The sequence below is a fragment of the Crassostrea angulata genome, chromosome 3, assembly GCF_025612915.1.
Source record: "Crassostrea angulata isolate pt1a10 chromosome 3, ASM2561291v2, whole genome shotgun sequence".
Classification (NCBI taxonomy): Eukaryota; Metazoa; Mollusca; class Bivalvia; order Ostreida; family Ostreidae; genus Magallana; species Magallana angulata.
The window spans coordinates 3,729,833-3,796,255 of record NC_069113.1 but is presented as its reverse complement, the minus strand read 5'-3'; the positions used below and the strand labels follow the sequence as shown (position 1 = coordinate 3,796,255).

General features: G+C 32.3%; 1 protein-coding gene and 1 long non-coding RNA gene across 2 annotated transcripts; one reads left to right on the top strand and one right to left on the bottom strand.

Moving 5' to 3' along the window:
• Nucleotides 1–18,929: 18,929 nt before the first annotated feature.
• On the bottom strand, nt 18,930–65,326 carry LOC128175594 (uncharacterized). Its single transcript, XM_052841351.1, is given in 48 exon segments — nt 18,930–19,087; nt 19,090–19,291; nt 21,106–21,119; nt 21,204–21,653; nt 21,784–21,830; nt 21,973–22,116; nt 25,445–25,551; nt 25,710–25,741; nt 26,130–26,176; nt 27,960–28,121; nt 28,234–28,331; nt 28,488–28,531; nt 29,236–29,349; nt 29,539–29,597; nt 31,435–31,599; nt 31,695–31,810; nt 35,223–35,245; nt 35,326–35,375; nt 35,482–35,643; nt 35,738–35,832; nt 35,926–35,954; nt 43,475–43,582; nt 43,708–43,760; nt 43,855–43,986; nt 45,744–45,865; nt 47,060–47,070; nt 47,302–47,369; nt 49,215–49,403; nt 49,567–49,661; nt 49,753–49,784; nt 49,909–50,010; nt 51,137–51,148; nt 52,196–52,276; nt 52,545–52,667; nt 52,831–52,944; nt 53,151–53,197; nt 53,301–53,465; nt 54,080–54,180; nt 57,425–57,456; nt 57,760–57,803; nt 58,496–58,663; nt 58,891–59,027; nt 59,216–59,374; nt 63,062–63,218; nt 63,626–63,769; nt 64,205–64,530; nt 64,823–64,842; nt 65,278–65,326. Coding segments are annotated over 48 exon segments (4,980 nt in total). The 3' UTR covers nt 18,930–19,058.
• Nucleotides 22,657–24,056, top strand: LOC128178936 (uncharacterized). The gene is made up of 3 exons (XR_008243021.1): nt 22,657–22,999; nt 23,184–23,303; nt 23,550–24,056. It is a non-coding gene; the product is annotated as an uncharacterized LOC128178936 (long non-coding RNA).
• Nucleotides 65,327–66,423: the final 1,097 nt, after the last annotated feature.

Below are 66,423 nucleotides of genomic sequence, written 5' to 3'. Positions count from 1 at the left end.
AAAATTGAGCGTTAAAGACGTAGAAAATTTCCTTGAGTATCATAACCCATACATTGACCAGTAAGAGAATTTCATATATGCATTTCAGCTTTATTTTGGAGTTTTAATATTAGCCCCAGTGGTCAGATCATTTAATACGTGTAATGACCTTCTCCACTCGTACAACAGGAACTATAAAACATTATGTAAGACCACACCTAAGAGATGCACAAACTTGTTTCTGTTCTTTCCTTAACTTTCCTTCCTGGAAGAATTGTAATATTTATATATGCCGACTCAAAAGACATATCGAGTACCTGCGAATTGCAAAAATCTTAAAATAGCATTCTAATTGTGGTTTATATACTATTTACTTCGATACACAAGGGCATGCTCTTCGTATGAACAGTTTCTTAGGCGAGGCAAGCTACTGACAAACAAGTTGATAAAACAGGACTATCAACAGTCTCATTTAAAGTCATCTTTTCGTAAGTTCTATGGTCGATACAACGACCTTGTCAGCAAATACAATCTTCCACTGGCTCGAATGCTGAATGATTTTTTTTATACTAATTGTTATACCATAATTAATTACCTAATTGTCTACGGACTTTTCTGTTTTTTCCCTCGATTACGACAAAGAGCACACGGCGGATGTGACCGGTCAGCAGAGGATGCTCACTCCTCCTAGGCACCTGATCCTATCTCTTATCTTTTTGGAGGTCCGAGTTGCTCTGCTTTGAATTTGTATTTGGTTTTATGGATTTTTGAGATGGTTGACGGTTTGTTATTGTAATTTTTTTTTCATAAATTGAATCGGATATCGGTATATTTTTTGGGGGAAAAAAATAAGTTTACAATTATCAAGTATATCTGCGAAGAAAATTCTCCTTATAATTTAAACAGACACTCTTCATGTGCTGAAAAGTATCAAAAAATAACAAACCAAAAAAGGTTAGATTTTTTGTGTTTCACAATTTATTGAGTATATTGTTAAACTCTCACCTTTCGATTATACCCTTGGCTCCTCCCCTCCCCCCCCCCCCCGCCCACGTATCATTTGGTGGGCACCAACACATTCTAATTAAATACCAACTGGTAATTGACATTCATATATTGTGAATTAATTGTAAATGCATCTTGTGGTTCCTTGTTTTTACTCGATAGCTTCAGATCATAGATAATGCAGACATTTGAAGCTATGACAATGTCACCCCAGCGAATGATTTTAGACCACGTGGTTTTATTTGATCCGTTCAGTTTCGCAGTTAAAATCGTGCCTCGTGTTTATATTCTATTTCATAGAATCTATAGGTACTTGTAGTCAATATAAAACCTAGAGGTTTATTGATTTTAAACTTTATCTTCATTAATTGGTGGATAAAATGTGTTCTAGAAATAAATGTGACAATAAAAAATATAGTTTTTTTTTCTCCTGTTGCAGCAATTAACATGTTTAGAAGAGATCCCCCTAAGGGTTTATTTTCGATCCGCGCATGACCTAGTAATAGCATCAATAGTGAAACAGACTACACTATTTTATGCAGAATGTTCCTTGAAAGTGGCTAGATATACTAAGTTTTTATACAAAACAGACACCCATTATTTTTTTGAAAAACATCGTATTGCACACAAGAAGCATCAAACATGGCTATGGTTTTATTAAGCAACCCAATGTTTATATTTCTAACCACTCTACACGTGGTTAAACACGAACGATAACTCTGTTCTGAATATCATCGTTTAACTTAAATAACCGCTAGGTAGTGAAACAAAACATACATCTTAGACGATTTTCATGTTTTAACATAAATCAAAGCATGATATGATATGAAAAAGGACCAGTACTTACGTATTTTGAGAATATCATCCGAACACATATACTTCCGCTCGAAATTTCACAGGAACTGAACAATTCTCGGAGATGTCTGGTGAACTTTCATTCGAGCACCTCTGGATTTATCATATACTTAGCAACGATAAGAAAACATTCCGAACACATTCGCAGGGGTGAATGTGTAGCAAAGATACTAATAGGAGTACCATAATAGACTTTTGAACTTGAAATAAAACTTTGGTTTACTTGCGGCAACACTTGGCAGAGTATGAACATTTATTGAACACTTTTGGAAATAAAAGCATTTAAAAGGTTGTCTTAATTTGGTTGGAGTGGGTGCGGTTCCATGTGCGTTTTTTCGCGGTTATCCTTTAGATGTCTGAAGATAATCAGGATATATAGTGTGTTTTTGCGAAGGATAATACCTGTTCAAACAAACACTTGGGTGTAAATGTAAAAGCATTTCTTTCTGTTTTCATTGATGTCATTTATAGCACTAAAAGTGAAACTGATAATATATCTAACTAGTATTTGACTTGGATTGCGCGCATGTTTTAATAGAAATATGCATTATCTTTTGTAAATATAATAAATTAAAAATCTTTTCCTAACTCTGTATGAAAATGGTTACAGACTTGCAGGAATTTTATCAGCGTAGTTTTGGAGGCTATCATCGACTCTAGCCTTTCGTTCGATAACGGATTAAGCTGGGACGGCGGATGAGTCTGGTGGTGTCTGTGCTTGTTCATGCATTTCATGTAGTTGATGTATGAGGTTTTTTGGCTACTTTCGATCCTATTAGCATTGTTTTTAATAGGTGTTTGTTCCATTTAGCAAATATGTCAATAATGTTGCATGTGTAAAGAAATTAACGGAAGTCTGCATTAAAAACTGTGTTTGAACAATAATAATTGACTTTAAACTATATTTCTGATAATTTATCTCAAATATAACAATAATGTTTTAATTTTCAATTCGTATTCCATATTTTTTTAATAAGCATGTCAATAAAGAAAACAAGTTGCACTAGTTTCAAAGTGTTATTTTCAAAGCATGTTTAATTCTCAACATATAGACAAACTGTTAAGTTAAGGTTAATATTTAGGATTTTATTACAGCCTTGTAAATGGTAACAAGATACAGCTATGAGTTTTCGTCATGTCCTCGTTACTGATTTCCTGGCACGGTATTGATATTGTTAGAAATAACGTTACTAGTGAATTGAATGAGAATACAAAACAGATGAACACCAGTTGATAAACAATAGTTTCATTTTTGTTTATTCTTCAATATATAGTAATTATACCCGCACTTTCTAAAGAAAGTTCGGGTATATTGTTGTTACCCTGTTCCGTCCGTCCGTCCGTCTGTCACGTTTAACTTTCTCAAACTGCTCTTACATCTTATAAACCAGCAAACTCGACTCTTGGAGTTTGATTTGTGTTATCATGTTGTTTTGTAAAAAGGTTTTAAAAATTAACTCTTAGTCCTGGGGGTCAAATAATTGGTAAAAAATGACGTTTTTTCACAAAAAACCTTCTTCCCGAACTCCTCCTACATTTTCAACAGTAGACATTTCATCTCTTAGAATAAGTTTTAGGGTTTCCTATAGATGCGCAATAAGGTTTCGGAATTTTCAATTTTGTCCTAGGGGTCATTTAATGGCTGAAAAATGACGGGTTTTTTTTAAACAAAAAAATGGTTTCAAAAATGTCATTTTTATTTGGCAGTAGCCAAATGATCTTCTAGAATATGATTGGGGTGTCATATTGAAGTGTGATCAGGTTCCATAATTTTTTTTTATTAAGGGGATCAGTGGGCAACAAAAAATTACTTTTTTTTGCAAAAAAAGTATGGTTCCCGGAACTCCTCTTACAACTTTTGGAGTAGCTATGTCATCTCTTAAGATATAATTGGGGCTGTCCTATAGATGTGCAATAAGGTTTTAAAAATTGAAATTTCATCCTGGGAGTCAAAAAGTAGCAGAAAATTGAGGTTTATTTCTTAAAAAAAACATAGATCCTAGAACTCCTTTTATGATTTAATGGATAGACACATCATATCTTGGGATATGATAGGAACTGTTCCATAGATGTGCATTACGGTTTTGAAAAACTAAATTTAACCCTGAGGCCCATTACCTACATACCTTTTGATGCCATTAAGGGATCAAGAATATATATGGTTAAGGGGTTGGGATCACAACTGTTTTCGAGATATTCGTGCACTTCCTGTTCGAGGGGGGGGGGGGGGTCATGCCCACCCCCGGGGCCCATGACCTACATACCGTCGTTTGATGCCCCTTGACACAAGGAACAAGAATCTATATGGTTTAAAGGTGGGGATCTCAACTGTTTTGAAAATATTAAGGGACTTGCCGTTTGAGGGGGTCAAGACCACCCACAGGGCCCATGACCTACATAACATGTGATGCCCCTTGACATCAGAAACATGAATATATATGGTCTAGGGGTTATGATTATAACAGTTTCTGAGATATATGGTAATTTCAAATTCCTGGGGGTGGGGATGACCCCAGGGGTCAGATCTAATAAACCCTATATATTGCCAGTAACAGTCAATATATGATTATGAAAACCCTATATTGTTATATTTGTCCGTTTTCAAGTTACCATTTACAATAGAGTCTACAATTCTTCCTACAAGGTTCAATGTTAGACCCCACACCCTTTTGACCCCCCCCCTCCCCCGAAAAGTGGTTGTCTAACCCAAAATGAGAAAAATCAAACCAGGGTGCACAACTAGATATGCAGGCCTATCATATCATAGAGTATTGTAACTTTCTGTTCAGCCATCTCTGAGAAACAAGTTCAGAGCGGGAAAGAAGGAAAAGAAGAACACGAAGAATAATAATACATGTATTAAGAATCATAAAAAAACAATGTCTCCAAATTTCATTGGGGAGAGTTAATAATAAAGATTAAATAGAGATAGGATCATCAAACATCAATAATTTAAAGATAATTGACAATTTCTGATTCTAAGGGGGTCTGAATGACATGACCCCGTAGGGTCATGACTTACATGCCATAATGATCTGATGTGCCATGACCTAAGGAGGAATAATATCTTTGGATTAAGGTGGGGATCTCAATGGTTTTTATGATATTTGTTAATTTCAGGAGGAGCACTTGGGATCATGACCTACATACCATCTGAAATGTCTTGAACAAAGAAACGATAATATAATATGTACATGATATATGATTCAATTTAAGAACCCAGATATAGATCAATCATCTATGTTTTGTAATACTTCCTATGTATATAATTATACATGTATTTGTTTGTGTTTTGTTCTATACTATTCATGTTCATGACTGTAGTATGGCTTAGTCTTATTTCAAATTACATTAAAAAATTGTCAAACATATGACTTGGAACCCCCATCCCCAAACAAACTCAAGTATAAACTGTTCACCCCCCCCCCCCTTAATTGTCGAATGATCTATTAAAATCAAAATATAATTTGGGTGTCTTTTATTAAAACTGGTAAAAAATGTTATTCTTTAAAAAAATTACATTACACCTTGCATATTTGACAAATGATCTATTGAGATACGATCAGATGTCATATTTCTACCTTGGGATCAATAACTAGTATTCACTGACAAGTTAAAATTAATAACAATAAATGATTCAAATTATAAATGTTTATACTCCACATTCACCCCCCCCCCCCCAAATCTAACCTGCAGGCATGTTCACGAAGCTGTCTTAAGACTATGGTGTGTCCCAAGTACATCTTAGGATACGTCTTAGTCTTAAGTCTGTTTCTCGAAGCTCTCCTAAATTTAGGAACCGCCATAATTTTGTCCTTACTTTAGGACATCACCTACCATGTCCTAAGACCACCATAAAGCTATAAGATCACGTTTTTAGGGATATTGGGATGTTGTGAAGCCTTTTCTTAAGACCTTTAGAATAAAGCAATATTTTCCACAGTTCCAGCATTTTCGACAAACATCAAATTCCTAATCCGGGAGGGGGGGGGGGCATAGTTAATTATTCTATCATGTATGTTCATTTTAACATGTGGAGGGGGACCCCGAACTCTCACCACTTCCCCGTCGCTACATGCCTGCCTTGGAGCTGACAAATTAAGATTTTTTTTCGCAAATGCTATTTCTGTTTGACGAATGAAAGTTATTCTCTTATTATTTTTATCTACATTGTACACTAAATGAGTTATATTCATTGTTTTGATTATAATAATTTTTGATAACAATTATTTAAATGTCCTTTGCTATAAAAAGTAAATTAACATCGGGTTACATATACCATGTGTGATCATTCCTAATTTTGATCACTTTATTTTGAAAAAAATAATCTTGAAAAAATTTGTAATGTTGAATGAACTGTATTTATATATTTTCGAGATATATTACAACTTATTCCTATTTTAACATGTTCGTGTATTCTATATATTGTAGATTAAAGGGAAATTGGTTGTGTTTGTACGAGTACATGTGTTTCCTCATGTAACGTTTCAAATTCCATGAAAATCGCGTGTTTATGTATTACATATACTTGAATGACAAGATTCTCTAATGTTAATAATGAAATGATAATACACACGTGTTGTTTACATAATAATCTGCTTGTAAGCCAATTCTGTCCCGATACGTATTTTCTTTGTTTAAAAAATAACAGTTATTTGAATTTTTTGGGGCTTGTAATATTTTTCATTTTAATATTTTTTTTTTTGGGGGGGGGGGGGGGTTATTTAAAGAAAAACAAACTAAATTGTTATTGTAAACTGATATATATTTAGGTAAATGTAAAATGATTAAAATGCATACATTAAAATTACTGGTTTTAGGCCTTTTGTGTTAACTACCGAGACGTACAATTTTCTTTGGCAAAATGTTTAATGATTCATCCCTACATAAGTCTCTCAAATTAGATCTGAATGAATAATTGTGAAAAATAAGAATGGTTGTAGAAGGTTAGGATATCCTAACTTAAGATGTTCCTAAGTAACCGTCGAGCTACAACTTAAGACGTGTCCTAAGTAGATCTTAGGATGCTCCTAACTTTTTTCCTAAGTCATATCTTAGGAACACACTTAGGTCATATCTTAGGAAAGTTTCATGAACATGCCTGCTGGTTCTTAAGATTCAGTCTTCTTAATACATTCTTACATGTGTACAGTAGCAAATTTTAAATCATTTCTTGATTGCTTTTTCTCTCCTGATGCACATTAAGATTTTGGAAATTGCTTAATTCAATTTTTAAGATTTATAAACAAAATGTCATATGCATGTGTATTCGCCTATTTGGGGCAATTGTAAAGTCTCCTAAACAAAGCCGTGTCATCATTAGGCTAGGAATTACCCACATGGATCAAACACTACATATGAATAAGATAAAATACTTTATTATTTCTAGTTCTAGAATGTCAGAGTGTCTCCAAGGGGGCATAATCTATATACAATTTTACGCGCAATGACACAAAGAGCAAGAATAAATTATATGGTTTAGGGAATAATATACAGTGTATCATCATTTCCTATTTCATAAAGGCGCGGGGGGGGGGGGGTAAGTGTCTACACTTACTTACATGTAATACACAAATTTAATACGAAATTGTTTATAGAGTGTCAAAATGGGGTCAACTCAATAGCGCAAGTCTGATAAATGAAAAAAATAACTTTTGCAATTAAAATTACAGAAAATCCACTTGCACTATTTTATTAGGTAAATAACAGCTTTAAGGTGGTGCAGGACACCTGCATATTATGATGTATACTTCCTATTGAGATAAACAATAAAGTATATTAAATATTAATTAAATATTTACCCCCCAAATAATGTTACCTAACATTGAAGCGCAATGGGTTAGAGCGTTTACATGTCTGTAAGGGCACTGGGGTCCAAGGTGTATTTTTGGTAATTTTACTATTGATATAAATGAATTTTCATGGGGGGGGTCTGGACCCCTCACTCCCACCCCTTCTCAAAATCTGTGCACACGATGATGTACATGTAGGCACACAGAAGCAAATCTAAAACCAGCAACCGCCACGGGGAAGGGGCATAATTTAATTTTGTTTGTAATAATTACATAGACCATTATACTTTCTATGACATGAAATGTTAAGATTATTGATTAACTGAAAATTCACTGCAAACAGTTCAACCCCAAATTTCACATAAAGTACTGCTTATGTGTATTATCACGTATTATCATATGGGAAGGGATCTCATCCTTCAGTTATGAAAATAATAATTTTTAAATTTATTACCGGAGCTTGCAAATGGCCTTCATTTTTATTAACCTGTTACAAAACAGTGTTATTTAGGGGCAAACACTTGGTGCGGGTATTACTGTCTAATGACAGCATCTAGTTTCTTTTGCCCACGTTTAGAGTTTCACCTGTTGGCCTCGTACCTAGAAAGACGGGGATTTTCGTCTAATTCATCACCTTTTCTACCTAGATTTTAACTCGGTTAATTATTTTATTGGAACAGATATTTGCAAGGTTAAATATAGTAACATTGATGACGCTGTGCTGATGATCCATTTACTGGGGCAGGGTACTTTGTTGGCCAAAACCGACCTTAAAGGACATATCGCACGTTTTTCAATTTTCGGAATTTTTTTAATAAAATCATTCTATACTCATTAAAAATGAAGTTTATGAACGTTTTCATAAAATATTCTGCCTAATTCGTGAGTTTGAAAGCGATGAAATTCAAATGTCGCGATATGCATATTTTCTCTCTCGATCTACCCGCCATGATGTGTGACGTCATATGCGACCTCGAGCGAGAAGGTGCTGTTAGCCATCTTTGTAATTGGATTAGATTTAAACGACAATTAAACTAATTATCACCTATTAAATTGCCGATAACGGGACATGATGGTGTTCTGTGCCTCCTGCAGGTGATTTAGCCACCGAAAATGGGGATTTCGACTGTTGTTTTTTAAAGTTTCCCTTACGAAGTATGCGGAAATCTTGTGACAAATAGGGGTCTTTCTGTCGACGAGAGGATTTATAAATAAACATTCAATTCATATATTATTAATTATATGGTACATTTTTGTAATTATAGTTTCATAAATAAATCGTATTCATTTCTCAAAAAGAAAAAAATAGAAGTTTATGCACAGGTGCCTGTGTACAAAACGCAAATTCATCGGAGAAAAATAACAAGAGGGGGACGCCATTTTGGATACCGCCTCGCTTCATTAGCTGTTTTCTTTTTCTTCTAGTTCATGTATGCATCGGTTTTGTATACATGATTTGTTCATTCATACATGTAGCTCACCTCTGCAGAAATCATAATTTTAGTACGGAAGGTGAGATTTCTGTGAGTTTTATTTTTTGTGGGAGAAGTCATGGATCGAGTTGTCGATATTGATTGTTTACGCGAGAAATAGACAAAGTTTGTTGATATACATTTATACGTAAATGGATAAAAAACATACGGAGATGGGATCTTACAGAAATAAACAATAATGAAGGAAAACGTTCTTGCCTTCTTTTATAATCCAGTGTAATATAGAGTAAACAACCTTAGAAAGTTGTGATCAGTTACTGCCGAAGAAACAAGCTTCTTGTGCACCACAGTTTTACAATAATGAACATTTTGAGTCGTTAGGAACGCCAAAAACCAAGACTGTTGTAGATTTTAATAAATAAACACCTTTAACAGATTTATTTTAGCTACAATCCTTACTAAGTTGTGTTTACAATGTTTACACGTCGATCAATTTGATCGTCATTGCCGACTTCATCGTCGCTTTTTCGGCAATATCATCGTTTTTTATCCGTACTAGTGGCTCAAACATGTAAGACTGAATAATAAGATTCTTTTTATTTAGTCAGCATGTAAAAAAAAAACAACTTACATGGTGAATGAATGTCAAAATTTAAAGAAGATAATGTTAATCCTACTATTTGTTTACAATCAGCTGTTCGAAGAAGGTCGCATGTGACGTCACTGTACCACGTGACACGCTATCTAATTAACGAGTTTTTAAATGACCGGGGCTATAATTTAAATTGATATTATGGCTAATTACCGCTTTTATACCGTTAACAAACTGTTAGGAGTAATTATTAGATACACAAGGAAGCCAAAAAATGTAAAATGTCGTATACTTTAGAAACATGCGATATGTCCTTTAAGAGTGCATTTCGTTTATAACCTATCTATCTGGGCGCCATCAAGGCAAATGCCTTTCCAACGGAAGACCTTATTGTTTTTCTTAGGTTTCTTTTTCCCTATTATTATTATTCTTTTTTTCTTACCGATTTTGTGCACGCGATTTCTCAGAAACGGCTGAACCGATTTACGTCAAACTTTTAGATCTGAAAGGTATTGATCTGAACCTTGTTGGAAATTTTTTTTAATGATGACGTCGCTTCCGGTTTTGAGATATTTACAATTTAACGATTTTCAGAGGGTCGGCTTGTCCGGGGATAAACTCCTAAACTATTTGAGATATTGAGTTCAAACTTTCAGGGATTGTAGACAAAAGTTTGCAGATCTGAAATATGGTACATATATTTTTTTGTGACCAAAAGCGCTGAAGCTCGCCCGAGCTCGAAAATTACGGTTGAAAAAGCGTCGTGATTTTTCGTGGTTTTCTTTCAATATCTCTTTTCTCGATGGTATTTTGCTAAAAGATGTAGAACAAAAAAACTTTATAACGTCAAGAGCTTTTATTTGACATTAAGAAAAAGGGGATGACCCTTCAAATAAGGGGCTGAGAGGGCTCTAAAGTCTTTTAATTATATCTTTTTGCGGTGAAATATTTTGGGATACATTATAGAAGCAATTATGTTTATTATAATGTTATTTACCTATACATGACAATCGTTTACTCCTATATTACATAATTAGGGATTTTAAGGGGCCAGAAGTCCAGAACTATGATCCTCATTATCTCAAAATGGAGGAAAGGTCTGAAAAGCAATATTGAACAGAAGATGCTCAAAATATTAAGCTTAACAATATGTCCCCTTAATTTCTTTGTTTTGCGGTCCTTAAAAGGAGTTACAGGGTCGGCCCCTAAAAAGACCTTCTCCAGATATCTCGAGACCGGTACAGAATTTCTAAACACTTGTTGAACAAAATGTGTTTGAATTGACAAGAACATTCTTATGAAATCAAGAAAAAGGGGCTGGCCCTTCAAATAAGGGGCTGAAAGGGCTCTAAAGTCTTTTAAAGATAACTTTTTACGGTGAAATATTTTGTAATACGTTATAGAAGCAATTATGTTCATTATAAGGTTATTTACCTATACATGGCAATCATATATATTGATTGCTCCTATATTACGTAATTAGGGATTTTAAGGGGCCAGAAGTCCAAAACTTTGATCCTCAATATCTCAAAATGGAGGAAAGGTCTGAAACGCAATATTGAACAGAAGATGCTCTGTATTTGATCCTTAATATCTCACAATGGAGGAACATTCTTAAAAAACATTATTGAACAAAAGATGCTCAAAATAATGAGCTTAACAATGCACAAAAAAGGAGTTTGCGGACTGGATCTCAAAACGATTTTTCCCAGTTCTCTCAAGAACGGTAACCTATTTCTAAACACTTATTAGCGGTACACAAAAATACCTTTTTACTTAAATAAATGAAAAGGAGCTGATCCCTAAAATAAGGGATCCCGAAGGGGTAGATAGTCTTTCATCCATAACTCTTAGATCCCCCCTCAATTTTCAGATATGTTACGTTGACGAAGATCAAGAGCGATGTCATTCTATATTCTAAAAATCGGACGGAAGACCTCCTCGTTGCTCGCAACGAGATCGTGTCTAGTTATTATTATTTTTCTTTTTTTTCTTACAAATTTTGTGCACGCGATTTCTCAGAAACGGCTCGACCGATTTTCATGAAACTTTCAGATCTAACAGATAATGATCTAAACCTTATAGGTTTTAAATTATATTGATGACGTCACTTACGTTTTTGAGAAATTGACGTTTTAGCGATTTTCAGAGGGGTCCCTTGTCCCTCTACGTTCTCCTAAACTATTAAAGATATTGAGTTCAAACTTTCAGGGAGAGTAGACAAAAGATTGTAGATTTGTAATTTTGTTTTCATTTTGATCTGTCTTGAAAGGCGCCGAAGCTCGCCTGGACCCAAAAATTGAGATGAAAAAAACGTCGTAATTTTTCCTGGTTTTCATTGATTATCTTTTTTCTGAAAAATATTTTGTTAAGACATGCAATGTAAAAAAAGTTTCTATTTACCAGACCTTTTCTTTAAAATCAAGAAAAAGGGGCTGGCCCCTCAAATAAGGGGACCAAAGGGCTCTAAAGTCTTTAATCTGTAGCCCTTTACTGAGAGATATTTTGTGAAATGTTATAGAAGCAAATATGTTTATCTCACAGTTATGTATCCAAGCATTGTAATGATTTTGTTATGTGTTACGTAATTAAGGGGTTTTAGGGGCCAAAAGTCCAAAATTTCGATCACCCATATCTCAGAAAGGAAAAATATTTTGTAATGCAATACAGAAGAAAAGTTGTTCAAAATGATGTTCTCAACAATATGCAACCGTCAAAATTTCGTTAAACGGCCCCTAAAAGGAGATAAGGGACCGGCCCCAAAAACCTACTTTTTCATATATCTCCAAAGCCGTTACGAATTTCTAAACACTTGTTGAACAAAATGTGTTCAGAATTAAATGACATTTTATTTGATATCAAGAAAAAGGGGCTGGCCCCTCAAATAAGGGGACCAAAGGGCTCTAAAGTCTTTAATCTGTAGCCCTTTACTGAGAGATATTTTGTGAAATGTTATAGAAGCAAATATGTTTATCTCACAGTTATATATCCAAGCATTGTAATGATTTTGTTATGTGTTACGTAATTAAGGGTTTTAAGGGGCCAAAAGTCCAAAGTTTTGATCACCCATATCTCAGAAAGGAAAAATATTTTGAAATGCAATACAGAAGAAAAGTTGTTCAAAATGATGTTTTTAACAATATGCAATCTTCAAAATTTCGTTAAAGTGCCCCTATAAGGAGATAAGGGATCGGCCCCTAAAACATTCTTTCTCATTTATCTCCAGAACGGTAACAGATTTCTAAACACTTGTTGAACAAAATGTGTTTAGAATTCAGTGACCTTTTATTTGATATCAAGAAAAAGGGGCTGGCCCCTTAAATTAGGGAACCAAAGGGCTCGAAAGTCTTTTATCTATAGCCCTTTACTGAGAGATATTTTGTAAAATATTATAAAAGCAAATGTGTTTATCTTACAGTAATGTATCCAAGCAATGTAATGATTTTCTCATGTGTTACGTAATTCAGGGTTTTTAGGGGCCGAAAGTCCTAAATTTCGATCACCCATATCTCAGAAAGGAAAAATATATTGAAATGCAATACCGAATGGAAGTTTTTCAAATTAATGTTCTTAGCAATATGCAACCTTCAAATTTTCGTTAAACGGCCCTGATAAGGAGATAAGGGATCGGCCCCTAAAACCTTCTTTCTAATATATCTCCAGAACGGTAACGATTTTCTGAACACTTGTTGAACAAAAGTTGTTTAGAATTAAATAAGCCTTCATTTAATATCAAGAAAAAGGGGCTGGCCCCTAAAATTAGGGGGATCAAAGGGCTCTAAAGTCTTTAATCTGTAGCCCTTTACTGTAACATATTATGTGAAAGGTTATAGAAGCAAATATGTTTATCTCACAGTTATGTATCCAAGCAATTTTATTATGTGTTACGTAATGAAGGGTCTTTAGGGGCCAAAATCCAAAATTTCTCTCCCCAATATCTCAGAAAGGAAAAGTAATTTGTAATGCAATACAGAAGAAAAGTTGTTTAAATTAATGTTTTAAACAATATGCAACCTTCAAAATTTCGTTAAACGGCCCCTATAAGGAGATAAGGGATCGGCCCCTGAAACCTTCTTTCTCATATATCTCCAGAACGGTATCGGTTTTCTAAACACTTGTTGAACAAAATTTGTTTAGAATTAAATGACCTGTCATTTAATATCAAGAAAAAAGGGGCTGGCCCCTTAAATAAGGAGACCAAAGGGCTATAAGTCTTTAATATGTAGCCCTTTCCTGAGAGTTATTTTGTGAAAGGTTATAGAAGCAAATATGTTTATCTCACAGTTATGTATTCAAGCAATGTAATGATTTTATCATGTGTTACTTAATTATGGGTTTTTAGGGGCCAAAAATCCAAAATTTCGATCACCCATATCTCAGAAAGGAAAAATATTTTGAAATGCAATACAAAAAAAAATTGTTCAAAATGATTTTCTTAACAATATGCAACCTTCAAATTTTCGTAAACGGCCCCTATAAGGAGATAAAGAATCAGCCCCTTAAAACTTCTTTCTCATGTATCTCCAAAACGGTAACGAATTTTTAAACTCTTGTTGACAAAATGTGTTCAGAATTAAATGACCTTTCATTTAATATCAAGAAACCTTTTTCTTGATATTAAATGAAAGGTCCCTTAAATTAAGGGATCAAAGGGCTCTAAAAAAAATTATCTATAGCCCTTTAATGAGAGCCATCTTGTGAAAGGTTATTAAAGCTAGATTAGGTATGATACGTTTCTATATCCTAAAAATATAATGATTTTCTCTTGCGTTACCCAATTAGGGTTTTTTGGGACCAGATGTCAACAAGTTTAATCTTTTCAATCTTCATTGGAAGAAATGCAAGTATTTTAAAAAGCAATGTAATAGAACTTATAAAAAGCGATACAATAAAGCATTAGTAGTTCACTCCTTTTTCCATACCATGTTTTGTTGTCAAAAATCATAGTTGATGATGTCATATTTTCTTCTAAAAATCTGACGGAAGACCTCCTCGTTGCTCGCAACGAGATCGAATCTAGTTTTAACTATTATTGTAGAACACAATACTTCTGCTAAAATATCTATCTGGGCGACTTTGATCTTTTAGGTATTAAGTTTGGTGACAAATGTTATTTTGATAAATGCCTCCTGTTTGGTTCTAAGCTTTTGTGTGCATTATCTAACAAGTTTAGTACATTTTTACATTGGCTAACATTCAAGAATTCTAATAATCAAAACATCATACATAACGATTTTTTATTTGCCGGAAGGTCAGATGACTCTATATGTAGACATACTTTACACATTTTCCACCTCATTTGTGCTAGACTTGGTGTTCCGATTGCTGACAACATGATAGTTGAGTCTACTACCTGTTTAACTTTTTTAATGATTGAACTGAACACTGTAGCTATGCAAATGCGCTTACCTGTAAGCAAATTAGCCGAACTGAGGACCAAAATTCAAACCACCTTTCTCACACCAACAATTACCTTACATGATTTGTAGTCTATAATAGGGTTTTTAAATTTTGCATGCCTGGTTGTTGCACGGGGTTGGGCCTTCATACGTAGATTGATTGATTGATGCTACAGTGGGCGTAAAAAGGCTAGATTTAAGATATCAGTTACTCCTGGATGAAGTTAGACCTAGAACTGGGCAGTGCTTTCTGAATCAGTACAATGGTATTACTTTCTTTCGTAGTAGGCTCTGGGTTTCAAATGATACGATCCAGCTCTTTACAGATAGCGCAGAGGGTAGGTCGGGGGGAGGAGGGGGGGGGGCTTTGGTATATATTTTTTTTTATAACAAATGGGCTTTTGGAAAGTAGCCGTATCGGTGGGTAAAATTAGGTAGGCTGCAGGACATTACTTATTTAGAGCTCTACAGTTGTAGTTGCATTACATGTTTTGGGTCCTATTTAGGCCGACAGAAAGATATTATTCATATTGATAACTAGGCAGTAGTGTATTTAGTACACAAATAAACAGCTAAATCTATTTAGGTCATGTCTTTGGTCAGAAAATTGGTGCTGTATACCCTTTAGTTCAACATTACATTTAAGGCTGAGTACACATACACTAAATACACTGCAATTGTAGACTGTTTTTCGTTGTCATTGGCTACGTTTTCGGGCTTTTGCTCCACATGCAGACCTACATGTAACACCGACAAACTACCCCCAGATATTTGGCAGTTTTGAAGGAGGAAACCAATTTACTTTTAAGGGCTTCTATGGCAGAGAGTACATGGCAAATATATAAAACAGCTTCTGATAATTTCAAACGTTTCAGGTACATGTATGAGTTACCTTTTTCATGGGCAGCTCCTATCGAACATATCATTCAAAATACAGCTTTTATGTCTGCAGAAGGGAAAGCCTCTGGATCTTTTAGAACTTATATAGCTGGTCTGTTATATATGTACAAAATTCATGGTCTCACGGACATAACCAAATCATTTATAGTCACTAAATTGTAAGAAGGGGCAGCCCGACAAAACCAAACAAATGACATCCGAGCCCCCGAGCCCCGATAACTTTAAATATCTTGATTACACTGCTCCACGCTTTAGAAAAAGTTTGTCTTAATAGTTATCAAGTTTGTTTATTTAAAGCAGCATTCTGTTTAGCATTTTTTGAATTTTAAAGCAGCATTCTGTTTAGCATTTTTTGAATTTTTGAGAGTAGGGGAATTGACCAGCAAATCACTCAAAAGTCGGGACTTAGGACCTTCGCAATTTGGTGACATTGTCATTGTTGAGGCTAAAGGGGTGTACGCATGTTAAAGTTACAAATAGACAATCAAAGACGGATAAAGGCTATTCATCTACCCTATTTTTATCAGAAACTATGGTCAGGCATGCCCTGTAATGGCAGTGGTAAATTATTTAAAGGTTCGAGCTCAGGGTTTAGGTCAATGTCAATTCCTAGTTCATTTTGATAGCAAGCCCCTGCCAAATCATTGCAATTCTGTAAGGGTAGGATTGGACTATTTAAGTCTCATTCGTTTCGGATTGGGCTGCAACAAAGGCAGCAATGAGGGGCATCCCTGATCAATTTATTAAACAACGGGGAGCTTGAGTTACATATAAGAATGAGATTGAAGGACTTTGACCCTCTTTTTGACAATAAGTTGTATAATCCGCCACCAGATTATCTAGTGGTACACTTGGATTCAAATGACCATGGCATTTTGTGCGGAGTCGAATTAATTACTACTATGAAATGCTCATTATTACGTAGCAAATGTTGGTCCCAGGTATGACGGAACACATCTTAATGATTTGGGCAATGCAGCATTCCTCAATAGCCTTTTAGGGGCCTTAAAAACATGATGTGTTGATCATCAAATATCACTGTTTATTTGCATATCCATTGTTTTTTCCCAATGTAAGTCCATACGGAGGAACTGCAATTATTTTTCTAAAATCGCAATTGCTCTGCGTATATTATGACGTCATAGAAACGTGATGTCATATCCTTTTCTATGACATTATAGATTTAAACCACTATACGATACATCATGTGTTTTTCTCCAACACCATAAAATTGATATATTTAAGGAATAAATTCAATATTTATTTGTTTTATACGATATAAAATGGTTTGGGGGAGTTTACGATGCGGTTTATAAAAAAGCGTAAACTGTTTCAAACCATTTTATATCGTATAAAACTAATAAATATTGAATTCATTGCTTATAATTTAATTTTTGGACTCTTCATTGTAGATAAAAACGGTCATTTGACCTTTAAAATGAGGTAAAAATGTACAAAATTCAAACGTAACACCAGGCGTATTGATACGTTTACTATGACGTAGGCAACATTCTTTAAACGATATAAAATAATTTTTTAGCCAATCAGAAAGCGCGTTACAACCAGAATTAAATAATTTTTAATTAAAACCTGTCTTATAATAACATTTTAAAGGAATTACTGTTTTAACATATCATTGATTCTGTTAACAAATCTAATATGTAAATTAAAAAGATACATTACAGTCTGAATGTTTATTTTTGATGCAATAGCTAAATGTCAAGGTCTAGGCTAATACAGGGTATTTGCGAGTGGTAAAATGCAAATATAAGTAATAAACAACAATTATTTAATGAATATGGCGTTATGAATAGCAACTGCTCTGCTGGCATATTTTCCATGATTTTCCTGGGTTTTAGTTCAAATCAAATGAATAACTTAATTTATTAAATATGTTAATGGTTCCTTTTTTATATTCATCGTGTTCCAATTGTGAAACGTTTCATTTCCGATGCCCTTACAACCATCTATTTTTTAAAAATCAACACATGTTTTGAGACATCTATGATAACTGATTTTCACGGTTTTTATGCACCTGGTATGCTTCTAAATTAATTTCGTGAATTGAAAAGTCGAAAATTCACAACTAACAAACTATGCTACGTTTCTGCCACAAAAAAGCCATTTTATTGTTACGTTGATGTTTCCAGCAAGAGCTAATTTATATAAAAAATTCAGATAAGCCTTTTTGTAATTAATTTTTTTCCTTTTTCAAAACTACAAATAAAATCAACGCACAAAATACTTTCTCGCCTGAAATGAGTGGGCAGAAGGAAAAGTTTTTAACCATTAAAAATCCAACTCTATTTTTTCAGTATTGGGTTGTATGTAAAAAAAAAATAACGTGATTGAAGTGTTGTCTACTTTTACGTTAACGTCCGTCCTCCAAATGTTTGGGATTATTCACCCCGGGGGATATGCATCAACAAAACAAAGTTCAGAAATAATAGTAAACAACATGCACATGTACCAGGTTTATTCTGAACATTTGCCGGGACAGTATCCATATTTAGAATCTATTATAAGCGGTGTCAAAGTCGTTATACAATCATCCCCGCCTCAATGTCAGGAGTGAATTTAAATATGAGGGGGAAAAATGCAAAACCCTTTATTTGTCATTTGTTTTGTTAAAAATTGAGTATATTATATTTTCATTGAAATATGGCTTTATTGACCGGAAAAACTACTGCAATATTTATTATAAACAGACACAAAATTTAATGTAAATCGGACCAAGCAGCCTTAAAGGTAGTCGGTTTAATATAATCTTAGGCAATGCAATATATTTTTATCTTAACGGTTGTAAAAATATTTTAAACTAAATATGATTAGAACTTTTGCTTTTGCAAATTTGAATTATAATACGGACGCTTCATCATCGATTGTATTGAAATCATATACAGGTAATTAAGAGTCGAATAATATGACAAAAAACAAGAAATACAATAAAATCGAAAATTCAATTTAATCTAATACATTACATTTTGAAAATGGAAATAACACACAGCGTTCAGTTTTAACCACTCTTTATGAAATTGAAATTTTCATTTAATCCAATAATAAAGAAATATGTCCTTTTGTTCAATCTTTCTTTCCTGTTAGGCTAGGAATACTTGTTTTGTTTTCCTTCCAGGGTTTTGATTTGTGAGAACTTCGACACCTCTTTGTGAGAGTAAACAGGAAAGCCACCACCCCGAGGGTTGAAATCATCGCTCCTGCTCCCAGCCCTGCCGCTATCAACAGTTTCTCCATGGAAACACGTGGGTTTAGAGCTATAACTTTGGTAACGACTCCGCTGTCTGGATGAATGCAGTAGCATTCTACTCGTCCTTTTGTCTAAAAAAGAAAAAATTACATTGTTTTTGATTTGCAATATTAGAAAAAAGACTGGCCAGAGAGAGAGAGAGAGAGAGAGAGAGAGAGAGAGAGAGAGAGAGATGGATTAGAATTAAATATTGTATTTAAATGGACACAAGGCAAAGGCAAGAAAACACATAAGGGATAGTGCCTTTATTCTTTATCCAAAAGAGCCAATGTCTTTAAAATATCGACAAACATGATAAGTTTGTATGAGTAAAGTGATTGTCTCAAATGTTACGTATTATTTAGTCTCTTGAATCAATTTCACACGTTTATCATTATTTTGTTTTCAAGTGAAATAATTTAAAGACTATTAAATTAGGTCAAATGAGTAAATTCAGGTGACCTATTGCTGTTTTCGTCCGTCCTAGTTCGTCATAGGTTGTGCGTTAACATTTTAACATTTTAAGATTCTTCTATGGAACAATTGAAATAATTTCAACCAATTGGGCATAAAGCATCTATGGATAAAGGGTAAAATTTTGATATCGTATGCTTTTGCTTCCATGGGGCCTGAGGAATGGAGCTAAACCAATTAAAATAATTCAATCTTTAAAAATCTTCTTTTCTACAGGGCATCAAGCAGTCAAACTGTTGGCATGATTGTAATAAGTATTGAGACCTCTGCCAATATTGTGAAATCCATGGTCCCAGGATATGGGGTTCCTCTCTTAGGACAGAACCACAAGGGCCATATAGTGAAATTGTATTCTTAGAAAATCCTATTTCACAACTTTAAATCTACACTACCTGAGGCTGCTTCCACATAAGTGTCAGCTTTCTTGGCTGATTGGTTTCTAAGAAGATTTTTAAAGATTTACTCTATATATTCCTATGTAAAAATTCCACCCCTCATTGTTGCCCCGCTCTACCCCGAGAAGCATGGTTTTCACAACTTTGAATCTACACTATCTGGGGATGCTTCCATTTAAGTTTCAGCTTTCCTGGCCAAATGGTTCGGGAGAAGATTTTTAAAGATTTACTCTATATATTCGAACTCGACCCACCATTGTGGCCCCACCCTACCCTCAAGGGTCATGATTTTCACAACTTTAAATCTACACTACCTAAGGATGCTCCCACAAAAGTTTTAAATATTCCTGGCTGATTCAGTTTTTGAGAAGAAAATTTTAAAAGATTTCTCAATTTTGTTTTAATAATTCTTAATCATCTCCCCTTGTAAAAAAGCGTGATCCTTAATTTCAACAGCTTTCAATTTCCTTTGCCTAAGGATGCTTTGTAATAAGTTTGGTAGACCCAGTGGTTCTTGAGAAGTTGTTCAAAATGTGAAAAGTTTACGGATAGACAGATAGACAGACGGATGACAGACAAAATGTGGTCAGAATAGCTCACCTGAGCTTTCAGCTCAGGTGAGCTAAAAATGATACAGTTAATTAGTCAAACAAACTATCATATCATTCCATTAAATTTTGGTAAAAAAGGTAAAATATACACCTACAAGGTAGGGGTGGTGGTGAAGACATAAACTTAGCATGCAAGAAAAATAATTTAAAGACACAATTTATGAACCGGAAGAAAACATAATGGTCCGATAACAACAAGGAACAGCAAAAATTGAGATCTATTGTTTTGATCAAAATAAACACATTTAACATATTACAGACTGATCAATGCTCTTTAAAAGTAAAGGACTGTTTTGATATCTTAAAAAAATAAACTTATAGATATTCTCTCTCTCTCTCTCTCTCCCTCTCTCGCTCTCGCTCTCTCTCTCTCTCTGCTGCGCTCGTCCATACAGTCGTACCGTAAGAATTTTTATTTATACGTACCGCCTTTTTCTTGACTGAAAAAGAAAATAAATTTGTTGATAAAGTTGAAAACAGTGAAATAATTAATGATCATATAATATATAAACACGTAAAATAACCTTTAGTAACATCGCAGTGACTTGTTTCACTTGTCCCTATGTCGGTATTTTTTGTCCTGTTTGAGCCTGCTATAAATGTGTGAGTTGTTTGTGGCAATCCATGTTTCAGTGTGTTGTAAGGATTTGTTGAAAATGTTAGTAAGGTAATTGAGTCATTGGTCGTAATAGGTGGTATTCCTTTTGCTTCAGTGGTCGTAATAGGTGGTATTCCTTTTGCTTCAGTGGCCGTAATAGGTAGTATTGCTTTTGCTTCAGTGGTCGTAATAGGTGGTATTTCTTTTGCTTCGGTGGTCGTAAGAGTTGATATTCTTTTTCCATCAATTGTTGTGATTGGTGGTTTGTTTTTTGCAGGAGTACTTTTGGATTGCGGTGTGTTTTTCACAGTAGATGTTGTAGATGGTGGTTTGGTTATTACAGTAGGTGTTGTTGTGGCTGTGGTTGATGGTAAATCTAGAAGAAAAAACTTGAATTGTACGGTAAAAGCAATAATGTGTTAATTTAAGTCTTCTAGTTGTCAATGACAGTTTAAATCACCATTTCCTCTAGACGTTTTATATTAAGGAATCATTCCATGTCTTACCGTGAGGCTTAAAGTTTACTGTGATGCACCTTGTATCCCCAGGAATACTGAGAAAGATAGACATATTAATGCATCTTATATTTTTTCCATTGTTTCCGATTTTAGTCTACAAATGTTAAATTACATGATTTTTTTTTTCAATATACATGTGTATATACTGAGTATAGAAGTAGTTAATAGAGCATATACCTTAAAACTGCTGTCTGAAAGCAATATTGATTTTTTCCCGTGGTATTTTTCTCTGACAAAATTAAAATGTCATGCTGGCACACAGTGTCAGAGAGCAGGTCAAAAATATGTACTGGTGATGAAGACATGTCTCTTACTTTAGGACTACAAGCAAAACTATTTGCATTATCACGGCGTTCAAAATATGTTTATTATTAAGGACTGAAATTAACGTTTTTTGACAATGTACATCTTGGAAGGATAATGACTATCTTTATCTTATAAAAGTCATTGCTACACTGCTATTATTACGTATCATACAATTTATTTTGTTGTGTTCCGATTACAATTAAGATTCAATTTTGTTTACAAGTCTATTACTCCGAGGGTTGTTTGATATGTAATGTGTATTGTACAATATTTCAAAAGCATTTGACTCAAATAGTAGAATGAACATTGCATCCCTTTAAAATATTCTCCGCGGATTTCTATACATAAATTCAATCTCTGAATCCATATTTAGAATACGTCACGGTACGCTGATATAGGTATAGACCTCTGAGGCACCGACTGATGATGGGGGCTAGATCTTGAGAGTATGGTGAGTGTGCCAAGACGGTAACCATCTCCGACTTCAAAAATTACTTTAAACGCTCAGATAAATGCGATGGAGTATTATAACGAAGTAGACGAACAGGCCTTAAGGTGGAAGGCTACATCGTCACAACATGTCTGACTTCCGTTCGAAACGCCATTGTGTTCCGGATTGATAACATTATGTCGTGGTACAAAATAGCTATACACCGTTTAATTGAACTCTTCTAACTAAGGAGATGAGATAGGAATGGAATCATCAAAACGCTTAGAAAATATGTCAATTTTCTTCCTGTTTAAAGCTTTTCACTAACATTGATTATCAGCTGTTTTGTACGGAAAACGTGGAATCTAAATAATATACCGTTTCCCTGTTCTGCTGCTATTGGCAATACATTTTTGTCATGTCATCTGCAACAGACGATCATACATATGTGGCGGATTATCGATATAGGTAAGCAGATGTCAAATTTTCATTTAAACTATATATGTATGATGAATATAAAATGAAAGTACCGTACGTAGTACGATCTCTTGAATTGATCCTAACTTCCCAAATTAAAAAAAACATTTGCAGTAAAAGACTTTCATTGAAACTTTGACATTAAACTAATGTATTTTGATTAAAATAAATACAGCTAGGTAGCAATAGCAGTGGAAGCCCGGATTTGCAAGCCAAATGAGGGAAAGACAGAATTCTGAAAAGGAGCATGTTTTTCATTTCCACACACGGATGTGTATCACTATGGACATCTAATGTATGTATTAATATGCGTATGGTTGTTGTTTATAATTGCTATTGTATATAAAAAAGTAAAAGGCAATTTATAATATAATTAACTACTAATATTTAGTTTTAAGGAGTTAAATATATATGCATTCATCAAAAATATAATTTTTCAGCTTCAAACATTATCATAAGCACTACTTATCTTATATCTACATATTTAGCATAGACTTGTTCCTTTTTTTAATTTTTCTTCGTGATTTTTATTAATTAATAGATTGATCCCAAGATATTTGAGACCATGTAAAATAAAGAAAGACAACTCTTAAACAGGATCTTTCATACCAAGATTTTTGCAAAAAATTAAGTATTTTCTTTAATTTTTCAATTTCATTCAATTTCTTTTCTTCATCCCATTCACCAACGAATATTGTTTATATTTTCAGGTTTTTGTGGGAATTTGTCCAGCAGTTTGCCTTAAAAGAATTTTTTTATATTTTAGTTTCATATTTATGTGGATTCCAATAAAAATCATACCAACTTCATTCGTGATTTTTTTGTTTTTCATTTCTAAACTTAATAACATTTCACTTTCATAAGAATTTTAAAACAGAAATGTTTAAAAATTTGATAAATAAGGGGTTATCTGGAACCAGACTGATATTTTAAAAATTCTCTAGAAAATAGTGTATTGTATTTTGAGGTCTATTATTGTTGAATACTGTGCCTAGTATTGGTAACATATGCATGCAACAAAAATCTCCTACACTTATTTGGTGTAGAGATCCACCTTAATCCAGACAGAGGGCGTCGGATACGATAATATTTCTTGAGTTTTTTTAGTACAACATCTCGGTAATACCGACCTTTAATACTTTTGCCTTCCTGCACTGGAATTTACACATTTGTACTACTTTATATACCATCACATAAGAAGAATATGCAATAAAGACTTTCTTTGTGTTTATGGTCCTGTTGGCAACTACAGGCATTTTACCGTGTTTAGTTAGCTTTATTTTGTTTCTAATATAATTTTTCTTATTTGTTCGAAATAGTGAACACATGATTCGTCACCAGTAACAATATTTGCAAATTGTCTTTGATTGAATTTTAAAATCATTTCCAGCAATTGCTTAGTGGATTGTACTCGTACCCGTTTTTGGTCATCTGTGAATTTATGCGGTATCCGTCTGGCAGTAATCCTTTGTACTTTCATAAATACGCTTCTAAATTAAATGCACCAAATATAGCAATTCAATATGGCGACAGCTTAGGCAATGTCACGAAACTTGTAACTGCCATCAATTTCAATTGTTTTCCTGACTTTTGGAGACATTTGTCTTGCCTGTTACAGTCTAAGGTTGGCAAGATCTTTGACGTACTCTGTGCCAATCAGAAATTTTTTCTCCACCTACAAAATGTATCATCAGACACATTATCACACCCATGAACTTCTTTTAAGGTACTTCTCTACACCTAGACTTATACTTTTTAAGACACTATGTCACAAGATAGCGATTTAAATGTTTTGTTAAACTGTTTGTATCAGTCGATTCAGATGCATATCGTCATAGCTCAGTGGTTAAAGTATCAGGCTTGTGAACCGCAGATCATGAGTTCGAATCCGCCTGGGCTTTTGTTTATGTTTACTAAATGACTTTTTGAAAATATCCTTTTTTCTCCAAAATTGTACATTTTTTCGCCATTTTGACATATAAACTTCTTATCCATCATGCTTTTTATCATAATCAAGTAATTTTCTGATTTGGGAGAATATTTCAAGGTGTAGTGAGACACATTACAGAAATTCAGTAAAAACCTGTATTACCGAAAATGACCGAGTTTTGTGCAAACTTTAATGTAAAGAAATAAAAAAAATTAAAAAGTCCAACAAAGTTTTCAAGCCATTTTTACAACAGTGGTCAACGATTGGCTCTATTGAAATGACTATGAGTTTATAACTATTAATAGCTGGAGGCTCGTGTTTATACCGTTTGAAAGGTATTGGATAGAGCTATTTAAGAGTATAATCATTCGCGAAATCGTGCAAAGCGTTATTGCGCTGTGCAACAATATACATTACATATCGAACAGCCCTAGTATGTTGCTTAATCTACGGTGCATCTTACCATGTCTTAATTCTGCCAGGGATTCTTTAAAAGCTTTACATACCAGTTTTGGTTATATTGACTACTCGTTGATAGGATCACATGACATGGCTGTCCAGGTGTGCAGCTGAACTCAGATCCATTGGTTGGAGAGGGGGAGATAAAGTGTGACTAAAAATCGATATCGACCATTTTTGGGTATCAGAATAAAACAAATGAAATTTGAAGTTTGACTAAATTTAAATCCGATCTTATTAACACGCTGACTTTAAAGGGAAAATGAAGAGCAACTCGGTCATTTCGATTTTACTCGACATCATCATTCTTACCTGATAAATGTACGGGTTAACTTCGGATGTTTCTGTTTTTAACACCCACAAAAAAATTAAAATATATTAAGACAACAAGTTATGTTTCTATGCGGAGGTAAAAATTAAAATAATGTTTAATTTACTTTTTAGAAAGATATCTTTGTAAATATCGGAATGTCTGGCAAAGTTGTTTTTCACCAAAAAAAACCGCAAAGAGAAATTATCCCATTTCAGCTCACTTTTTTCCTTATAACAACCTGTGCCACTAAAATTCAGGACACTCAATGATGCATTTTGAATGCCTTTATCAGATAATATTATCAGAAAAGTTTATGTTCAAGTAAGATGGTCAACAAACTACCCATCACTTAGAATTAATATATACTCTTGAAATAACCACGACCACCCAGCCCTTATTTAAAACATCAAAGGTCTTACCTGGTTCTGACAAAACATTACAGCAGACTTTGTCATGCAAGACGAGGCTGATGAAAATGAAATAAAAAGTTGACGATTATTTCCGCGTTCATATTAAGTTTTGTTTGTTTGTTTGTTTTTTATTTATTTATTTACTTAAAGGTATTCATCAAATTATTCAAAAACAAAATCAAACTATTATTTTTTGCAAATTGCAAATCTCAGGCTTGTAAAAAAATATTCATGATATCCAAATGATTGTATAGCAATGTGTCGAACATATATTCCTGTAGTTCTTGAGAACACATTTAAGGAAGGAGTCTTTTCTGGTTTTCGACTTGTCAAACGTAAATTTGATTAATTGTTCATTAAATCAAGATGAAAGGAAATTAAAATAGTATATTTTTCTTTCTTTTTTACTATCATACAACTTGGCATAGAAAAATGTAATCAATGTTTAGAATGGAACAAGGACTATATTTTTGGCGTAATATTGGCGTAGGAAAATATCACATGTTGCGCAATTCAGAATTGCTGCAGATTATATATATATAATGAGTCTGTTTTAGCATTTTAAAAACAATAACAATAATGTTGGATTTTTTTTACTAATGTGAACTAATAATATGATACTTGGGTTTCAGAATATGTTTTTAAAATATGATTTGCCTATCAAATAACATTTTTATAAGCTTTTTAAAGCGCCCATTCTATACATTGATTTTTGTGAAAAAATCACTAAAATCAGTTTTTCTCTCTTATGAAACGGTCAATATATTAGCTTTACTCTCAATTTATATCTTTATATAAAGTCTTCATAATACATAAAAATTAGAAATATTTTATTATTGGAAGCATAAAAAAATAATCAAAATTTCTTCAAAATTTAAGAAAATTAGAGGAAATGCGGGCTAAGCAATATCAATTTTAGTATAAATATTTATTCCAATTTAGTAGTATAAGCTGATAGACACTCTCATGGTCTATGATTTTATTGAAGATTTGAATCTTCAAATCTTAAACAAATGTCTACAGAACTATAAAGAGCTACACTTATTTTTATCACTCTTTACGTTGAGGAAAAAGGTAGTGACCTTGAACTGACCTTTATCCGAAAACAAAAAGGTCAAATTTAATTAAACTGATAGAATCATTAAGTAATATGATCCGTTTGACTGTGTCAAAATTTCATGCATATCTTATTATAAGGAGTATGTTTGATAATAAAAAGACTCCTTCCTTAAGGGGTTTTGTTTTACTTTGCTTATTAAAGCGGAATGCTACACAAAAAATTATTTAATGGATCGTTAAATTATCATTTCTAAAACATAACACCATTGTTTAAAGAAGGATATATGTCCTTTAAGATAAGTATTTTGATTTTGACTTTACTGGAGGTTTGTCAGTGGTCTCGGGTGTATTTGAACAAAATGAACATTATATTTGATGCTTAAGAAACTGTATAATTATGGTCATGATATGAACAAACACAACTCCGCTCAGTCAGAAAGCTTGCAAAATTAAATAAACTGTGGATTTGTCGCTCTTGAAAAATATTTTAACAAACAGTTATGAATTATTCATTACTTATTGTGATGTTGAGCTCTAATCCTGCACTTATTCCAGAACCAACCCAACTATAGCGGATTAAATATTTATGAACTTTCGTGTGAATCCTATTTGAAACTATTTTCATCATTGAAAGAGACATTTTCTCTTTTATACAAACGTATAATATGAAGACTTACTTAGCATCGAATATTGAAGTAAAAGTAAAAATGTTTAACATCTTTAACGCACTACAGACAACAGACATATTTAAACTGCATGTAAGTAAAATAGTCAATATACCCGTCATCAGAAGTCAAAGATAAACAGAATTCGTCCGTCCCCGTCACATTGTGAACAATAGTCGCTGTCCCACTGCAGTCCAATGATCTTGGTCTCCTAGAATTGGCCAAAGATACACTGCTAAAGTTTGCTCCCGTCCAAAATAGATGATACCCACACGAACTGTTAAATAGCGTACCGTGTATTGATATTAATTGTAATATATCAAGTGCTCTCTCATGTATATATAATGCTAATGAATCGTCTTTGATAAATATACCAACAAAACCACTACCTGTTTGAATTTGTAACTGAATACGGTATCACACAGTCTTCTAAAACTTGGCATCTAATGAGTTCTGGCAAAACAAAGTCTCCAAACAGAGGTCCCGGCTTACATAAAAAAGAATTAAAACAATACAACAATGTAGCCATCTGTAAAAGGAATGACAAAGATTAATTAACGTTTTAAAATATTTACTAATAGAAATAAGAATTGACATCCATGTGAATGTTGTTAAAAGACTAGTTTTCGACAGTTACTCATACCTGTAAAGCCGTATTATTATTAATTGCTTGTGCTAACCCAGAATCTACAAAATATAATAAAAAGTTTGAATTATGACATTGTATGACATGTATTTTCTCAAGTTAAATTAATCGATTATATTACCGTTTTATGATCTTATTTACGATTTTTTTTATTCAATACTTAATTTGTTCTTAGATAAAATAATACAACATATGCAATTCCATTAATTTAACAAATAAGCGTAATTACCACCTGCTGTTAAAATTAGATATTTTTGTTTTCAATTAAAATACACTATATTTCATTTCTTAAACAATCATAGAGATATAAAATAAAAATGGCTAAAATCTTTTTTAAATATTTTAACAATGACCAGACTCACTTATTTGCCAAAGAAACACAATTTTTTCTGACCAAGAGATATACATGAGTTTGTGACTGAAATAATGTTAAATGATTAATAATTCGGAATTTTAAAAAAAAAAACCAAAAGCCTAAACGTATTTGATATTTTTATATTAAAACTTTGTGGGTTTTTTTAATATTTCATTAAAATCATTCTTTACTAGCACGAAGGCGTTTGAAGCTAAAGACATACGTCATACGTACATTTTAACAAAAACTTTATTCATCGAAGGTTTACAATTTTTAAATCAGTATTACAAACATTTGTTCAAATCATAATTTGTTTTAATTATAAAACAATCCATTTAACTCTTGTCCATTACGGCTGATCTAATCACACGAATCATTGACCAGACAGACCTTTCGTACAATTATTGCTGGAAAATCCCGACCGACAAAAACATCGGGGAACAGAGGAACTTCCGTCACAGGATCCGTTATTGTGACATGCTATTCCAATACAAGAACTTTGACCTGCGAAATATTTCATTTTTATGGAGAATGCGAGAAAACATAACAATAATGATGTTTTTTTCGAAATATTTGGCACATGCAGTTTGCAAAAATGTCTATTCATCAAAATCTATTTCTTCGAAAAATGTGATTGTGAAATCAATTTTGATATGACCATGATGATGGATGAAGACAATTATTTACTATTACCAGATACATTTTGTCGCAAATGAATGGTATAGCAGCGCTTGTCTTGGTAGTTGTGATCACTGAAAGAAAAACAAAGTATGCCTAAACGTATTAACCGTTCTAAACCTTTATTTCATATGTTAAATGTTTAAAGTAAAAAATCTTATTATTCTTTTTTTTAATGGGATCAATAATTAAAAACCAATTAAGGACCAATAAACACATCGTATATTCGATTGCATTTAAAAAATCGATTACAAAACAAACAAAGAGATAACAAGAGGCCCATGGGCCACATCGCTCACCTTAGCAACAATTGCCTTAATTCTGATCAAATTAGCATTACAGTATCAAAATATCTTGACAACTGAGTACAGTAGATCTTGCTAAAAAAATTTATCCACCTCTTATTTTTAGGTAAATACCAAGCCCCTTTTGTTGTTGTACCTGTAAGAAGATTTTTTTCTATTCCTATATAACCAACCCCCCCCCCCTTTTCGTGGCCCCACTTTTCTCTAGAGAATCATGGTTTCATCAAACTTAAATCTGCATAACCTGTGCTTTCACACTAAGTACTGACTTTTGGACCGAAACTTTCCCAGAATAATTTTAAAGATGTTCTCTATATATTCCTATGTTAAAATTCAAACCGCCATCACGGTCCCGCCCTACCACTAGGGACTGTGATTTTGCAAACTTGAATTTACACTACCCGAGGATGCCTCTACACAAATTTAAGTTTTTCTGGCCAAATAGTCTTTAAAAAGAAGATTTTTAAAGATTTTCTCTATATATTCCTAAGTAAAAATTAATCCCCCATTGTGACCTCACCCTACCCCTGGACTATTATTTAAACAAACTTGAATCTATATGATCTGGGGATGCTTCCACTCAAATTTGGGCTTTCCTGACCTAATAGTTTTGAGAAGGAGACTTTTAAAGATTTTCTCTATATATAAAAACCTATCCCCCATTGTGGCCCGGCCCTACCCCCAGGGACCATGATTTGAACAAATTTGAATCTACACTTCCTGAGGATGCTTCCATTTTAATTTGAGCTCTTCTGGTCTAATAGATTTTGAGAAGAAAATTTTAAAAGATTTTCTCTATATATTCCTATGTAAAAATTTATCCCAAAATTGTGGCCCCACCCTACCCCCGGAGACCATGATTTGAACAAACTTGAATCTACACTTCCTGCGGATGCTTCCATTTTAATTTGAGCTCTTCTGGTCTAATAGATTTTGAGAAGAAGATTTTTAAAGATGTTCTCTATATATTCTTATGTAAAACTTGATCCCCCAATTGTGGCCCCACCCTACCCCCGGGGACTATGATTTGAACAAACTTGAATCTACACTACCCGAGGATGCTTCCATTTTAATTTGAGCTTTTCTGGCCTTATAGTTTTTGAGAAGAAGATTTTTAAAGATGTTCTCTATATATTCCTATTTAAAACTTGACCCCCCTCTTGTGGCCCCTCCCTACCCCCTGGGACAATGATTTGAACAAACTTGAATCTACACTACCTAATAATGCCTCAAGACAAGTTTAAGCTTTTCAGGCCGAATAGTTTTTGAGAAGAAGATTTTTGAAAAATACCAACCCTTTAGAAAGGGCGTGGCCCCTCATTTGAACAAACTTGAATCCCCTTCACCTAGTGGTGCTTTGTGCCAAATTTGGTTGAAATCTGCCCAGTGGTTCTTGAGAAGAAGATGAAAATGAGAAAAGTTTACAACGACAGACAACGGACAAATTGTGATCAGAAAAGCTCACTTGAGCCTTTGGCTCAGGTGAGCTAAAAATATAACAACGAGCGACAGAGTTACTGAAAACATGATATATAGATATAATTTACTTTTTCTAGCCTAAACAGCAAAAATAATTAAATAAATTTGTAACGTGCTATTTACTTACATATATACTTGAGATGTGTCAGCAAAGAGTACGAAACATAAATCAAAATCAGTTGTGTTGTTTTTTAATATCGACACATCAAACTGACAAGACTGGGAAACGTTGTCTTTTAACGGAAAGACATACACACCATCATCTATAGTTTTGTCTGCCTTTAAAATAGGACTGAAATGCAAATGGGTATTTAGTATTAAAATGTGATTGTAAAAAAGTGTCATCTTCATTTTAAAAATACCTTTGTTGGTTGTGTTTGTCCTCACCATTTATTTTCTCCCAATTTGTTTTTTGCCCATAAATTCAGGTAACAATGTTCATTGACCAAACATTGTATAGCAGTGGAGTCCAAAAAAGTAGGTGGTACGAAATATGGGTATAGCTGGAAAAGTGACATTATGTAATTGTTATACTTTCATGTTAAATACTGAAATCTGATTGGTTAAGACGCAGTTAATAATATTTACTATTACCCTCAGCGTTAGCAACGCACTTGGCAACGGGTAACATTAACAAATGTTACATGCGCGAAAATTATGCGCGTACGGTTCGCTGTAGAATTCACGTTATTCCTATATAAAAGCAGTAAAATTTTCTTAAAAATTTTAAAGAAGACATTCAGTATAACAAAATAAATAGTGCCTGTTTGGGAGGATAACAGTTGAAATTGACACCCCGAGAAAACCATTGTCAACCTCCGCTTCGCGTCGGTTGACAATGGTTTTCTCGGGGTGTCAATTTCAACTGTTACCCTCCCAAACAGGCACTATTTATATAATAGTACATCTGACTTACTATTTAAGCACTTTTATGCATTCTCGCTGTGTTAAACATATTACAAAACTTTTGTAGACGTATTGACATGGTTCATCATTTTAACCTTCTTTTACGTAAACATCGATAAGACTTGATTTGTATTTGGATAATTTTTTAAAAATGAAATGTAACATTTTAGCATGGTGCTAAAAACATTGAATTTTAGAACTAATATTTAAATTTGTTCTGATTTGATCTGACTGTCAGCTTGTAGTGTGGCTTGAAAGTTTATGGCCCCTCAGATAATTGAATTTGAAAAGTCTTGGTCGGTTCGATAAGACGTTTTATGTACTTAAAAAAACTGTAATGAGGATTAACATCTTCATTAATATCTTATATTGTAGATATATTGTAAAATATTGTATTTTATTTAAACGAAAATTCTAAACGTATTTGATTTTAATTTAAGATTTGAATAGCGACATGATATATGCTATATCTATGTACTGACTATGACGACAATAGCAAGTGTCCCTCGAGATAGCAAATCTTTCCCGAGGCGGTGCCAAAGGAATAGCTGATATCAAATGTAATGATAAACTTATTGTTCGAATAGTCAGTAATTAGACAGGTTTTTTATAATTTCCGAGGATGCAGAGATGTTAGCTGAAACTAATATCAGATCAGCTGTGGTGTGGTTTTTCTGATCAATTACGTCGGCTACGTCAAGCATTAACAATAAACAGTGCCGGTCAATCGTTTTTTAGGCTGAGTTATTTAAGCAAGCTTACGCAATGCCAGAGCTTACAAATAGCTAAGAAAAGTTCATTTTCCTACAACATTTACTCTCCCCTTGTGTTTAAAATAGATGCAAAACTCTTTCTCTTTCCTACTCTCTCTCTTTCAGTGGTCCAGAGTACGCAAAGCTCTCTCCTGGGTGGGAGGGAATAGTACATGTCAGACGTGGTTTGCGACAATGGCGTTTAACAAAATGTATTAAAATTTTTACGTACTCCTCCATTATTTCATATATATAGATGTTTAACAAGAAATCAAATTGACGCAAGCGTCAAATGGGCCGCAAAAATATAATTGTTGTATGAATCATTGGTTGTTAACATAAAAACACACCACAAAGAAGGAAATAAGAGTTGGTTGTACTAATCTTTATGGTAAATTTTAATATACTTTCAGCAACTTGTTTTGAAGAGTTTAACATTTTACTATTATCATAAAGAATTGATTTCGTTACTGTAAGCATTTCTAACGGAAATTGTATGATAATTGCCATAGTATGAAGTAATGGAGAACACATTGCATGATTTGTACATTACTCTGATACAAAGTTCAACTCATCATATTTCTCTTAGAGATTATGTATTTCAAACCATTTTGGTTTTTTCGTTGTTGCATTGTATTGAATGAAAACTTAATGCATTAGTTTAACATATGATTTTAAGGAACCTCATAATAAAATAAAAATGGATTAGTTCAAATTCCAGTAAATTCAAATTTTCAGTTCTGTCATATTCTTGCGTAAATAATTGATATAAAATTAAATGTCATTTCATTATATTTTCTACAACATTTTACATGGAAATATAGTAAATACACACGCAAAGTCATTTTATTTGACACGGCACATAGAAATTCAAAAATATCATTTATATAAAATTTAATGACATTCAGGTCTTTAGTATTTCAGGTCTTTAGTATGTCCCGCATACCGATCCTGATGCATTGTTTTGAAAAGAATGAAGAACTCCGAAACTTTCCGAATAGATTATAGTCTCGATAAAAACGCGCCAAATACGACAATCTACTAAGTATGACCTACTTTTCATTTACGAGTAAAACAAAAAATACGTGATATTTTCTAAAAGGCATAAAACATATTTCTACATGCAAATTTACTTTAAATTCATAAAAATAAGCATAGTATTAATTCTATTAAAAAAGAACTATCCCGCAGAAACGCAGTAACAATATTTAAATGTGTATCAAATAACGGACCGCCTTCCGGCGGCCCGTAATGAACATGTTATACCTACTAACTTACCATTCGGAGTAATAGCGATCATTTTTTTTATGCAATTGTTACATCTTTCGCTCGGCAATCGACAGTCAATAAACGAATTGAACGATATGAAAGAACTTGAAGAGCAAAGGGGTAAGTTTATTGTTGAATTGTGTGTGTGTATGCTCTACTTTATCAAAAATGTTTCAGTGAATTTTTTTAATGTTTACTATGTTTTTTGATCATGGTGAAGAGGAAATTCGAATGTCCGTCAAAATGTCAACAAATCTAAATCTGTAATACCATAGCGAAAATCTATTGTGATATTTATTGATATATTTTGTTATGAGAAAATTGTAATTGTTGTTTTTATTTGTTGTTTCTTTTCAGTTTTTTTTACCTTTTAATGTCTCGTCAATATTGAATAAAATACGTAAACTGTTTATTATGAGTTTGGTGGACCTGGCGAGGCAAGGGTATATAAAATAAGTCAATATCCAGGACAGAACAGATATGTTAAACTGTTCAAAACTACCGTATATTTTGGGCGCCAAACATTGCAAGTATTTCGTAAGAATCATAAACATGCACCGTAGCTATGTATAGTCAAACCAAAATTTTATTTTTAGAGCTACAGATGTTTACTGTATGCATGTTTTGTCACAAGTATACACTTTCGAAAAATACCCCAATTCCGTCAGTAAAAAGGAATCTGATGGATATTTCCTTCTCTAACAAGTTCAGTGTTGACTCCAACAATACTGGAAGAATAAGCAATTGAATTCGAACTCTGCAAAATAGTTTCGATGACTACTACTTTATATATATTCATGATAGGGAAATCACCATGAAAACTATTTCTTGTTTAAAATGTAAAAATGAAATACATGCATCAGATTTATTGTCTTGATTTTACATTGAAATCATGCAAAGATGTTTATATCAAATCAAATATTGCATTTTAAATTAGAAGCTGGCTAAGTAATATTTAGACTTAGGGCTTAGAAGCATTATGACTTACCCTTTGAGGGGCCGTATACTTTCCTAAAAAAATAAAATCTTTTTTACATAAATTCGTTTTGCAAAATATTTTTCACTCAGCACAGGTTTAAAACTAGTTATACCTTCAGTAACATTGATATGGAAGCAGATTTCGTCTTCTATTTTCGCGTTACTGAAAGAATAGAAATAAAAACATGAATCTCAAAACTCAATTCTTATAATAAATTTAATGTAATATTTACACAAATGATATGTTTTAATAGAACCTAGACATTTACCTTGAGGAGGAAACAGAATTCAAACACATCCTCTGAATTCCTAGTTCATGACCAACGACAGTAAGAGTTCCACGAACTATTTCTTCGTGGTTTATGGCCGGATCTAAAACTATCGACTGGGTCTCAAGCGTTTTGTCAGAATTTCCGACTTTTACTATAGGTCTGGATATGTAACATTTATGCAAAATGACTCAATCAAACAATCATAAAAGTTATAACCAATGATAAAAATGAAATATGTTCTTTATGAACTCACGTCAATAGTGTATTTTTGACAAGACTAAAAGGTATGAAGCATGGTCCATCGATGTAGCATTTAAGTAGTTCTATGTGTCGGCTTGTAAAATGTCCCTACAAAATTGGTTTTAATCAATTAACAAGTCAAATACAAAGTTTGCAGATGTTTTGTTAATAACTGACTCAATTTGTAGTAACATTGTTTACCTTTTCATCGGTTTGGTTTTGGTTTTGATCTGTAAATCGAATAAGTTTTGCAATAAGAATAAGATATATTGTAAATAAATGTTGAATGTTCAATAATTTGGAATTTTATACCATTTACTTGCTTTAAATGTGTTGATTTCGTTAAATAAATGTTGGTTTTTTATTTTTACTCTTTTTTTAGCAAAAAAAAATTATGAAGAAAGAGAGTACATAATTTAACGTACATGTATGAATCAACAAAGAACAAAGCAAGCAGTTTTATGTTTTCTAAATGGTAGCTGTGTGTCGACTAAACGTTTTGTTTGCATAGATGTCACCATACAAAAGGCCTATGTGCCACATCGCTCACCTAAACAGCATTGCCAGCATAAACTCAGCTTTCTGGAGTAATTTACAAAATATATGGGCACTGTGCTTAAAAAGATCCTGTATAAAAAGATGTTCAAAATTTCCTCAATATTTTCTTTCGTTTAACAACAAGCCCCTTTTTGTAACAGTTCATAAGTACATATCAAATTCATTTTTCTAATTTTGAACTTTTTATATAATATTACGATGATGAATCTATTCAAAAGCAGCGAATATTTCATACAAAGAAATAGAATAAATATAAGCAGTAAATATTATTTTTGGATATTGTCGGTCCTATAACACACCATGCCGTGCAGACACATTATTAATATTCAAAAATTCGCGTACAAACATATTGTGTAATTCCTTAATTTCTTTAATAATGCTGTCCATAAATCTATAAATGTACATATTCTAATTGAGATTACTTTTAAATAAACCTTTTCCAACAGGTTGTTTTAAAATCAACTATTATCTAATACATAAAAATAAAAATGTTTAATTTTGGTATATTATATCTTATTGTCTATGAAATAAAAATACAGTCGTTGATAATCTGTAAAGTTGAATATAAAAACTATCAAGTTGCAACTTTTCTGGCCAAAAAGTTTTGAAAACAAGATTGCTTTATATACTTTTATGTAAGAATTCAATCCTACATTGTGTCATTACCCTACCTCATCATGGTCATGATTTCAGAGTTGAATTTTCATTACCTTCAGATGTTTGTTACAGATTCTTTTGCCGAATTGATTTTGAGATAACGCATAGCCCATTATAGCCTTTTTAACCCCCGAAGATAACGATTTGAGAAAATGTGAAACAAGAATACCTGAGGATACTTTTGCACAAGTTACAAGTATTCCTACCAATTGGTGTTTGAGACGATTTTAAAAAAAATCAATAAATTTTCAATAATTCGTAATTATCTTCCCTCAACATAAAGCTAGTAACTTCATTTTAACAAATTGGAATCTCCTTAAACCAATAATGCATTGCATTACGTTTTGTTGAAATTGGAGATTCGGAGAAGAAGTCTAAAATATAAAAAAAAGATTACAGACGAATGGACATACGCCCGACAAAAATTGATCAAAAAAAACTCACTTGAGCTTTCAGCTTGGAAGAGCTAACAAGAGGCCCATGGGCCACATCGCTCACCTGAGGAACAATAGGTATGATAAAATCAGCTCAATGGAGTCATAATACACACTATCTGGACAATGTACAATAATTCATGTAAATCCTGTATAAATAAAATCCATTTTCCCCTGGATATTCTTATGTTTATAATCATTAGTCCCTTTTCTAACAGGATGATTTTATAGTCATATCATATGTTGAGTATTGCAGTTCTAAAAAAGATCCCTAACAATAGTTTATATATGGGATATAAACGTATATCAAACTCTGAACCTTCTCATGAGGCCAAAGAATTGTCCTGGGGCCAAAGTCTTTACAATTATAAAGAATCATCTGGCTGATTAGTTTCTGAAAAGATTTTTAAAGATTTACCCTATATTTTCCTTTGTTAAATTTTGACCCCCCCCCCCCCATTGTGGCCCCACCCTACCCATGGGGATCATTATTTTCACAACTTTGAATCTACACTACCTGAGAATGCTTTCACACAAGTTTCAGCTTTCCTGGCTGATTAGTTTCTGAGAAGAAGATTTTTAAAGAATAACTCTGTTTATTCCTATGTAAAACATCGACCTCCCATTGTGGCCCAAACCTACCCCCAGGGGTCACGATTTTCACAAATTTGAATCTACACTACCTGAGGATGCTTCCACACAAGTTTTAGCTTTCCTGGCTAATTGGTTTTTGAGAAGAAGATTTTTAAAGATTTACTGTATATAATCATATGTTAAACTTCGATCCCCCATTGTGGTCCCAACCTACCCCCAGGGGTCATGATTTTCACAAATTTGAATCTACACTACATGAGGATGCTTCCACACAAGTTCCAGCTTTGCCGGCTAATTAGTTTCTGAGAAGAAGATTTTTAAAGATTTACTGTATATATTCCTATGTAAAACGTCGATCCCCCCGGGGGTCATGATTTTCACAAATTTGAATCTTCACTACCTAAGGATGCATCCACACAAGTGTTAGCTTTCCTGGCCGATTAGTTTCTGAGAAGAAGATTTTTAAAGATTTACTTTTTATATTCATGTTAAACTTCGACCCTCCATTGTGGCCCCACCCTACCCCCAGGGGTCATGATTTTCACATCTTTGAATCTACACTACCTGAGGATGCTTCCACACAAGTTTCAGCTTTCCTGCCCGATTAGTTTCTGAGAAGAAGATTTCTAAAGATTTACTCTATATATTCATTTGTTAAACTTTGACCCCCCCCCCCTTGTGGCCCCATCCTCAGGTGAGCTAAAAAGGTTAAGTTTACAATTCAATAAGTTGGTTTCTGGAAGAACAGATTTTGAAAATTTTCGTAATAAATATTGACAATTTTTTTTTACTTTTTTAATCTTTAGCTTTTAAGATCTGTGTACAAACATAGAATTGTTAGCAAATCTCTGTATCTTGCTTATAATGCGAAGCTTAACACTCAAATATGGTTAGTAAATAGAAATTGTAAACAATTAAACACAAGAAACATGCACTTCATGTATAACAAATAAAGAACACAATTTATTTTTTCGAAATGAATCATATATATACATGTATATACCTACATATTTCCGTAAGCGATATCAAACTCTATTTAAACTGAATAAACTAGAGAAAATGCCGAGCATCTCGACAAAACCTATTGCATTAATCTATCATTACGCAAAAGATAATGCCGAATTACCGATAGAATGAATTGTATTTCAGTACCCCTACATCAGATTTTGCTTAATTTGCGCAGGTAAACAGTTAACGTAACTGTTTGATTTACCGAAGTCTCTGTTTGATTTGATACGTAAAAATCACGAAATACAGACGATAGTTTCCAGGTTACAAAGCATAAATAATGAAAACGAAACGAAAATCAGAACAAGCTAACACCAACGTCATGTGTGAAAACTATCAACGCATTGAAATATTTAGCCTAAGTTTACTTCACAAAATCGGCACCAATATATTTTTCATGTTTCAAAATTTCCCTTCATACGCGAACTGTTGCACAACAAGCAAATTCATCATAGTCAGATCGACCCTTTTTCGTATAATGTCATGGCTGCTTTAAACAAAGAACCTCGTTTTAGAAGTATTGAATACGAGTCTTGGTAAAATGGGTATGCACACCCGGGCCGTGGCAAAATAAATGCCGGGGCAGATCGGCAATCGTCAATTCCAAATACGCATTATTTTGCAGCAATATCTACAGCGAATACAAATATACTAGTCCATCAAATATCCTATAATTTTAATGAGATTGGCAGATTAATAACTGCCAATCTTTTGTTTTGCTCAGGCCAAGTCTTGCCTACCCATTTTACCGGATGCCGAGCCCGAAGCTATTAAACTGATTGAAACACGCCTTTCCTTTATTATTATTTTCGTAATAACTTAGATTTGAAACAAAATTAACCCTTAATTTTTGCAATTTATATTTTCCTTCCTATAAGGAAAATTTATGCTAAACAACGTTGAATTTGCCTCGGTAGTTCTTGAGAAGAAGATTTTTAAAAATGCACCCCCCTTTTTCTACAGTTTCAAGGTTTTCTCCGCTTTGAATATAGATCGGACTTTTATTTTTGCAATTTATATTCGCCCTCCCATAAGGATGCTTTGTGCCAAATTTGGTTGAAATTGGATAAGCAGTTTTAGAGAAGAAGTTCAAAATGTAAAAAGTTTACAGACGGACAGACGGACGACGGACAAAATGTGATCAGAATAGCTCACTTGAGCTTTCAGCTCAGGTGAGCTAAAAAACAAACACCAGACCAAGATTAATTAAGCACGATATGTTTAAACAGAACTACCAAAATAAATGTTAGCCTTAACTAAGATTTTGATGTGTATCTTAAAGAATTACATACGTACTTTTCAATTGACAAGAACTGGGAGATTCAGGTCGACAAACACATTCTGTCTGGTTTACGTTTGTAAAACAGACACCATCGTTTCCACAGTATTGACTGCTATCGCAAAAACCTGACAAAAGGCAAATAAAACAGTGTCATTTGATGTCATCTCAAAGCCACAACTAACTTCAATGACTCAGCAAAAACTTTATCGCATGTCCTAGTTTGTCTAAGATATGCGAATTCATCCATAGGCATATTCATTGTATTAATGTTTTTTCCGGATTTTTTCTCTATCGAACATATTTCCTTTTAAATTAGTATGCGCTTCACGCTTCCTTTCACAATTCTTCTTGAGGCTGGAAAGACACGTTCAAAAATGTCTTTCAAAATATACTCTAAATATTTCTAAAATTAGTTCGAGAATACTTTGTTGATACTTTGTTGATTTTTTTTATTCGATATATAATAAAATTAACATTTATATATTATTGATAGCCATCGAATTCTTATAAGTGTATGGGTTTTAATTGATTAATTTTACTTCTGGTCTTATCCATCGCCATTCCAAACAGTTTGATAGCCCCCACATCAACAGTTTCCGACATAATCTTCGGGTCTCTGCAAGAATTTTTCAATACGCTTTCAAACTTGGGTTTTTATTGCAAAACTCAGGGCCACGCGCTTAAGTTTTCTCAAAAATTCCTTCTGATCATATTAGTATTAATGACCACATACAGTTAACTTCCGTTACTTATACATTCTTTTACAATGTTGTCTAGACAATAAGCACATTAAGTCAAGGGGCTCTCAAAGCCAAGGTCGACATTAAGAATGCTTTTTGTCTTTTATTAATTTATCCAGGCGACTTCGAACTTTTAAAATTAAACATTAATGAATCTTACTAAATTTACAAATGTCTCCCCTTTGGGTATTCATCATCATGCAAACTCTTTGAAACTTTTTCTATCTTCATAGAATGGATTGCTGAATTTAAAACACCATTCGATATAGTTCACCACTTCTTAAATGATTTTATCTATGCTGGGCATTTCAATTGAGATAAACGTTTAACGCTTATGCAAATGTTTCAGTATACCAGGAACAGCACCAAATGCAAACCCATTCCAGCCTAATTCCAGTCATTGCTTTACAAGCCTCATTAATAAATGCACATGCAATAGGTATTAACGCTTTGGAAATTTTCCGTCAATTTCAAAAAATTGCAAAAAGTTTGGCCTCCACCCAAAACCCACATTACAAGATTTGTAGCTAATTTGACCATCTCTAGTTATAAATACTCGACAGCATAGTCATACATAGCAGCCATCAGTTTTTTACACCAAGAAGTTCTACAAAATTGAGCCTGTTCAACTATTGTATCAAAAGGAAATTTCTTTCGGGTATACAAAGAACATTGCCTTTTAAAGATGTTTGGTTGCCTATTATATTAGAACTACTAAACACAATTATCCCGACACTGTACACAGTATGAAACATTATATTTGACGCAAAGTTGTTAACCGCTGCCTTCACCTTACCATTTCATGTCCTGCTGAGCTTAGGTGAAGCACACTGTCTCAAGGCAACACAACAGCAAATATCATTCAGTCTTGATATTTCACTGCTATAGGCTGAAATTCAACTAACAATCCAACAACATAAAACTGACGAATAGGGCACTGGAACAATTTAACGTATACCGGCTTTAAATGGCGTGACATGTCCTTTCGCGGCTATGCAAAATTATCTACAGATATACACAGTGGAAGTTGGCCCATTGTTCATTCATTTTGAAGGTCAGCCATTGACCTGTTATCAATGTATCACCATTTTTAAGCGTTGTCTTGATATTATAGGGATTGATAGCTCCAATTATAATTCACACTTATAGTCTGTGGTTTCATTTATTTTCAAGGGTATCAATTTTCGTGGAAAAATGAAAATCAGGTGTTCAAGGATACGTAAATTCGTTGCCAATGATAATTTCAATACAAATTGATAGTAGAAATAGCACTTCAATGAACATTTAATTTCATGGATAAACTTAAAAATGAAATCCCTGAATATTGGTAATCAACGAATATTGATGAAACCACAGTATCCAAGGGTTAAGATGGTGGCGTTCTAATGCATCCTGTGTATGCATACGTTAAGGATAACATTTACTCAAAATAAAAAGAAAGTCCATTGATGATAATGAAAACCATTTATTGTGTTAGAGACCTTTCTTTGTATAGTTAATTTTCACTTTCAAAAATAGGTCAATGACCTACTTTTTGAGTTAATAGCCTTTGAAGATTTATGGAAAATTTAAGAAAAATCAATAAAATTTTACACTGTGATTGGATTTATCTCAAGTGTGAAAATAATACAAATGACTCAACTCCTTTAAAAATGGAAAACATTTTATGAATTGCAGTGGCACTAAATAGAGAGAAAGCATTAAGTTTTCATTGACAATTTTTATAAAAGTTTCAGTCCAAATTTCCTCTGTGTTAAAATCCTTACCCATTTTTTTAATTCAACAAATCATTGAATGATGATAATGTTAAAAAACATTTATATTATTAAACTTAATATATTGAATCCATTCTGCTGAAATGTATGATCAAAATTTTGAGATAAGGTAACTTTCATCGTTTTCACACATTTTCAAAATTTTTTTAGTGTGTACCATACGATTATTTAAATGAAAAAGTGAGATAAAATCAACAAAAATAATGCAACACTATGTTAACTTACAAATCAAATCTTAACTTTAATAGTATAGTCATGCCAATAATATTTCAGTGAAAAATAAAATTTGAAAAATTTGGTCCAAATTTCTTGTGTTTTGATATAAGACCAAATTTGGTTGAACCTAATTTCATAATACAGTAAAAAATCGAATTTTATGTCAGTAATAAATCATGTCGATACTACGTTATGTGTTTGGAACAAATGTTACCAAATATTCACTTTTTTAACAATCTGAATTTGAAAACTCAAACCCTAAGTAAACAACATCCTTAACACCCCTTTTATTTTATGCAACTTACCACTAACAAGCCTACTTTTCGGTCCAAAAAAAGTTTGGATTGTTGGATCATCAATCATCAAAAAAGCAGCCAAACGAAGTTACATTTCTCGTCTTAAAGGCACTCAATTGAAATGATAATTTTTATGGAGGATGCTCATTTTTAGGAATACACATTTAGATATTATAATGTTATATAATACCTTTCTCACAATATCGGCCCCAGTATCCTTTTTGACAATGACATTTTACGCTTCCCGTAGGACCAATCTGGCAGTAACCGTTATTCATACAAGGACTTGATAAGCATTCTGGTAAATAAATAGAAAATGAAAAAAATTGGTATAGACGCATTATATATTACTATTTTGATGGAACATGTTATCAATCTAATCTGCAATGTCAAAGTTGCTAACAATGATCTAATAAATCTTACTATCAGCATTGTCATGGGTGTGCATTTGGTAACAACGTGTTTCACCTTTGGAACTTAAATGAGAAAATGAAAAAAAAATCAGATCTTAGAATGGGTATGTTTTATTTTTTCTTCATGATTATTGATTGGAAATTGATTGATGCTTACCAAAGCTTGAAACACAATGCATTGCGTCCAACCGTAGATGTGTTGGTGTAAACTATCTCGTACCGACATATCCCAGACTTCAGTAGAGGGGCGAATACACCAGTCAGTCTATCATGCGTTGTCAAATTTGGACTAAAATGTAACTTGTAAAAAGTCATTATGTTCATGTATATTAAATCGTTGGATAGGGAGAAAACCTAAAGTTTTAATCCTCCGAGAAACATCATATTAAATATCTATTGCTTATTGTACATAACAACTATACAAATTCATTAAATTCGTGTGTTCCTAATAGTTTTTATACTCTAATAAGCAAAATCGTAGTAAACATTTGCATTTAGAAGTTAGGTTCATTTCTGTTATTTTTCAATTCAATATCAAATCATCAAATCATATCTAGATTTGAAATATTTAAAAAGTATTCAAACATTTAGCATTTAGACATACAACGAAGAGTTAAGTAAAAGAAGAGTTATTTCCCCTTAGCATGAATAAAATGGATAAAGAATTAGAAGTTTAGGATAAAATTAAACTGCGAAAATATCTTAAACTTAACAATAATTCTAATTACTTCCATGTGATTATATTTACATAAAATAAATTAAATTATCTTGCAAAAATTTTAAATTCAAAGATTTACAACAAAATATGACATCACAGAACACTGGGTCGTCTTTAAACGATTGTTTTTGTCGTTTGATTATCCTTAGCTTTAATATCAATGTTTTGAAAATCACAAAGATTTCTGAAGAGATAATTCGTATTAATTCCCCGGGGACTCGACGTTTCAGGGCCCTACAACGTAACTGTCTAGGATAATGAATAACACGCTTTATAGAATTATTATAATGAGATATCATAAAATTAGCTTATATATCATTTGATCTTGAATGAACATTTTAAAAGAAGGCATATTTTTAAAAAATGCATTGTACAAGGTTAATACATCGAACTTTGTTCCTCAAAAGGATAACATCAAGTACTGATTAATTATTTGTAAGTATTTCCTATGATAAATAAAACCAAATTTAAAGATGCTGCAAAGAACAATTAATTGTTTTCTGGAAATCAAAACTAGCAGAAATTACAAGAGATATGAGAATTAATTCAGTTTTAGAAAATGATTTCAAGACTTTCATAGAAGTCGAGGAATAAATGTTCAATATACATGTAGCAAGTCAATAGTAAAATTCTAGTTCCTTTGTTTCTCTACATTCATGAGGAAAACAAAGTTTTTATTCAAATAGTCATTAACGGTCAAAGAGTTATTCGATGGTATACATGATTGGGATTAATTACTTCTCAAAATAAATATGACAATAACACAATATCGCTAAATGCTTTACATGTTTTACTGATTTAACGATATATTATTTAATTCAAATTTCAGAGAAATGAAAAATAAACTTCAAAATGCAAATTCCACGCCGATTTGAATGTCACGTCGTGAAGATTCAAAATACCAAATACAACCCCGATTTGGAACGTGCAAAAAATCGAATGATTTGTTTTGAACATATTTTTATTGTACAAGAATACAATTGGTATTGGGCATAAGTTCCATAATTTAAACCGCCCTCTCTCAATGGGAATGAAATGCTTCTATTAAGTAGTTTCGAAGAGTTAATAGTTTCAATATGAGCAACGACTTTCTCGTGGTAAATGTTGTCTAAGTGAAATAGCATTACTTTGAAAATCATACAGAGGTTAACTTATACTGTATGTATTCTTTTTTATTGAAATTTTGAAATTTATCAATGAATGGTATCACTTTTGATTAATTAAAAGTAAATTGGACGTGCAACTAATAAGTAACTAATGGTTTTTACTGAATGAATATAAAAAACGGTGTAAAGATTTGTTAATCTACAGAGTACAAAATTTATTACCAGTTTGATTTTGTTTCTGCATACATATAAAAATGGCAAGGTTGTCCCTTTTCACAGCCAATCACTGTCCCTCGCGGAGGTGTTTGAGAAGAAAATGAGCAGACCGGGTACAACTTTGACATCTACATTAGATACGTATAGCAGACGTTTATGTATTTACAATTGAAAGAATAGAAATAAACAGAATGATATATATATCTCAGCAGAATTTTTTCTATATGTCATTTATTCAGAACTGCAAAATGTTTCAAAAATGCATTAAATAGTTTCTCTTTTATGATTATGAAAAGCAATCAACGTAATACTGTTCAACAGTTTGTTAAAATCCGTAAATATTACTATACATATAATCTTATATTCTGTCAGTTTTATATTGTCTCATTTTGTGTGTGTGTCACCCATTAAGGAGATTTTTAATTGCAACGTAAGAGAAACCCCGGGTTTTCGTTACAAAATTCAAGTAACTTTCTTCCAATGAATTAAAATTCCTAGGTTATAAGGTTAAAAATATTACAATGAAAATATTGAACTTATTTTTTTCTATATCAATTAATATGTTCATTTTTGATAGGTGTATTTATTATAAAAGTTGTAAAAATTTATCGTAAAAACATTGCATGCCCGAGAAGAAATTTTAGTGCCTTTTATCAATTTAAAAGATAAGAAAGGCATTATCCTGTTCTTGTCTGCATAATTTGCTTAAAAAACATCATGCACAATCTCATATTTATTGATTTTGTATCTTTTGGCAACAGTTTTGGTCAGTTTTGGACAGAAACAAGCCAGTTCGAGAAATGCTAAAAAAATTTATCCTCAAATGTGCAAAATGGCCGCACATCCTCCTCAAGCTTAATATGTATAACAACCGTAGAACATAAACAGATAACTTAATCACAGGTCGTCAAAAGGCGGCCGGTTTTGTAATATGAAAATAAAACAATCTGTACGTTTCTTTAGAGCAATTTTGAACGTCTAGTTCAACCTGAAGATGTGTATACGTTAGAGAGAGAGAGAGAGAGAGAGAGAGAGAGAGAGAGAGAGAGAGAGAACTGCATATATATTAGTGAAATGAATGACATTGTGTGTCTTTGCATTCAATCATTTTTAAACAAACCAAAAACAAAACAAAATGAATTCACCAAAAATGATTGATTTTTTTGGCATTACATAGTTTGCAAAATGGTTGGTACTTTTGACTTTGCATTAAGTTTTACCCTTTAGTGAATCATAATCAAATATTGCTCTCAATTATTTAGATTTTATTTCCGATTTTGTACACGTGTAACCATTCTGTTACTTGAACATAAAATTGTTACCTGTTTTTCTCCTAGAAAAAAAGAAAATAATCTTTTTATTCATAAATTTACTGCCTCTAAATTTTTCTTTTAATTCACAAGTACATGTAATAAAAAAGTATTTGTTTTGAGCTATCATCAAAATAACTCCTATTGTTAAATTAGATTGTCACTATTGAAGCTATAATTTCCGTATCAATATCTAATTAATACTTTATCTAAATATTTAAATATTTTGATGTTTTTCCATGTATAAGTCCTACCACTGTTTATTCCTGGTATGGCTTTTTCAACAATTAGAATACATCTTGTGTCCGTTATGGATAGATGTCTGTGAAATAAAAAAAGTGCACAATCTCTTTATTTTATACACACTTTCAGACAAATTTGTTTAATTATCGGTAATGTATTTTTTGTTATGTAAATTAAATGTACACTTTACTTCTGTATATGACATACTTTGAACTTTTCGATATTTCTTAAAATAAATAATCTTATTGATCTAAGCTCGAGACATCAAATAAATGCATAATGTTACATTTTACTTTCATAAAACATGTTTTCCATATAAAAGCAAGATTTGTTTTATAAAAGAGTAGGCTTTAAACTAATGTACATGTACGTTGTAGAAAGATGCTTCTAGAACAAGAGGGCTTATAGACTACATTGCTCACCTGAGCAACAATACCATTGCATTTTATATTAATCAACCACTGCGTAAATATTATACCGAATAATCAATGGAATGAATAGGCTTTTATAGTATGCTGTCAATGCATTAGATTTTTACTCTTTTTGCCTGATTTACCGAAGTTAATGTATGATTGATACGTAAGAATTCCCCAAATAAAACGAAAATCAAAACAAGCTAAAACCACCATCAAGTGAAAATGTCAACACATAAAAATATTTACTCTCAGTTTAACTCGTAAATTTTGCACCAATATATCTGGCGTGATTCAGTACTATACACAATAGCCTTACCAAACACACCTTTTATTCATGGACGAGTGAACAGGTGCGCATGTTATAGAAACAATTCCTCTGTACTGAGTAGAGATAGATTTAGATGATGAATTTTTTAACGCAAAGTATAGAGGTCCACAGTTCTGGAAGACACGGATACCGTTTGAATGATATTTTAGACTTTCAAGGAGAAAGGAAAAATCAGAATTTTGACGTAAATAAGCAGAGGATGATTTGTTTAAAAATTTGATAGGAGTCTTATGTAGTCACAGTGCGACAATATTCCTTATATTGTTAAAACTAATGAAAAGGAATGATATGGTTCAAGGTTCAAAGAGGAAGTCTAAAAGTATTTATGGAAGTAATAATGCATGTGATCCAAAATCAATCAAAATTAAGAAAAAGAGATAGTTCTGCTGAAATTCCATTCGTGGCTTATCGGATATACATGTATAGATGACAAGATTCTGTTTTATAAATTTGGATTTCTGTTGGAAATACACGTTTCAACATTTTGTCATATTTATTTGTTTTATTCACGTCACTGTTGGGTATTTGAATATCCAACTGATGGGCGGTTGGATATAAAAAATATCCAACTGCTTATCAGTTGGATATTTATATATCCAACAACTGCTGATTGAATAGAGAAAATGAATGTTAACCACAATGGAAGACGTCATAGAAGTTTTTTTAAAATTCATCACTCCTATCCCTCTTTTTTTTACAGTTTTGAGTTTTTGTTCGCTTTGAATAAAAATTTGCCTTTCATTTCTGCAATTAATACATACCTTTTTATAAGGATGATTTGTGCCAAATTTAGTTGAAATTGGCCAAATGGTTTTAGAGAAAAAGTGGAAAATGTGAAAAATGTAAAAAGTTTACAGACGGAAAAAATATAATCAGAAAACCTCACTTGAGCTTCCGTTCAGGTGAGCTAAAAATATTGAGGACATGAGATTTAAAATCAATTTTCTCTTAACATGCAATATAAATATTTTTCTGAATGTTTTAAATTTTATGTCCTTTTACATGTTGTGCTTGATGAATATTTTGTTGTTTCAATACGAAGACACCTGACAAACGGAAATGAGTTTTGTCAAAAGTGAGCAAAATAAAATATGTACAAACTGTTAAATGTTTCAATAAAACTTACCGACCATACGTACATGTAATTAAATGTTTTAAATGTCTATCGATACATACTTACGTTGATAATTTGGCTACATTCAAACACACGTCAAACTCATTAGATATGGGTATAGATTCATGCTGCTTTTCAATAAACACGTTTATCTGATAAACACCAGAAGAAGGATCTATTAGAGGCGCTGAAAAATTTATCTGGCGTCGAAAACTAATGGCGGTGTCAATGTATGATGACAAACTTGGCATAGAGCTATTGAACGAAAATTAGAATATTGAAATTTAAAACCATATATTTTTTATAAAAAGATTAAAGGTACAAAATTATCATTAATCTAAAACTTGTTATTATAGTTACATGATCTTTTAATACAAAAAAGGAAATTAAAGGATTGTTTAATTAAAATGTTTCTTACCTAGAAGAGACGTAAACTGGAAATTGACACTTGGTTTTAGTAAAGTCGCATGCAATAACAGATCCTATTCCTGGTGTTGGTTTAACGAAATGCGGCTGCATAAAAAAAACAGCTATTATAAACTTGTTGAACTTAAACCTTCTGTTTATTTGGAATTTATTTGATTTGAATTATAAGAACACTTACGACATCTTGGCCACTTAAAGGCGAACGACTTTCTGAAAAAGTTAAAATAAATATTGATAGAGTAATCATTTTCTATCTATCTATCTTTCTATCTATCTAGCTATCTATCCATCATTCTCTCTTGTTTATTTCTTCACGTATATGTAGTAAGTTTACCAGTTTTACAGACGGCATCGTCTTGCAGTCCAAGTGCACAGATGCATTTATGCTGTACACACACAGTACTTTCATTTTTGAAACATCCTGAATGACAAACCTCTGTAAAACAAAATATTCAGTTTCTAAACATTGAAAGGAAACTTTAATAATCCATCATTTAGTTGTGTTAAATATAAAATGTTAATAATTCTAGATAAATTTATAACAAAGTACTGAAGTACTGACGGGAGTTGATTTTTTTGATTTTATCGATTATTATTATTTTAGAATCAACGATACGTTATTTTGCATGGCAAGTAGTTTCTTATACCAGAGACATAAATATTTATGTCTCTGCTTATACATGTATGTATTTGAATTACACACAATGTTATAATATGAATATTCGGACTTTTCCGAAAATAATTTCGATAAAACCCATATGAATCATGTCGTGAAATATTTAAAGATACTAATAATTCCATCAAGGTACATGTATGTATCAGTAATCGAAATATTTCTGAAAAATTGTATGGATCCAAGCAATACTGAACTCTAGTTTCGTTCAAACAGACGCTCGGCTCTCTCCGTTTATCTCCGACAAGCAAGAGAAATTCTCTGCTTGTCGAAAATTTACGGAAACCACCAATCATCTGGTTGAACGAGACTATAGTACCCTCTAGGGTAGGAATACATACCACTACAAAAAATATCTAAATTGTTCCTACCATTTAAAATCTGACTATTTTCACGGTATTTATAAATAAGATTCCTTGAAAAACAGTGCTTCATAATTCATTACAGCGAATTTATCGATTATTTTCGAGAACTAAGTCTTGTCAGCGGTGATGATTTGTGCTTAGGTCCAGACACTGTTTCACTTTCGGTTTGCCAGAGTAACTGCATTGGAGAGTTGATTAAAGTCAACTCCCAATAAGAACATGTTCCATTTACTTGTTTTTATAAATGCATTTATTGTTGTTTATTTATTGCCATAAAATGAAAACAACATGTAACAATCGGATTGGAAAGAGTAATAAATAGCAGCTGCTTTTTTTTTCTAGAAATAAAATCAACGAATAAGCATGGTCTTGGACACAAAGAATTTCACATTTCTTTGTCGGTTTTCAAATATTTGTACATAAATATTTATAAATAATAACGTATTCTAGAGCCATTTTGATATGAGAAAAATAATATATATTTTTGAAAGTTTACATATAGATAAAAGGAGTATTGTACTTACCGCTAGAAATTCCTGAAATAAAAATGTCTATAAAAACAGAATAGCTAGCGATGTTAAAACGATTTTATCAAGCAAAAATTAAAGCATATCAACAGGAATTACGTGTGCCTTTATATGGAGGTATAAATGTGTCACCAAGTGTTGATCAAATCAATATAAATGTCATTTATATTGAATTGATCAACACTTGGTGACACATTCATACCTCCATATATATATATATATATATAAAAAAAAAATAATAAAAAAATTTTAAAAAAAAGGGGGGGATACGTGCAATTTAAGTTAACAAGATAGGGAAAAATGGTAGGAATGATAAAATGTTTCCAAAATAATTCAACATATTCAGTGACATATTGATACCGATTTATACGCTTAGGTTGCGCATGTTAATCAGAGGGGTATATCCCTCTAATTATTATAGAATCATTAGGACAACAAAGTAGTGCCTTTAAGCAAAATAGTTCCTATACTTGCAAAGTTTGTATACATTAATTGTAACAGTCTATATCAGATATGTAAGAAAAGAAAAAAAATTGCAATTTCAAAGTAGTGTCAAAGAAATCTCAATTGAAGAGGAAAAAATCAAATATGCTCTGCTGTCCACCTTTTCCATAACTGTGAAATTACCCATTTTTACTTCCATTTTCAAAGTTTTCAATCAAAACGCATCACAATATTTTAATAGGAGAGGGACATTTCTGATTAACATTCAATCAAGGGGTCCCTTGTTGTGGAACGAAAATTAGGGCAGTAACTATTAACCAATTTGATAACATTACCGTCTATGGAAAACGCATCAGTGAACTATACCATATACAATATATAAATATTCTTTAACTCATTAAATAAAAGAAGTGGAACTTACTACTTTTGTTCTCTCACACAATTTTACGTTTTGACATTTTCTGTGAAAATGAGACGTCCGAAGAAAAAAAATACAATGATCTGAACACCTCTAAGGTACCATTCGTTTGACATAATGATGTGCTTTTTTCTAAAAATCAATTTTTAAATATTTGTAAAAATAACTACAATAAAAAAATGTCATTATCAAACCTTGTAGACATTCATAATGATCCCCGATCTGATGGCAGATTTCATTGTCATTACAAGGACTAGGATGACAAATATCTGTATCTACAAGAGAAAGTAAACAGTAATCCAATTAATTGAAAGATAAAGATCAAACATTAAAGCATCATTTTAATAGTATGGACTTAATGTTTTTACAGTAAAATGTGTGTAAATGTTACATATATGCTTTTTATCCTCTGTTTAGAATTAATCCATAGAATACATTATTAAAGATAGATATGAGTTTAAAACACAATGGTCGAAATCACTATTTCAAAACTAAAAACACAAAATGTTATAGCAGTCAAAACTTAGATAAAAAGAAGCGTACCAATATCACAATTGAAACCGTGTTTGCCGTGCGGACAATCCCCACACATGTAATATGGATCTGATTCAAATTCTTTACATGTAGTATTTAAACAAGGGTTCTTCCTATTGCATTGGTTAATGACTGCAAAACAAACAAAAAACGAATAACAAATCATTTCTTATATGTAACTTAACAATTAATCTGATATGATTAAATTATAAATGTTCTCAAAAATGCTTTTTATGCTTCATTTCTCTTTGCTATCTACGAATCTGAACCAAAAAATGAAATTCTTAAAGGAGACCTTTTTCACAGACCGGACCTTCAAAGACTCCAATGCAGTGACACTGGAACCCAGAATTATCAGTATATGGCGAGCATAATCCCGCATGTTGACATGGTTGTGAAGCACATGGATCTATACAGTGAAATGTTGATTAAACGGGATGTGTAATGTACATGTACCAACAAGTCTACATCACATATTATTTAATTCATGTTTAAATGGTTTGACTGAAATTCATTTTAGCATAGCATAATCATATAATGAACTTTGTAAATCCCTTTTCGTAAATATGAATTTATGATATGTATTTTTTCCCCTAACCGTCAAAGATGTTTTACCCGGTTTTTCAACTGTCACAAAAAGACATCGCACCGTCCATGCCAAGCTGTACCAAATAAATCAAACATGTTTTTAAAATGAAAATGAATGTTTTATAAGAGAGAAAGCGAGAAAAGGAGAAAAAAATTGATTCTTGAAATACTACTCACTCATCCGAGGCGTTTAAACATATTTGTCGAAGGCCAGTTTTACTAGCAATGAATTCCACCTGTGCTACCGTCGTAGGTAGAGATCCATTGATAATGGCATGGCTGTATTCAATTGTTACATTTTCTTTACTCTCTGATGTACTTACAATAGTTGTAACACTTTTCCTGAATTAGAAAAAATGTCAATATGCAAATGAACTTCTAAGTTATACTCCAAATTATAGCGGATATTTTGCATTTTCATTTATCATGTAATAAGAACTTAATTAGTTATTCTTTTTATGGAAGGAAATTTTAAAGGGATTTGGACATGATTTGACTTAAAATTTTCAAAGTTTATTTTTCCATTTTGAATGTTTATACTGATAAACTTTTAAGTTTATAATGCTATGTCAAAATTTGAAACTCAAATATCAAGTTATTAGCAAGGTACAGAGTTTATAATTCTTTGTTATGTAAACAAAGCTCGAAATAGTCATTTTTCACACATTCTATGTATTGGCGTAAATTTCAGTCAAATGTAACTTTCTTTTGTTGATAATGGTTTTTAGGAAGATATTGAATTATTTTTAATTGTTTTATACATGTCATTTTGTCTAAGAAATGGTAATTCCATACATTACATTTTTTGTATACAACTATAAGACTCGAGCTTTGCTTACATAACCATCAATTCTTACCTCTGTATCCCACTTTACTTTAACATTTAATATTTTGGTCAATCATTTAAAATGCACCAATAAACCATTTAATACGTAAAAAATAAAAACAAAATTTACCCTGGGTTGGGGGTTGCTGCATACACTGGAAATCTACAATACGTTTTGGCTTGGCAAACTATGTCCTTCGGCTCTGGAAACGAGGCATAGTATGGCTTCCCCTTTGTGGAATTTCACAAATATAATTTTTTATTCATATCAATGTATTTCATATGTTATAAGTAGCATTTTGTCGAGTTTAACACAGATATTTTGCATACAAAAACCCATCATGCATTTCTTTACAAGAGGTCCGTGGGCCACATCTTTCATCTGAGCAACATTAAACTTTAAAAAATAATCAGCTTTGTGGAGCCATACACAAAATATCTTAACAATGTCGTATAATAGATCCTGTATGAAACAAATTCTCCTGCATATTCTTTTGTTTATCATTGAGCCCCTTTGAAACAGGACGATTTTGCAGTGATATCACATATTGAGCATTGTAGTTGTCGACAAGATCTGTTCATATATAGACTATAAACCTACATTAAACCTGAACCATACATGAGGATGCTATCACGTGGATAACAGATTTCTGGCTGATCGGTTTCTGAGAAGATTTTTAAAGATTTTTCTCTGTACATTCATAAGTAGAAATTCGACCCCCCCCCCCCACCTTTGCGGCCACAATCTAGGGGATCATGATTTGAACGATCTTGAATCTACCCTACCTGAGGATGCATTCACACAAGTTTTAGCTTTTCTAGCTGATCGGTTTCAGAGGAGAAGATTTTAAAATACTTATTCTATAAATTCCTATGTAAAATTTGACCCACATTCTGGCCAACTCTACCCCTGCAAGTCATGAGTTTCACAACTTTGCATTTACACTTCCTTAGAATGAAAAAATGACAATAACAAACCGTGAACCATCTCAAAAATCCATAAAAAGAAATACAAATTCAAAGCAGAGCAACGCGGACCTCCAAATAGATAGAGGTAGGATCAGGTGCCAAGGAGGATTGAGCATCCTCTGCTGACCGGCCACACCGGCCGTGTGCTCTTTGTCGTAATCGGGTAAAAATCAAAAAAGGCCGTAGACATTTAAGTGAATAAATGGTCAAACAATTAGTATGAAAAACAGCATGCGACCCAGTGGAAGATTGTATTTGCTGGCAAGGTCGTTGTATCGACCATATAACTTACGAAAAAATGACTTCAATCGAGACTGTTGAGAATCCTGTTTTATCAACTTGTTTGTCAGTAGCTTGCTTCGTCTTAGAAACTGTTCATAGGAAGAGCATGTCCTTGCGTATCGAATCAACTGAGAGACAAAAACACCATATGCAGGTGATGAAGGTATATTGCTACATAAGTAAGGAAAGTTGACTATAGAAAAAATGAAGTCCTCGCGTTTATCATAAAAAATATCCTCATAAGTTTCAGCTTTTTTGGCCAAAAAGGACTATTATGCATTTTTCGCCCCAATGTTTCAGTTTTTTGAAAAGCTTTATAAATAAGGTGGCAGATAGTTGAAATCATATTCAAAATAAGTGTGTAAAAGGATATCACCATGGTGACGTCATAATGTAGAAATGACATCATGATAATTGTCTTATTTTGCTTAAATCAAGTTTTGTAGCAAAATATGGGTGTTTTCCGGAGGTTTTTTGACTGGAAAACATCGAGCGCAGGCTTGCTCGAGTACCATTTTTAGTATGATGTGTATAATTAGAGGAAGAAAAACATACGTTAAAATCGCACTTGAGCAGACCTGCGCTATGTACTTCTGAATGCAAAATATAAAGGAAAAAATAGTATTATTTTTTTTTTAAATTGCGGAAATTGGGTCATTTAGGTGACGTCATAGATAAACAATGAATGAGTAATAATGTCTTAAAACAAGATGAAAGTGATAGGCATCCTCTGTACGCTGATTTATGGAGATTTGAATTGTATACGACACTATTTAGAAATTATCTAAAATTGGGGGCAGATGTTAAATCATACAAAATAAAGTTTGTTCTCAAACATTTTAACTGTCTTTCCTTGAAAATGAGCGTGGTCTTTAAATTTTACAATTTTGAATCATCTTTGCGAATAGGCGTTTTGTTTAAAGTTTGTCAGAAATTAGCCCAGTGGTTCTGGAGATGTTTAAAAATTTGAGATGTTGACAGACAGACAGACAGACAGACGGACAGACGACAGATGAGCTAAATCCGAGTCATAAACTAACAGAAATTGTTCACAATTCTTCTACAGAAACAAGATTTTGTGTCTTGCGGGTAGGCCATATAAAAAGAAATTATAGTTACAATAATTTTTTTACTTTATAAGGATCTTTGGTAATTCTAAAAATAAAACACAAATAGAGAAGTAAATTACCTTAAAAACAATGTAATTTAAAAAGAACATTACCACATTTAATTATAAAAATATTAAAATATCTTAAATAAATATGGTTATTTCTTTAATATATAATAAAATTTGATTCTAAAAGATGACAGACTCAATTCACTTCTGCAATAGTGATTTTCATGAAAATTTCATGAGTTGGAGTTACATAAGATATATTAAAATCAATCAAAAAATCACATGATAATTGAATTACACTTTTTAGTAGGTACCATTTAAAAACATGGCTGTATTTCTTCTCTTTTTCATATGAACATAATGTTGAAAAGCGTTCTTGTGAAAGAGAAATGTTTTTTAAAAAAATTCTGCGATAAATTTTCTATCCAAATTAAAATATGACACTTATATGATGACTTTGAATTAATATCATTTAAAAAAAGGAACATTTCATCGACTTTATTTTTACGTGGGCACATGCCAATGTCCAGTGTGTCGTTATTTTTCTTCAACTTTTCATGAGAAGTACTGCGCAAACTCTAAGTGTATATATGTTATTTCGAAGTTAGTTTACGAAACAAACAACTATCAGCGTGTGCTAGACATTTGTATTTGTTATTATTACAGTGTATTTGATCTTTTGCATACTATTGAAAGACGGTTTAATAATAAAATGTAAAATTAGTAGAAACATTTTTCACAACGATGTGCATTTAAAAAGTATAAAAATGCATTGTGTTTGAGCAATCTGTATGAAGCATGATATATTTATAAACTTTCTGCACCAGAAAATAGTTTATATATTGCTGATTAACCGACTGATTAAAACAAGATAACTTGTCGTTTATTATAATATAGTATTGCACAACTTGATTTTGAATCTAGCTTAATGATAAAAATCGGTAGGGAAGGGGGGAGGGGGGCTATAGTTGATTTAAAATTCTTCATAATATATTAGTCAATTGGAAAAAGGGCCTTTTGTATGTCTATCAATTTAAATTGAATTAAAATTTCTCAAAAAGATTGCTATTGCTTAACATTCGTCAATTCTGCAGTTTAAAGTCATACCTGGTTTGCTGGATTTGGTCTTAGAACATTTACTAAAAGAAATTAAAAAGAAAGATTTCTTATTATACTACACAATGTTCAAAATGGAAATGATTTATTTCAAGAATCTTAACAAAAACGTAAAGCGTATGTAATGAATTTATCAAAGATATATTTTGAGAAATACTTGTGTTAAGATAAATTAACAACTTCCAAATTTTAAGTTACAGCTTTGAGAGAGAGAGAGAGAGAGAGAGGAGAGAGAGAGAGAGAGAGAGAGAGAGAGAGAGAGAGAGAGAGAGAGAGAGAGAGAGAGAGAGAGAGACCCAGAGAGGGAGAGAGAGAGAGAGACCCACCTTTCACTTCAATTCTAAAGCAGTGAAGTTCAACTGTACTTATCCTGTAACAATGTATAACTGTATTATCCATTAACTTAGAACTACTTGTTTATGATAAAATATTTTAGAAATATTCAATCCTATTCAATCCTATTAATTTTCATATTTAAGACAAGTACTTCTAATTATGAAAAGAAATGTATCGACTGTGATTTTCCCGGAAAAATTGTTTGGTGTTTGCCAAGAATCTTATTTGATACCAATTAGATTATAAGAAATTTAATGTGGTCTCTTAAACCTTCCTCTTTACCTTCGCCATCCTCGTAAAGTAAATTGTCCGCTACACACGTCGAAATAAATTAGCATTATCAGTTAAAAGAAATGTTTTTAGTTGATTGTACATTCTCGTATATCAGATTTTCACTGTTTATTTATAAATTATATAAACGCTATTACATTTAGGCTTTGCTAAGCTCAATAAACTATCAAAAGTTTTGGAATGTAAAAAACTATAGCTGTTTAGCATGACAACCCAAATTTGCCATAGAGCGAAAGGTGTTTTAGCTGGCAACACCACGTTAAAAAAATGTAAACAAAACAGGTTATAAAAACTAAAGTAGGAAACATTATCTCTCGTTTTTTTTAGTTTGTTTTTTAGTTTGAGTTTTTGTTATGTTTTGAGGGGGGGTATTTTTTGCTCTTTTTTCTTTTTTTTTTAAACCTATTCATCAAATCACAAAAAAATTCTGCAGACCCTGCACTGTCCTCAGCATTAGCGCAAACTATGTGATGTCCTAGATCATCATTGTTTGGAGACCAGCTCATGGAGATATAGGCCACCTTCTGATCAAAGGAAGCTATGTGCCTTGTCTGGTTCACAGGTTTACCATCTCTTCTCAGGAAGTTGAACTTTGTTATGTGTCTGCAAAAGCAAGAATGAATTTCAAGAGGGAAGGATGGTCGTGGCATCTTTTACTATATTTATCTCGTTTAAAAGAAGAGCTCTAAATAGAAATGGTTTATTTGTTGGCCTCATATCGCCCTTGAAACACATATATTGTCTTTACACTTACATGTCATGCATATTATTTTTCATTATGTGGCATCAGTATGAAACACAACTTTGCTTCTTGAGTCATGAAAGAATACCTGTCCATTGGAGTAGGCCTTGCGTAAACATTGACATGAAAATCTCCACCGACATAGATAGTATACTCCTGGTTGTTGGGCGGAGTCGGTGCGACAAATTGTGGAGGATGAGTTGCGTCTGTCACTTTGAAAAACATCTACATAGAAAAGAAAGGAATGAGATATATATTGCAACAAATGCAAGTATTTTGTCACACGCTTTTACTTTTTAATTATGAAATTGTTTTCTTTAAAAGTAATTTAGATGTGCATCAAACGCATCTGATTTCTTGCTTTCTTTAAAAAAAAATAGCAATTTTGTTGAGCACCATAAAATGAACCTTACCAAAACAGTCACACGCCCCATTAAACTTTTGTATGCATATTTAGTTGAAGGTCCGGCGATGACGTCATTCGTTACGTAATCTTTAACGGTGACAGGTATTCCAAAAGTGTCTCCAATTTGAAATTTTAGACTTCTTACTTTGATGGTTAATATGCAATCCTTCAAATATAGTGACATCGTTGGAAAGATTTGGTACTTTTAACAATAAAATCTGCTCGAGTGTATTAAAAAGTAATATAAAGCTTATTTTTGTTTCATACATCAAAACACGTATTTTTAACCTTACTCTTTAATAATAATATTAAGGAATATATGAATGTATAAGTTATTACTCTTAAAATCTGGAAGAACAATTAGTATTTTCTTAGTAAAACATATTGCGTTTTCTTAAGATAAATAGGCAAAACTTTGCAAGCAGTGACGATAGAGACAAACTATTGTTGCTATGTCAAATGATTGAAGTTCAACATATTTATGGCTGACAAGTTTATCAATGTATTTATACACGTACTGTATTAATCACTTATGAAAGTTTTTTCGTTATACAACTAAACAAAAAAAATATTGCTTAGACCTGAAAACTGCTATATCACATCGGAAACAGTTTTATTACAGTCTTGGAGACAGTTTAAACACATAGAAAATAGATAAATTGCCATTTCGAAACTTTAATTCCACGTTTGCGTGCAAAATTTTTCCTTTATTTAAGTAAACTTGAATATTTCGAAAATCAAAATAAAAAAATGCGTTTGTTCCTTTCAATTAATGCAAACATGAATATGTTGTCATGAGCATCTGTAAAATTGAGATTATAATTGTAATAGTAGCCATAAATATCATAATTTTATGATCATATTATTTTAATTCGAATTAGTTGAAAAGGTCATTAATATCAAAAATAGCAGATAAGAACTATATATTATAAGAGTCCAATTGAACCCCATATTTTTTTTTCTTTTTAAAAATTAAAGTGAATTATGTATATTAGATTGTTTTTAATATTGTAGAAAAATTATTTTATTATGTATTGTTCAAATGTTTCTTTAATTTATTTGCACTCAGTGGCAGATATGACGACATATGTGATTCACTCTTTGTAAATAAATATATGGCGGGGTTCTCTTTTGTTTTTTGTTTACAAATGGGAAATATAAAATGAAGCTTTGAATAAGCAACATTTTTTTAAGTTCCATTCGATAGAATAGACCTTATATTGTTTGTTAAAGTCTCCAATGATTTCGGAAAGAAAACTTTTTTTAAAAAAAAATCAGAAAATGGCGGGAAATCATTTCTTTAATGAAGTTTTTAATGTAATTCAGGGCCTTCGGATTAGAATGAAAATTTTGAAAATACAAAAAAAGTGTGAATCAGTGGCATTGCAAATTGTATCGAGTTATTTTTATCAAGGTCACTACACTTCCTCAAACAGTTAGTCTTTTATAGTTGAATTAAAGCCAAATCTGATTTGAAAAATATTATGCTCTGGAAATGAAACTCTCTCAGAGTGTATTTGATCGTTACATTTGAGCTATAAACATATTTAATGTAACTGAAATTCATGTCACTATGAGTCTATGAATTGAACGAAATTCATAAACACGAACTTTAGGATTATGTCCCCTAAATATATTTAGAAATTAACGTTGTTTGAAATCACATTTGAATACACATTCGCATAAAATTCGAGTAAAAGATAAGATAAAACAGAAGCCTGTAGGTGTCACGTATGAAACATATTTTTTTCTCGGCTCCGCCACATGCATTATTTGCCGGTCGACAGATGAATTTTAAGGCGGTCGTCATATTTTCATCTGGCGGCAACCACCTAATATCAAGCAACAACCACATAATTCATTCCATAAAAGTGAGTATGTACCTTTTTCTCTTTTTATTGTATCGGTTCAGATTAAATTTTATCAGGATTGGATCTTAACGAGACTAGATACAATACATCATCTGTAACATTAATATAATGAAATTTTCAAAACTCTCAAAAATGTATCAATAGAGCATTAAAATAAATATTTGGGCAATCTAGACTTTTATATCTTTAATCAAGTTTATTGTATTCATCAATACACCGAAGAAAATAAACTTCGTTATGATCTCTGGACCAAACGAGGAGGTCAACATTTTATAAATATTACCAGCCATTACTTTTATCAATAGTTTACATGTCTTAAACGTAAACAAAACAAAAATTGGAAAAATGTGTTAATTTGGCGCTTTTCCAACAAATTCTCATATAGTTCAATAGTAGATCTTCATTTGAGACGTCCCTTCATGAAATCAGAATGATAAATGTGTGTTGCTGTGTTTTAATCTTTGAAAATATTGATGTAAGTGTGATGTTTCCCGGCTAATTACTTTTAAATATACAATTGTTAAAGATTATGCATTTTAAGAACTTTTATTCATTTCTAGCTTAAAATATTGACCATTCTGCAGCTAACACATGTCAGAAAAGAGGATGGCAATTTTTAAAGCAAGTGTCAAAATTGAATAATTATTTGAAGGAAAGAATTGAAATTGTTTGATGTTCAATATTTCTAAAACTGTGAAATTCCCTATTTTTACTTTCCTATTCAGAGTTTTTCAAGACAGACGCAATTTGCCGGAAAACGGACTTCACACCACTAAATTTTAACGGGAGAGATACAATTTGATGAGCTTTCCTTCAAGAGGTCTTTCGTTGCTGAATGGAAATTATGGTTGTAGCTATGAACCCAAACATTAACATTACCGCCTATGGAAAATGTGTCAGTGGTCTATACCTACTTAGGTACAGTAGATCTTCCAATAAAAAAAATCTGTCGACTTTTATCCCTTTTTTTGTTTGAGTTTTTGTGAGAAAAATTGTTCTTTATTTCTATATTAAATAAAAAGATTTTTTTCTATTCCTAAATAAAATTCCCCTTTGTAGCCCAACTATTCTCCGGGTAATTCAGGTTTGATCAAGTTTTAATCTGCACAACCTGGGCTTTCACACAAGTTGCTTTTCCTTTACAGAAGATTGTTTTAAAATATTTTCTCTATATCTTCCTATGTAAAGTTTTAGCCCACCCCCCCCCCCCCTCCCCCCGAGAATACTTCCAAACAAGTTCCACCTTTTCAAGCCTTACAGTTTTTGAGAGGAAGGTTTTAAAAAATTATCTCAATATATTCCTCTGTAAAAAAAAATCATCCCCGATTGTAACTCCACCCTATCCCCGGGCCATAATTTGAACAAACTTGAGCCTACACTACTCGAGGGTGCTTCCACACAAGTTCCAGCTTTCCTGACATAATAGATTTTTAGAAGAATTTTTAAAGATAGATTTTTTCTTATATTCTTATGTAAAACTTGATTGAGCCCCCATCCTACCCCCAGGCACCATGATTTTAACAAACTTGAATCCACACTACGTGCGAATGCTTCCAATGTTTTCTTACCATATTTTAGAAAAAGACTTGAAAAATACTTTACCAACAAATTTTCAATAATTTTAAATTGTCTCCCCTTTAAAGAGAGAGTGACCCTTTATTTTAACTAACTTGAATTCTCCTCACCCAGTGATGCTTTGTGTCAAGTTTGGTTGAAATCAACATAGTGGTTTCAGAGAAAAAGAAGAAAATATTAAACCTTTACGACGGCGCCAGACTACCACTACAACAACGACAGAATGGAAAAATTTTGTTCAGAAAAGCTCACTTGCGCCTTTGGCTCAGGTGGGCTAAAAAGACAACTGTTCACCTCTAATGACGGTTAATCATTATATAAACTGCGATGCATGAATTAGTTTGATGTAGAACAAATAAATTTCTTTGAATGATTTCTTTTTTTTAATGTGGATTCTTTATATTTACCTTTTCATCCATAGATAAAAAATTAGCATCTGTTAAGTCTTTTACAAAGAGGAATAAGCCACCTGCTTCAATGTATGACGAAATGAAACATCGAGTTTGGTCGCAATCATTGTCGATTACTGGGATGTAAAGATGGTAGTCCTTTTCATGTTCTAAACTAAAACATATTACTATACCATTATTAGAAATACCTATGGTTATATTTTTGAGTAGTATAGATATACAAGACAGATTAAGCCAAAAAAAAGATGGCATATCTAAACAATTGAATTGCCTTAATAACAAGCGATATGTGTAAAGTTGAATAAACAATATTTTAAAAAAAAAATCTCAACATTTTGTATTTATGAAATCACATGCAAGGCAGTATAGTGGTTTTAAATCTTACATGCTGATTCATGTCGATAAGCTTCCGAAGCAGAAGCAGAAGTTTCAAATGTTTATCTAAAGTTGTATCTCGGACAATATTAATTTAGATGTTAAAGCTTCAACTTTTGGGATCAGATCTTTAATTTGTGCTGAGTAAATTAAATACCAATATATTTAGAAAATATTAACAAATACCTGTAGAAGGGCTTTACAAGAACCACTGGACTGTTGTTTGGTTTCTCTGTATCTGTACGATTATTTGTATCAACCTTAACTTGCAAAAATGATGTGTTTAATGAAGGTATCTTTGTCATCGTGTCATCAGGTGTACTATTAACGCTAAAGTAATAAAACAAATGATTTACACGTATGCAATATAAAGACGTTTTCATTCGTAAACATACATACACATGAAGAGGAAAACTCGTTAATGTTTCGATAGTTTCCCAAAGCCAGTCCAAGGTTAGCGTATCTTTCACTTATTAGTTGATTTTTTTTACATGTAATACATGTAAATACGCATATCTGTCAGTGCAAACGATTAAAATCAATACACTACAAAAAATTTCTGTCTCATCTTTTTTCTTCATATGCGGAAAAGTTCAGAGACCGATAACAAACTTCTTGCGATTATTGATTTTTATGCATTATCGAGATTCCTTACAATCTTTTTAACGTTGGCATCCGGAGACTTTTCATGCCGTTTGCAATGCAAAATCCCTGCTGCATTTTTATCTGATATTTGAAGCGATTTAGGAGAAAAGAGATACGTACGTTATGTCAAATTTGTTAGAGTCCGTTGTTGCTAGATTTACGTCCAGTGTTATCTTCGAGCTCTCCATTTCCCAGTACTCGTGACTGTTGACCATCAACACCACATCCCTCACGTTATTGTTTACTTCCATTGTGATATTTGTCGGTTTGACGTTCGCAGTTAAAACTTCAGGTTCGAAACCATATGAACCAAATGCCTCGGGGCTACTGTAATCCTGTATGTATTTTTTTCTCCGAGCTGTGACGTCTTGACCCTCATCGCTCTCTGTACAATTGTAACACGGTCCTTTGTGTAGTTTCCATCCATTTAAAAAGTATATTTCTACCTAAACATACGTAAAGAAAACGTTTGTGAATATACTAGAGGTACTTTTTGCATCTTTCTTTAAATTCGGTAAGTAATTCTGTTTAATTTCAAAAGTAAGTAGTTAAAATATTAACATTTTAACATGTGTCCTCTAATCTACGGTGGAATTCGTGTCTTCACACATGGGTATGTTTGATTGCTAGCAATAGCGCTATTCTAACGGAAAAAAGATCACTGTATTACTGCTATGATATAATAGGTACATGTAGCAATGTAAAATATTCACGCGACGCACACATTTAGGCTTTTGCCTCACGTTTCTTAATTATTTCTGGAAAATAATGAAACACATATAAAATTAAAAGATGTATTTCATATTTTTCATCTGTGAATTTTACTTTTTAGAGTAATGATTAAGTGATGTTTTTATTATTTTTTTTTTTATCTGTCACTGGGTATTATGTGTTTTAAAAAACTTCATTAGCTGTTGCATTAACCATGTATACAAACATTAATATCTACACAAATCGGCGCACAAAAACTATTTTCCTGCCATAATAACAACTATTTTTCGATTTACTATCGTACAGCTATTGAGGGTTTTTTTTAAAATATCTCTTTTATTCATCACAATGAAATACTTTTGTTATTGTTATATTCTTTAACGCTTCACATCACAAGTCTTATAATAAGAATTAGAGGTAACGCTTTATTTGCTATTATTTTATCATGCATAATCGGGTTTACAAAAAGTGAGCCTTATTACCTCGACGTGTCCAGATATCATGGAGGGCCTGATACTGTAGCTCATACATCCTCCGTAGATCCCCAAGGATTCCCTCCAGAGAGGCAATAACACCAATAGGAATAGCAAGTTATTCATTCCAAATGAGGCGATGCCAATTCTTTAAAAGTTTAGGAATGCCTATATGGATGGCAAAAAAACTGAATTTGTACCAGAAGGCACAATACAGATACAATAACATATCAGAGGAATTTAACAACGCGATTATGTTTTGTTGCAGTTTGAATTGAGAAAATAAAAACAAAGACAAAGACACTTAAATCATTTTAAATCGTAAAAAATAAAGTAAAGTTGGGTCAGTAACAAATATGTCAAATGTGAATTAATTTACAACACAATTTAGTGTGCAATGATAAGAGGAATAGTCAACTGTCTGGAAGAAACATTTCCATTTAACCTAATATACCAGATATAATTATATTCTAACTAACCTTATATCTTATATCAAAGATAACAGTAACAAGCTTTAGATTTCACAAAAAGGAACAATGCATTCGAAATAATCTTATAATGATTACTAAAATCAAACAAAATTTAACAAATCTACGACAAAACTACCCAAATTAAAAGATTTAGCTATTCAGAAAACCTATGCATCTTACCGGCAAGAGTGAAAGCGCTGCTCTGAAATTGCATTTACCGTGGTTTAAATTATCAAGCAATAGTTATCATATTGATTTTTGGGACCTCCTCTTTCAAACTACAAAAACAAAAATTCTTTAAACAAGTTATTATCATTTTTCATAGTTTACGTGTGTGTGATATATAAGACCGACATGTCACCAGCTATCAATTTATTAAGGTAACGCTTTAAAGTCCATCTAACAAATAACCGCATCAAAGTCTCAGTAAGTATGCATAGGTTAGAGATGTATCAACACCAGGATAAGGGTCATTAGACTCCGTTGATCCCAAGACTATCGAGTGTCAAATAAATCACATTCAAATTTGTCAGTTATTTATCAACAAAACTATTTCATGATTTTCGATACTTGAAGACGATTCATTTTATTACGTCAGACAATAATTAAAATTGATTTGAATTGATTACATTTTTCTAAATATGCATCATGAAATATTGTATATCATTTTATATTGAAACAAAAA